The 72089-nt window shown below is 35.8% G+C and overlaps 4 protein-coding genes and 1 pseudogene across 4 annotated transcripts; 1 reads left to right on the top strand and 4 right to left on the bottom strand.

Annotated features, from left to right (window-relative positions):
* Nucleotides 1-8088: 8088 nt before the first annotated feature.
* LOC122728633 (olfactory receptor 6C6-like) lies at nt 8089-8980 on the bottom strand. The gene is given in 2 exon segments (XM_043967430.1): nt 8089-8682; nt 8684-8980. Coding segments are annotated over 2 exon segments (891 nt in total).
* Nucleotides 8981-28213: 19233 nt separating this feature from the next.
* On the bottom strand, nt 28214-29197 carry LOC122728488 (olfactory receptor 6C74). The gene has a single exon (XM_043967150.1). It carries the CDS (start codon nt 29150-29152, stop codon nt 28214-28216), a length of 939 nt encoding a protein of 312 aa, XP_043823085.1. The 5' UTR covers nt 29153-29197.
* Nucleotides 29198-35462: 6265 nt separating this feature from the next.
* Nucleotides 35463-35922, top strand: LOC122729650 (annotated as a pseudogene).
* Nucleotides 35923-50803: 14881 nt separating this feature from the next.
* Nucleotides 50804-51745, bottom strand: LOC122728610 (olfactory receptor 6C74-like). Its single transcript, XM_043967397.1, has one exon. The coding sequence runs from the start codon at nt 51740-51742 to the stop codon at nt 50804-50806; it is 939 nt and encodes a 312-aa protein (XP_043823332.1). The 5' UTR covers nt 51743-51745.
* Nucleotides 51746-61231: 9486 nt separating this feature from the next.
* Nucleotides 61232-62173, bottom strand: LOC122729147 (olfactory receptor 6C74-like). Its single transcript, XM_043967851.1, has one exon. It carries the CDS (start codon nt 62171-62173, stop codon nt 61232-61234), a length of 942 nt encoding a protein of 313 aa, XP_043823786.1.
* Nucleotides 62174-72089: the final 9916 nt, after the last annotated feature.

Below are 72089 nucleotides of genomic sequence, written 5' to 3'. Positions count from 1 at the left end.
CTCCTTTTAAGGGCAGTACCTTATAGTCTTAGGGAGATGCCAAGAGCCCTCAAAGGTTAATCAACTTTCTAAGGTCACCCAGTCAGTGTGTGTCAAAAGTGGGAATTGAATCTAGGTTTTCCTGGTTTCAATTTAGGAAATATCTCTGTCCACTATGCCATGCTACCTTTCAGTAACTAATCTAATCAGATCCAATAAACATTAAGAGCCTACTATGTGCCATATACTGTGCTAAACACTGAGGATACAATTAGTAAAAGAAAAGTCAGTCCATGCCCTCAAGGAGCTTACAACCTAAAACGAGATAATGGTTCAAGGATATAATGGAAGAACTAGGCCAAGATCCCCATAGATGTGTAGGAAGGCCCAATGTTAACCAATAAAAATTAAAATTCAATAATGAACCAATAAAAACTTTGAAAACTGTATGACTTTGTTACTCTATTAGTGGGTTAATGTCATTTTCCCCATAATATTTTTTTTCTTTTCTTTTTTGGTGGGGCAATGGGGGTTAAGTGACTTCCCAAGGTCTCATAGCTAGTGTCAAGTGTCTGAGGCCAGATTTGAACACAGGTCCTTCTGAATCCAGGGCCGGTGCTTCATCCACTGTGCCACCTAGCTGCTCCCCCTATTTCCCCATAATACTTGGTGATAAAGGTAATAAAGATTTCTTTGGATTATCAGCCACTCAAAGTGTAAGTCTATGATACTATGCCACCCCTACTCTTATTCCCTGAAATCCCAGTCATTCCATCAATGCTGAGGCTATCTCAGGCACTTACAATCTCTGTGACCCTGGGCATGTCACTTAACCTTGTTTGCCTCAGTTCCTCATCTTTAAAATGGACTGGAGCCCAAACAGCTATAAAACTGTCCATGCCCTTTGATCTGACAATATCACTACTTGGTTTATATCCCAAAGACATCCAAAAAAGGAGAAAAAGATGCATTTGTGCACAAAAATGTTTATATCAGCTCTTTTTGTGGTGGTTAAGAATTGTAAATGAAAGGGATGCCCATCAATTAGGGAATGGCTAAAAAAGTTGTGGTGTTATGCTTGTTATGGAGTATTATTATGCTATAAGAAATGACAAACAGGATGATTTCAGAAAGGCCTAGAAAGACTTTTATGAACTGGTATATAGTGAACAGAACCAGGATAACACTGTGCACAGTTGTAGAAATATTGTTCCATGAAGAACTGTGAATGACTTAACTATTCTCAGCAATACAATGATCCAAGACAATCCCAAAGGACTAATGATGTAGCATACTATCCACCTCCAAAGAAAGAACTGATATTGAACACAGACTGAAGCATGATATTTTTCACTTTCTTTCATTTTTTTCTTTTGAGTAATCTTATATAAAATGACTAATATGGTGATATTTTACATAATTGCACATGTATAACCTATATCTGAATCCTTATGGCCTTAGGGAGGTAGCGAGGGAAAAGGGAGGAAGGGATAGAATGCAAAACTCAAAATTTTAAATAAAAATATTTATTTAAGAAAATAAAATAAAATTAATGGGCACATAAAATTGTTTAAATGGATTAGAGAAGGAGATGGCAAACCACAAAAGGGGTCATGAAGAGTCAGACATAACTGAAACAACTCAACAACAAAAAGAGCTAATCATGACCTTCCAAACCCTTGGCTTCAAGGATTAATGGGCAGGAGAGTGTTCATATACAAATGTGTTAGAAAAAGCAATGGAGATAGGGAAAAAATGCTTGTAGGGTTGGATAAGTAGCACAGAGTGACAGAAAGGGCAAAGGATTTCATGTTATAGTATCAAGATCCAAATCCTAGCCCTGCTACTGGGCAAAGTCATTTCGATTTCTTTCTTCCTTCCTTCCTTCCTTTCTTTCTTTCCTTCTTTCTTTCTTTCTTTTTTTTGTGAGCCACTTGGGGTTAAGTGACTTTCCCAGAGTCACACAGCTAGTAAGTGTTAAGTGTCTGAGGCTGGATTTGAACTCAGGTCCTCCTGAATCCAGGGCCAGTGCTCTATTCACTGTGCCACCTAGCTGCCCCAAAGTAATTCCAATTTCCTCGAGGCTTAATTCCCTGAATTCAAATCTGGTCTCAGACAGGATGTGACCCTGGAAAGTCACTTCACCTCTCTTTGCCTCTGCTTTCTCATCTGTAAAATGCAAATAATAATAATAGCATCTACCTTGTTGAGAGGGCCAAATTAGACAATTTTTTTTTTTTGCAGGGCAATGGGGGGTTAAGTGACTTGCCCAGGGTCACACAGCTAGTAAGTGTCAAGTGTCTGAGGCCAGATTTGAACTCAGGCACTCCTGAATCCAGGGCTGGTACTCTATCTACTGAGCCATGTAGCTTCCCCCCAGCTCATTATCTAGACACATCTGCCCTGTTCTAGTGTACCCTGAAGGATTATCCACTGAGCCACTGAGCCACCTAGCTGCCCTAGACAATTTTTTAAAAAGCCTGGTACATAGTAGGAACTTAATAAATACTTATTCATTCCCCCTCCCTCCTTTAGTTAAATATTAATGAGATTTTAAAACAGACTAAAGTCATACAGAGTTTAGATTTAGAGCTAGAAGGCACCTGAAAGACCATCTTGTTCAATTACCTCATTTTACAGAGGAGAAAACCCAGGCCTACATGAAGGCAAACTTTCCCTTTTCTTTAGGTTGCCTCTTGCTTTTTAGGACTGAGAAAAGTACAATCCTCCCTTACCTTTTTCATTTTCCTTGAAGTTCTTAAGTGGGGTTTCCATTTTTATATCATCCTTTGGGATAGAGGCCTTCTTTGTCTTATGCTAAATCTGAGTCAGAGATGAAAGCAACAGTCCAGATATGCACATAGAGTCTAGAGTGAGATCTGTGTTGATAGTTTTGTTTTATATAAGGTGTAAAAAGAGAACGTTCCAGGTCCGCGAACACAGCCTGTAGCCACGCAAGAGAGCAAACCCAGAGCTTCAAATGGGAATCACCCTGTAATATTAACTTAATCAGCAACAGGTTCTAGCTCAGTAAGGTGACTTAATCACCAATACAATCATCAATATCACATGTCATAATAATATTTACATAATATATGGTTATATATCTTAGTAATCTTCATATTATAATAGAATCTTTGCCTACTAAGGACTAGAAAAATAATATTCTAAATACATAAAATGAGACAATATGAATCCCTACCCTTATTCCATCTTAGGAAGCTTTCTGGAAAAAGTGATTTTACACTAAGATGTTGCCATTCTTGACATTAATGTTTAAAATTAGCACATCTGGGCTCAACAAATATAAAAAAGAATCATTTTAATGATGGTAAGATAAAACATTTATAAATATTGTTCAGTATTTACATTCTTTATATAGACATCATTTCAACTATGAGTCATATGGCTACTGGCTAATATATTAAGGCAGTAATTACATATTGGCTTGTTTTTTCTCATTGAATTTCATTATGGTTTTGATATGAGTCAATCAAACAAGAAAGCACATATTAAGTGTTAGGCACTAAAAATTTTTCAAGAACTTATATTCTGATGGAAAAGACAAGATAAATATATATATAGGTATATTCAAAATATTTATAGGCATACACAGCAAAAAGAAATCTAAACATTTATAGGCATATACAACAGAAGAAATATAAAATAGGTGTAAGGAATCTTGGAGAAGGCACTAATATCTGGGGGACCAGGAAAGGCCCCATGCAGAAGGTAGTATATCACCTGAGTCTAAAAAGAAGCTAAGGATTCTAAAAGGCAGAGGTGAGGAGAAAGAGCAGTCTAGTCATGGAGACAGTCAATGAAAAAGCATGACAATGTGAACTGCAAGGAAAAACAGGTATGACAATATGCCTGGACTGCTGACCCCATGGAGGGAAGCAACATTGAAGAATGTTGTGGCAAAATAGGATGGGCTCAAATTGTGAAGAGTTCTAAATGCCACACAAAGGAGTTTCTATTTGATCATAGAGTTAATAGGGAGCCATTGAAGTTAATTGAGTGCTGTTGTGACATGGTCATATCTGCCTTTTAGGAAAGTCTCCTTAGTATCTGTATGCAGGATAGATCAAAGAGGGGAGAAACTTAAGACAAAGAAAAAAGTAGGAAACTATCACAATGGTGCAAGTGCTAGAGAGCAAGGACCTTAAGTGTGTTGGTGGGAAAAGGGGACACTTGTAAACAAAAAAATGCTCTGGAGGTAAAAATTACAAGACTTTGCAACTCTGTTCCTACTGAAAATGTTTGGTCTCAATCAAGGAAGAAGCTGCCTTTGTAGAATGTTCAGTCCATTTGTCTATAGAAATGCAGTACTATAGAAATATCCTTCTAATTTTGCCAAAGAGTTTACTGGTAAAAATGCCAACAACAACAACAACAACAATAATAATAAATAACAATAACAGGTAACATTTATATAGTGCTTTGAACTTTGCAAAGTGCTCTGCCTGTTATCTCAGTTGATCCTTATACCAACCCTGTGAAGTTAATGCTATTATGATCTCTGTTTAACAGAGATTGTTTTTGTTAATGTTTGTCCTTTATTCTCAGAGAGGACCAATGACGTCAGGAAGGTGTTGTCTTGACTTGCAAGTGAATTGGATTTAAGTGAGGCTGAGCTGTGCCCAGTCACCAGCCTCACTCTGTCCCCTAGAGTCATCTGGGGTCCAGTGGTGAGACTTAGGTCAGGACAATAGGAGATGTGAGAAAACTGAGGGCAAGAAAGTTGGGGTCACTAGTCCTTGGTGACACAACTCATAAGTGTCTGAGGCAGGATTTGAATTTAGGGATCCTGATCCCATGTCCATCCCTATTCTGACATGCCACCAGGATGCCACTATTAGTGTCTATAGGATTTTAAAATATAACAAGTCAATCCACATGCAATTTTCACAGTGTCCCTATCATACAGAACAAGTTATATCTGCACAGGGTATATAGTAAAAAAGGATTGTAATCTTTCAGAGTATATGATTGAGATATTATCCATATATATTATTTACTATTATATTATATACTATATATATATATGTATACACACACACACACATATATATGTATGTGTGTGTTAGTCTCTATCATCCAAGAACAGTGGATAGTGAATGATGAGGTAGATAGCATTTTTTCATCATGAATCATTTGGAATTGTCTTTTCTCTTTGACCTGGGAGCTCTGGAATTTGGCTATAATATTCTTTTGCACTTCAGGGTCTCTTTCAGGAGGTGATCTGTGGATTCATTTAATTTCTACTTTACCCTATGGATCTAAGATACTAGGACAGTTTTCCTTGATAATTTCTTGAAATATGATGCCTAGACTTTTTGATCTTGGCTTTTAGGTAGTCCTAATTCTTAAATTATCTTTACTTGGTCCATTTTTCAGACCCATTGTTTCCCAATGAGATAGTTCATGTTTTCTTCTATTTTTTTTTATTCTTGTGACTTTGTTTTGTTGTTTCTTGATGTCCCACAGAGTCATTAGATTCCAAATGCCAATTCTAATTTTTTAGGGATTTATTTTCTTCAGTGAATTTTTGTACTTCCTTTTCCATTTGGTTTAGGCTACTTTTTAAAGAATCTTTTCTTCAGTGAATCTTTGTGCCTGTTTTACTACTGGGCTAATTCTGTTTTTCTGTTTTTTTCTGTTCTTGTTGTTCTTTTTTATTTGTCTTTAGTATTTTATTTTCCTCAATTACATGTAAAAATAATTTTAACATCCATCTAAAAAACTTTTGAATTCCAAATTCTCTCCTTTCATCCCTCCCACACCCCCTTACTTTTGAGAAGGCAAGCAATTTGATATAGGTTATACATGTGTAGTCATGAAAAACATTTTCATATTAGTCAGGTTGTGAAAGAAAACAGGCAAAAAATCTCAAGAAAAATAAAGCTTAAAAAGTATGCTTCAACCAGGATTCAGACACCATCAGTTTTTTCTTGGGGGATGGATAACATTTTTCTTCATAAGACCTTCAGAGTTGTCTTGGATATTGGATATTGCTGAGAATAGCTGTCATTCACAGCTGATTATCTTATAATATTGCTGTTACTTTGTACACAGTACATTTCACTTTGCATCAGCTCATATAAGTCTTTTCAGGTTTTTCTGAGAGCATCTTGTTCATAATTTCTTAGAGCACAATAGTATTCCATCATAATTACATACCACAATATTTTCAGCCATTCCCAATTAATGGACATCCCCTTAATTTCCAATTCTTTGTACCAGCAAATAGCTGCCATAAATATTTTTATGCCTATAGGTCCATTTGCTTTTTTAAAATCTCTTTCTGGATACAGACTTAGGACAAAGAGTAGCATGGTTTTAAAGCTTTTTTGGGCTTAGTTACAAATTTCTCTATTGAATGGTTGAATCAGTTTACAACTCTACCAATAGTACATTAATGTCTTATTTTTCCCACATCCCCTCCCCTTTCATTTTCCTCTTCTTTCCTATTAGGCAATCCAATAGGTATGAGGTAGTACCCAAAAGCCAATTCTATTTTTCAAGGTGTTATTTTCTTTAGTACTTTTTTTTGTGCTTCTTCTTATCAAACTGTTAACACTCTTCATAATTTTCTTGCATCACTCTAATTTCTTTCCCCAATTTTTCCTCTACCACTTTTTATGTCTTAAAAGAAAATCTCCTCAAGGAATTCTTATTGGGCGTGAGTCCAATTAGCATTTCTCTTTGAGCTTTTACTTGTATCTGTTTTCAAATTGTCTTCTCCTGAGTTTTTGACTTGGTCTTTCCTGCCACCATAGTAATTTTTGTTGTTGTTGTTTGCTCATTTTTCCAATTTATTTCTTGACTATGAACATTATGTTAAAGTTGGACTCCATTTACCTAGAAGTAGAAAGTTAATGTCTCAAGCTTCCAGCTGTGAGTGTGTGTGTGTGTGTGTGTGTGTGTGTGTGTGTGTGTGTGTGCGTGCTGCTTTTTTCAAAGCTAATTCTGGTGGTCTGCAAGTTTTTGGTGATTCTAAGAAGGTGTTATCCTGGAAAAGGTGTAGTCACTGCTCTCCTGGTTCTGTGCTCTGGTCTTTTTCCAGGAAGGACTCCTACTCCCCTGCAACCACAAGAAGTAATTCTCCTTTTCATTCTGATACTGTGACCAAGGTCTAAGGTCCCTTGTGACCAACCACAACTTTTCCTCTCTTCCCTAGAACTGTGACCCAGGACTTCTTATAGGCCATAGAGTTGTCTATCAGTACCAACTGTACAAATGCCAGCAAAGGGTCCCCTATAATCTCTTTCTGACCAGTTGTCCAACTCCCTTACAATCTCTTGGCTGAGAACTCCTGAACTTGTTACTCCTGCTGCTTCTACTTGCACAGTACCTCCAAGGCCCAACGCTTTTCTTCCTACTGTGTTACCCCAGTGTCACAGATCTTTTCTGCTGATCTCTTAAATTGTCTTAGGCTGGAAAAATGTCTCACTCTGACATTTTGGTGTCTCTTCCACTCTAAAATTTGATTGAAAAATTATTTTGAAGTTGTTTGGGTGGGGATGTTGGGAGAATTCAGCTGGGTGAGGTCCTATACTCCATCATCTTGTCTCCAACTCAAAATTTCATTTTCTTCAAAAGGAATTCTGGAATAAGATAGTAGAAGTTTCAATAATGTATTTAATTATTATTTTGATGTCATTAAATTATTTTAATTGTAAATAAATTATTAGAAATTAAGTGATATACAATTATTATATATTTAACATATATTCAATTATATATGTATACAGGCATATATAATTATATATTATAATTAAAACTATCACTCCCTTCATTCAGAATGCCTTATGAGGAAAATGAAATTTCAAATTCTGATGGAAAGAAGGTGATAGGCTTGCTAACTCTCATGGGAGTAAAAGTTTTAGCTTGAAAGGACAGCTTTGAAGAGACTTTGGAACTGGCAGCAGTGGACAAAATAGCATGAAATAAATTCATAAAGTCAAAAGCCAAGTATTTGACATGACAAATTATCTGGGATTTTTTCATTCAACTTTTTTTCTTTGTTATTTTTGTTACTTATGCCAACAGATTTTCTTATTTTTTTGTAGCAAACATAATCTTTTGGATCATATCTTTGAAGACTTATTTCACTTGCTGGTTCCTTAAGGTATAAATGAAAGGATTCAACATAGGGGCAACAGAGGTATTGAGCACAGCTATTCCTTTGCGTAAAGCCACCCTTTCATTTGCTGAAGGCTTGATGTACATGAAGATGCAGCTCCCATAAGAAATGGAAACAACAATCATGTGGGATGAACAGGTAGAAAAGGCCTTTGTCCTCTGCTGTGCAGAGGGGAATTTCAAAATTGTCCTAATGATGTATGTGTAGGAGAGAATCACTAACACCAATGTGACCATTAGTGTCACCACAGCTAAGATAAAAGACATCAACTCTAGAAAATGTGTGTCTGAACAAGAGATCTGCAGGATAGGAGAGGAGTCACAGGTGAAATGATCAATCACATTGGAAGCACAGAATTCCAGTTTAAGTCCCATGATCACTGGTGGAAAGATAATGAGAAAGCTGGTTATCCAAGAACCGAGTATGAGCTGATAACAAACTCGGTTGTTCATGATGGTAGTGTAATGCAGGGGCTTGCAGATGGCAACATAGTGATCATAGGACATGGCGGCCAGAAGATAAAATTCGGTCACCCCCAAGAAGATGAAAAAAAAACAACTGGGTCAAGCAACCCATGTAAGAAATGCTCTTATCTTTGGATATGATGCTCACCAGAAATCTTGGAATACATACAGTTGTGAATAAGATTTCTAAGAAGGAGAAATTTCACAGGAAGAAATACATTGGAGTCTTAAGGCGAGAATCCAGCAAGGTGAGGGTGATGATGGTTATGTTACCACTCATGCTCAACATGTAGGTGAGAAAAAGAAAAATGAAAATGACAATCAAGAACAATGGATCATCTGTCAGTCCCAAGAGAATGAACTCAGTGAGCACTGTGTAGTTATTCATTGATGTCTTCTAGGTTCTGCCAATGCTTTATAAGAAAACAGAACAAAAATCATAATGAACAATGAGTAAATGCTAGCTCCACTAAGTTCAAACACAGCCTGAAAAACTTACTAGATGTGTAACCCTGGATAAGTCACTTAATCTCTTTCTGCCTCAGTTTCCTCTAATGTAAAATGGTGTTAATAATAGCACCTACCTCCAAGGGTAATTGTGAGGATCAAATGAGATGATATTTGTAAAGTTCTTATCAAAGTGCTTGCCATATAGTAGCTCCTTAATAACTCTAACCCAAATTCTATAACCCTGCTTATTCTTCTTTTTCATCTCAAATTTCTTCAATGTAACTTCCAATCTTAACATTCAATTGAAACTGCTCACTTTATGAGCAGAATGAGGTGAACATTGTCCACAGTAAAAGCTACATATCACAATAATCAACTATGATAGACTTAGCTCTTCTCGTGTAATACAATGATCAAAGACAGTTAGATGGAAAATGCTCTCCACATCCAGAAAAAGAACTATGGAGTCTGAATGCAGATTGAAGCATAGTATTTTAACTTTTGTTGGTTTTTTTTCCTTTCTTGTGGTTTTTTCCTTTTGTTCTGATTCTTCTTTCACAATGTGACTAATGCAGAAATTTGTTTAACATGACTGTACATGCATAACCTACATGAAATTGCTTGCTGTCTTAGGGAGAGGGGAGAAGAAGAAGGGAGGGAGAAAAATTTGGAATTCAAAAAATCTTATAAAATGAAGTTTGAAAACTATCTTTACAATGTAATTTTTAAAAATACTATTAAATAAAAAGAAAAAGAAATTGTTCAGTTTAAAGTTACTGGTAATCTCCTAATTGCCAAATTGAAAAGTTTCTTCTCACTCCTCATCCTCCTTGAGCTCTCTGCTGCCTTTGACCACCATTTAATTGTTGTCTCTCTCTTTCTGGATGATCTCTCCTTTCCTGTTCTCTATGATATTTCAGCCTTCTAATTATACCTGTATAATTACTCCTTAGTCTCCTTCAATAATTCATCATTTATATCTTGTCCTCTAACTATGAGTGCACCCTCCCCCCTACCCCAGATACTGTTCTGAGTTCTCTCAATGACTTCATCAGTTTCCATAGGTTTAATTACCATCTCTATACAGATAACTTCCAAATACATATCCAGCCCTAGTTTGGCTCCTGAACTCCAGTCCCACATCTCAAATTGCTTGTTGAACATTTCAGACTTGATATCACAAAGACATGTCAAGCTCAAAGTATACATAGATTTCATTATCTCCTCCAGCATCTACTCTTCTTAATTTCTTTATTACTATCAAAGGCACAGAACCATCATTCCAATCACTCAGCTGCCAAAGTGATTTTCTTAAAGCAGAGATAAACCTGATCACCTCACTCCACCGTTCAAGAAACTTTAGTGGCTCAATATTTCCTCCCATTGTTTAGTTGTTTTATGGTCATGTCCAACTCTTCATGATCCCATCTGCAGTTTTCTTGGCAAAGACACTGTAGTGGTTTGCACTGAAACTCCTTCTCTATTGCCTCTCATACCAAATATACAGTCCTTCATTTTATATTTAAAGCTCTCCACAGCCTGGTTTAATCTTCTTTGACATTTAGGATCCAAATATAATGGCTTACTCACCATTACACAAACAACATTCCATCTCTCATCCCTGTGCTTTTGTACTGTCTGCCCCTGATGTTTAGAATATACTGTCTCCTATTCTCTTAGACTCCCTGCCTAAAATTCACCTCAAGAACTGCCTTCTACATGAAGTCTTTTCTGATCCTCCTAACTGCTAATATCCTTCCTCACTGAACTATGTCATGTTTGTTTTGTATAACTGACATATATACTATAAATGTACAAATTATCTTCTCCATTAGAATGTAAGATTCTCAAAAGGCAGTAGCTGTCTAGGTATTGGTACTGGCATGGCCACACCAAGCATAAGATCAACCTTTTTATGCCTAGTGCTAAATGACTTGGTTCTTAGTTGCTAAAACTTTCAAGTACATTACATAGGCACACTCTAAAAAACAAAGCAGAACAAAATCAATCATGGTCAAAATTACAACCCCTCTCCCAAAGTCAGAACAGTTATGGTGTGGCAAATAACCATGAAATGTGAAATGAACAGTGCTTTTATTCCTTTGCTCAATCTCCCAGAAAACCTATGAAGCCAATGTTATTCTCTGGGGACTCCAAACTTATCCCACTGCTAGACTTCATACCACATAGCCCATAATTCCTGCACTATCAAATAACAGGAACTTTTGTCTATCCATCTTCACCACCATTCTTAGAAAACCATAGGCCTATAACCAATCTCATTTAAATCTGCTGACTATAAAAAAATGTTTTAGACCAAGTTCTAAGAATAAGTTCAGGATTTGAAGAGAATGATACAGTGAAGGAAATAATTAAAACAAAATAAAACAAATATACTAAATACCTTGAATAGGTGTATATATGTAAAAATATACACACACACAAACATACATATATATATACAAGTTTATATGTATGTGCATACATATATACAACACACACAGAGAACCATATATGTGTGTGTGTGTGTGTGTGTGTGTGTGTGTGTGTGTATAATATTTCTAAGTTGACAAATAGAACTCTCCAGGTTTATGCCCATTTGGGGTTTTCTTGGAAAAGATACTAGACTGGTTTGCTATTTTTATTCTAGCTCATTTTACAGATGAGAAAACTGAAACCCATTTTACAAATCAGAAAAACACAAAGATAGTTAAGTGTCTTGCTGGTAAATATCTGAGTAAGTATCTGACAAAGCTGGAAGGTGTCTGAGACCAGATCTGAATTCAGAAAGATGAGTCTTAGTGATTCTAGGCCTTTCACTCTATACATTTTGCCACCTAGCTGCCCCAGGAATGTTGGACTAGAAATTCTTTAAATTTCCTTCCATCTCTAAGATGCTATTATTTTATTTTATGACCCTCTGAAAATTTTTACTGGTGTATCTCTCTTAGTTATTATCTGTTCTGCTCAGCCTGCAGGCCCTTAATGGCTGACCTGGACTCTTTGGGCAGCATTAGTAATTTAAAGGGCCAAGAAAACCCCAAATAGAGTGATGAAGAGTTGGACATGAGTGAAATGACTGAACAATAAAAAGTCCATCCTACCAGGGCCTCAGTTTTCTCATATGTGAAATGAAGGAGATGGATTAAATGATTTCTTAAAGTTCTTTGAAAGCTCTAAATCTATGATCTCATCATCTGCCTCTCTTCTACCCAGTATAGAAAGAATTATAAAAGGCCAGTATCACATCAGTCAACACAAGCTATGATGCTTCTTTTCCATCAAAATAATATAAATGTACATGTAGTGTGGGTTTAAAGTTTAAAGAGTGAAGAACTTTTTCAGCAAAAACAGTCATACCTTCTTCATTCTTGTTTCCACAATTCCCACTGCAATGCCTTCTCTGCTGTACTAACAGTTGTCCCTAAGAGAGAGACCAATCATAGTTGTATAGCTAAAATTTGTTTCTTCTGTTTCCCTGACTTTAAATGGTTGGAATACATTCCTGTCTTCATAAAGGCATTGTTATCACTGCTGTCCAAATACCTTGATATCTTCACTAATCACTTTAATCTTATTGTATATGAAGAGAATTTTTTCTTTCTACATTTTCTATTGCTTTCTTCCAGCTATAGATTTGGATATCTCTTGAATCCTTTAATTGCCTTTATTCTCACATGCAACCATTTTTCCTACTTGTCTTATCTTCTCATATTAGTTCCCTATTACTATATAATGCATATGATGAAGTTCATCTATAGCATTAAGATTTTTTTTTACATAGTATATCAGCCAACAAGAAAAATAGGGAACTCCACAAACCTGACCTGCTCTGAAGGCCAAAGATAGCATTTACTAGTTTTGTACAAAAAATCCTAGCAGCAGAATACATTATAGAGAACAAATCTTCACAATATTGCTGACAAGTGCCCATCTAATATGAACTTCAATTGCTACAATGATGGGAAATTCACTATGTTAAGAGTCAGTCCAAACATTTTTGGACCATTTTGTTAGAAAGTACTTCTTGGGGGCAGTTAGGTGGTACAGAGGATAAAGCACCAGGCCTGGATTGAGGAAGACCTGAGTTCAAATCCGGCCTCAGACACTTGACACTTACTAGCTGTGTGACCTTGGGCAAGTCACTTAACCCTCATTGCCCCACTAAAATAAAAGAAAAAAAGAGAAAAAAAGAAAGTACTTCTTTAGATTGAACTGAAACCTAACTCCTTATTACCCCTTCATGAAGAACAACAACAATAAAAGAAAACAAAACAAAATTAAAGTTTGTTTAGCATTTGAAGATATATTTGTTACTTAACTTTTCCTCTCAGGCTTAACCTCCTCATTTTTTTCAAGAAATCCTCACATATCATAAGTTCCCACACTGTCCTGGTTACCCTCTTTAGGACAACCTCCAAGTTGTCAGTATCCCCAACAAAATGTAATGCCTGGGACTAAATATAATCTTCCAGACAGGAATGAGCCATTGCATATTTTTGAAGAGGGAATTGATATTGTCAGAGAAGATAGATTGGAGAAGGGAGATACTGGAAGCAGGTAGACTGATTAGGAGTCTATTACAATGATCTAAACAAGAGGATGCTGACCATGTGAAGGGAGAGAATGGATCGCATGCTAAAGACATTGCAGAACCAAAAGGACAAAACTTTACTGGATATGGTTAGAGGGTAAATTTGATGGTGAGGGGACAATGAAGAGGTGAGGGTAACTCTGAGGTTTTAATCCTGGATTCTTTGAATAAGGGTGACACCATCAACATAAGTCAGGAGAATGAACAGTTTTAGCGAAAGAAAACTATGAATTCTCTTTGAACATGGTAAGTTTGAGGTATTTATGAATGTGAAAGTAGAGGTTGCTAGCTTGAAGTTGGTTCTACATGGGTAGAAATTTTATTGTTTAGAGTTGGGAAAAAATTAGAAGTCATATAGTCTAAACTCTTCATTTTACTGGTAAGGAAACTGGCTTCTCAATGGCCAATACAGGTAGTATTGGAGTTCAAGAGAGAGAGGGAGACATTTTTCCCTTTTGTTCTGATTCTTCTTTCACAACATGACTAATGCAGAAATATGTTTAATGCGATTGTACATATAGAACCTATATCAGATTGCTTGCTGTCTTGGAGAGGGGGAGGAGAAAACTTTTGAACTAGAAATCTTATAAAAACAAATGTTGAAAATGAAACTAGAAAATAATAAAATACTTTTATGATAAAAGAGAGAGAGGGAGAACTAGATACATATTTAAGAGCCATCTGACTGGAGATGGAAAATTGAACCTATGGGTAGATCACTGGGAGTCTGAAGAAGTCAAAGTCAAACCCATTGGGAAAACCTGTGCTTAGGGACGATGACCAAGCAAAGAAAATGTAGAACAGAGAGGCAAGATGAAAACCAGAAGATGACAGTTTCACAGAAAGTATCTAGCAATAGAAGATATAAGATTGCACCAGCTTCCAAATTCAATACAATAAGATCTTATATTCTTTCACCTCCAACAGGAAAAGAAAATAAATCATCACAACATTAAAAGATGAGAATAATAGCCATGAGGCTGGGCTAGGAAAGCCAGTTAAAAGAACTTATCCAACATTTCTTTCTTTTGACACCCAGATGCTATTGCATATTCTTCGCTGATAACTTGAAATTCATTTCAAATATTTCTTCAACTAGGAATTTAGTTCTTTTTCCCACTACAGTCACTTACTCTACTTCTGTCCATGTCTCCCTCTACTTAGTATTATCTTATTCTTCTTTCCATAGATTCCCTTTTACTAAAGGACTAACCAGGCCCTTTCACTTATTTTATGGGCGTCTCCAATATTAATTGTTCCTTGGTACCAACCCTAAAATCTGAAAAAAAAAATTCCAGAATTCATGGATTCTAATATTTAATTCCTTTTACTTTTATATTAATGTTACTATAAAGAAAAACAGGCATGGACTATGTTATTTAAATAATTGGACTAACTTATATATGATACTTGTTATACAAAAAAGAAAAAAACACATACCACATTTTCTTCTGATACATTTTTCTACAATGCTTTTGCTTCATTTTACTGCTTATGTGCCCCTTCATTTGATGGAATACAGACAGACAGGCAGACATGCATACATAAATAATTCACACATGTATATATATATATATATGTATATATATATATATATATAAAATGAAGGTTATATAAACATTTGCTTCCTCCTTTCATGATCATAGAAAATTTAATTGGATAACATAATCAGTGGTGAACATACTTACTTTTCTGACAATCCTTAATGGTTTCTTGTAATTTTGAAATGAGAGAACATACTTGGACTACACCAGAAATTAGCTTGGTCCTTTAACTCTATTAGTCATTTAGCAAATGATGATGCTTAAGGTAAAAATTAAGTAGCCTCCTTAGTATTATTCTTAAAAGAAAGATAACAGGGTACTTTAATTTAAAAAATCTTTGGGGCTTTCTTGACCAAACTTTTCAGCATTCCCTCACACAAAAGTATATTTATATAAATACCCAATGTTTTTTCATTGTATGGGGCTTTCAGAGAACCTATTCCTGTTATTTCAAAGGGTATCAGCCAGTACTTCTATCTCTAACAAGAAAAAATAAAATAAAAATCTAACATCAAATTCACTTCAAACCTTAGAAGTTATGTTCTTGTACTAGGAAGAAGATATTGATCTGATGAGTAAAACATTTCTGAAAGTCTTGTTAATTCAGTTATTTCTAAAGTATCTTCAATAGGAAAATGGATTTGCTTCTAAACCTACACTTACTTTATCTGTTGACTTCTTATAGAAAGGGATTAATCCAGAAAATGATTACTAGGTCCCTGGGGCTTCATTTACAAAACATGGTAATTAAACAATGCTTTATACTTCAAAGATATGTAATTTTCATGGTGTGGGGAAAGAAAACAAATTTAAAGACAGTATCAAGGGATATCTGAGAGAGATACAATTGTACAAACAGAAAGGCAATGTAGATAAGAATATGGAGTCTAGTTTCCTTTGACTTTGATTCTTCACGAATTATCCATATAATTCTTCTTCTAAACCAAAAAGGTGAATTGGGTCCTAATTACCCTGATCTGAAGGAATACAGGAAACAAAATGGAAATTTTGTTTACATTTTTGCTTCTGTGGATGGGAGAGAAAATGATTGCTAAAGGATGATTAAGGAGAGGAGGCATGTAACTCAGTTATATGAGGCTAACATGGAAGAGGCTAAATGGGACAGATCAGGAATTATTACATACGGTAGGGATTTTTTACCTTTTTTGAGTAATGGATATCACTGGTTGTCTGGTAAAATCTATGGACCCTTTTTTAGAATAGCATTTGTTGAATATTATTGTGCTATAAGAAATAACAAGCAGATTGACTTCAGAAAGGCCTTGAAAGACATGTATGAAATGATATATATTGAAGTTAGCAGAAATAAGAGAACATTTTGCACAGAGACAGCAATATTGTTTGATGAAGAACTGTGAATGATGTGACTATTCTCAACAATACAATGATCCAAGTCAATCCTAAAGGACTATTGATGAAACATAATATCCACCTCCAAAGAAAGAACTGATATTAATGGAACAGACTGAAGCATGCTTTGCCCCATTCCACCTCTCCTTTTCCCTTTCTCCCAGTGCAATCTTCTCACCCCTTAATTTTTATTCTGTTTTGTTTTGCTTTGGGGGGCAATGAAGGTTAAGTGACTTGCCCAGGGTCACACGGCTAGTAAGTGTCAAGTGTATGAGGCTAGATTTGAACTTATGGAGTGGAGGGGAAGATGGGGGAGGAGCATAGGAGTGAATGTGCCTCACTCTCATCAGAATTGACTCAAAGAGGGAATAATATACATACTCAAGTGGGTATAGTAATATATCTTGCCCTGTGGGGAAGTGGGAGGAGAAGAGGGAGGGGGGATGAAGGAAGGGAGGGTAGATTTGGGGAGGGGCAGTCAAAAGCAAAACACTTTTGAGGAGGAATAAGGTAAAAGAAGATATAAAATAGACTAAATTTCATGGGGAGAAAATAGGATGGAGGGAAGCACAATAGCAATAGTAACTGGGGGAAAATTTGAAGCAGAGGAAAGAGCAATGTAAGATGATAATGGTAGTGGTGATGGTAGTGGTGGTGGTGGTGGTGGTACTTACTTTTCTGGGCTATTGTAAAGAAAATTATTTGTCAGGTATAAGGTACTATAAAAGTGTTAGCTATTATTGTTGCTGCAATAATCAACCCCATGGATGTTTTGTAAGGAAATCTCCCTTTAAAGTACTATATAAATGTAGTTCACCATTAAAAAAAAATGAGCAGGATGTGATCAGAAAAACCTGGAAAGACCTACATGATCTGATGCAAAGTGAAATGTACTGCATACAAAATAACAGCAATATTTTAAGATGATCTGCTGCAAATTATTTTTTTTTATTTTAAGCAATGCAATGATCCAAGACAATTCTGAAAAATGCAATCCATATACAGAGAAAGAACTGATGGTACCTGAATACAGATGGAAGTATATTTTTTGTTGTTGTTAGTTCCTTTTTCTAAAGTATTTTTTTATCTGCTATGTTTGTATGACTGCACATGTATAATTGATATTGAATTGCTTGAGTTCTTAAGGGATGAATAGGGAGGAAGGATGAGACTTTGGAACACAAAGTTTTAAAATCGATGTTACAATTTGCTTTTACATTTAAGGTGGGGAAAAATTCTAAAGAAATAAAGAAAAAATATTTGTTCAGTGCAAAAACAATCAGATTACCAAGGGAATTATTTTGTAGAGCTATAACAAATAATAACAAAATTTATCTGGAGGAACAAAAGTTCCAAGTTCTGAAATAAAATAATGAAAAAATGGGATGGAAAGGGGCCTAGCAGTACCAGATTTCCAATAAACAAAGCAATAATCCTCAGAACAGTTTAGTATTGGTAAAGAAATAGACAGTGTTGTGGATAAAGCACCAGCCCTGGATTCAGAAGGACCTAAGTTCAAATCCGGTCTCAGACACTTGATACTTACTAGCTGTGTGACCCTGGGCAAGTCACTTAACCCTCATTGCCCCATAAAAATAAATACATACATACATACATACATACATACATAAACAAACAAATAAATAAATAAAAAGAAATAGACAGTGCTCCATCAGTGGTTTGTGGGGGGAGAAAGGACTTATCCCTAGGTCCCCCAAGAAATCAATTATTAATAATTATTTCCTCAAGTGGGCAAAGGTTCATTACCTGATTATAGCCTAGGTGATGGAGATGAGTACTTGGTATATGTACTGATTGGTCAACCTATGTTAGAATGAGGTTATTCACTGAGGAAGCCCAGGTATGAAGCATAAAGATTAGTCAAAGAAAAATCTTTAGAAACTGGTAGAAGAGAGACTATATTTCTCTGTACCTACCATTTGGGTAAATAGAAACTCTTTAGAGTCTAGCCCAGAAATGAGAATTAGAGGTGCTTTTTCAAATCTCAGGATAAAGTTCTCTGCACTCTTGGAAAGAATGTTGTACCACCCTAGCCATAAAAAGCCAGGCTTAGTAAAGGAGTGGTCCAGCCCCAAGGTAGCAGAGTGCCTAAAACCACAGCAGAAAAGCCTAGCCTAGCAGAACATGTCAGTCCAGCTGCAGAGTGCCCTATCCAATACAAGATAGACCATGATCTATAGTGAACTTTGTGAGAAAAGTATCTGACAAAGGAAGGACATAGAGACTGACAGTTTCAAAATTATGAGTTACCTTGTACAAATGTTCATTCATTAAATAAATATTTATTAAGCACCTACTATGTGCCATACTCTATGCTAAGCATTGGGGGATACAAAAAGAAGCAAAAGACTGTCCCTTCCCACAAGGAATTCACAAACTAATGTGTTCCTTAACATGTATTTTACTAGTGTGGTACTTTAAGGTTATGCCCACTCACTTCCCATGTATTTTGAGCCTTAAGTTTATGGTTAAAATAATAAGCAATCATTATTCTCTTTTTACTTTTTGGGTCTTTGTGAAGAATTAATTGAATCAATTGACTGATTTGTTAGTGGGAGGCAAAGTGGTTGAGACTGGAGAACTGCAGTTATAATAGTAGACACCCACAGGATATGCTAAAAGTAACAACTACTCCTTCTGAGAACCGATCTTGCTCATATCAGTTATATTGAGGGAATGGGCACAGAGAGATAGAGGAATCTGTCATTCCACACTGTACTTCCCAACAATCCCTGCCTTGGAATGAATATTCTGAAACATTAAGTCATAAAAGGAGACCTGCCAATTGAGAAAGGCCCAAGTATTTCCAGTAAGTGTACAGAGTCCTCTGAAGGAGCATGGATCTCATGGCCCTAGAGAGTTCTATCCTGAGAACAGAATAAAGGAGGCCAGAGGAAGACAATTGGGACAATGTCTAGAAGCAGGCTTTCCTTGTCAAATAAATCTTGTAAGGGCAGATGCAAGAAACTTCTCTCTTCCTGGAGTGGCACTAAATCATCATGGGCATGGCTTTTGGGAGATGGGACACTCAATCCTGATAGTAATAACAAAGCTTTTCCTCAAAGAGCCCATTCCAGTGTTAATTCAGGTTCCCTCTTGCATTCCTTCATCTTTGATTCAAGAGCAATTTTAAAACTTACCATTGAGTACTGTCCTGTAATCAATGTGGAACCTCATCAGTTCCATATTACTCTAAACCATGGCTTCTTAAACTTTTCCCACTCTCCTTTTTGCACAAGAAATTTTTACACAACCTCAGAAAAATAGGTATACAAAATAGATATACATAACCTTTTACTGTGGCCAAATTTTTTATGACCCCCACATTAAATTATGCATCCCCATATGGAGTTGTGACCCTCAGTTTAAGAGGCTTTGCTCTACACAAAGGGGTACATTGGTTCTATCTGCATGTGTTGCTACTATATTGCTTCATGATCATTGTCATTTGCTCGAGTTGGCACTGCTTCTGCTGCTGCTTACTCTGCTGGTGGTATAGTTTATCCTCCCTAGATACCCAAGAGTTTTCCAATGGACCTGTTAGGAATTAATAATAACTCTTGGTATGACAGTAAATTGACTGTCACTTTTCAGTAGCCCTTACATATTAAACAAGCCACCTTACTCCTTCTGACACCAGGACTGGAGCACATAGTCTATATACATACTTGTGGACTTACTGTTAGAACAGTCTGAAACTTGGGGAAACTTTGGTCTTCATCCTATATTCATCTCCAAAGTCTATCAAATCCATATATAGAACTTGGAACAACCTACTAGGGACAGTAGCTAGGGAGCATGCCTTAAGCTTGTATTAGACAGATGCCATAGAACAGTTTTCCTAGTACTCTCAAAGGCTGGCCTTCAATTTTCTGATTTACTCCATTTTTCAGAAGTCAAACCCAAAGAACCTTATGGGAAAAGGTGTTATCATCCCCTGTTCCCTGGGAGGAGAGTGCATGAAGAGGATCCTAAATCTTGAACCCAGAGTACCTCAAGTTCCTATGTGTGTTTTTAGGATTGTGATTGTGCCAGTCTCTCACAATTGATCATCAATTGATGTGTATATGACCATATGATGGTATGGTAGGGGAAGTTTTAATATTATTTGGGTGGGGCTCATCCTCAAAGGAGTGATCTAATTTTTTCTGATTCTTGCTAGTCATAGTACATGTCTGGTCAGTGTAGAATTAGCCCACCAAACACCTCTATTTTTTGAAATTTAACTCTCTCTTTGTCACATTAAGAAGGTTTAATATAGCCAGAAGCATGGTGGCCGCAAGGTTATAATATCAGACTACCCAAACATCTGACTCTCCCCTCCCTCCACATTGCTCTTTCTCTCATGATGAGTAAAACTAAATGTGTGTATGCCTTATTCCTGTCCCAAGTGTAGGGAAAATTTGCTAGGGTCTCTAATATAAATTAGAAGCTTTAGCACCAGTTTTGGGCATTAAGCATTTATTAAAGCATACCAGGTATTAGCAAAAAGAGAACACCTGGGTCAGAAAGTTAAGAAAAGGCCTATCTAGCCTAAGAGCTCAAGCCTGGTCTGGTTCTTCCTCAAGTCCTCTACCACAAGCCTCTCTGAGCGCCAAGTAACTGTGTGTGGAAGCTTTTTATGGGTCCAGAGGAGAGGCAGTCCTTACACACTGCTTCAAGCTAATTGCCTAGCATCAACCAAATCTATTGGTTCACAGGACTTGAGGGTGGTCCTGCACTGAGGTCAGAGTTCACAGCCTCTGAGAACACTCCCTCTTGGGAGTCAGGCAGGTATGGTTTTAATCAAGTTAACTTTAAGTGAGTTATTAGTGAAGTCAATCACTCTCAGTCAATCCAATCTGTCCAAATCAACCTGGGGCCTTTGGGTGTTGGCAAAAGCCCATTATTTTTCTACACTCTACATCTACCACAAGAAAGCCATGGGGTCCTTCTGAACCAATCATGATAGCTATGCCAAATAATCTGTGCCAGATTTGATTCAGGCTCATCTGGTGATTTTGGCTCAAATCAAAATGAGATACTTGTCAGCCATACAACCTTTAACAAAAAGAAGTTTATTCAATAATAGCTATGAAATGTCAACAAAATTAATAAAGATACTGCATTGGTTCTAAATGGTAGCTTCTTTTACCTTCACATTTGCCATAATGACAAATGATAAACATGGTCAGAAGCAGGAATTGACTCACAAAGTGGTTGAATGTCTGTCAAACCTCACTCTCTGGAATTTGATGTCTCAGGTGAAAGAGAAGCTACATTAGTAGTCTGAACCTTAGTCCCATGGACCACTTAAGTTTCAGGCACAATTTCATTGCTTTTTAAAATTTTTTTTTAAATTTTTTTAGTGAGGCAATTGGGGTTAAGTGACTTGCCCAGGGTCACACAGCTAGTAAGTGTTAAGTGTCTGAGGTCGGATTTGAACTCAGGTACTCCTGACTCCAGGGCCAGTGCTCTATCCACTGTGCCACCTAGCTGCCCCCACTCCTTTCTATTCTTACAAATTATTAATAACTCCCTAAAGATGGAGTGTCATGTCTGGGGCCAGATTTGGGCTTGGGACCTCCTGGGTCCAGGGCCAGCCCTTTGTCTACTTTGTCCACTGTGCCACCTAACTAACCCATGATGACATCTTTAAAATAGGGTTGAGGAGTAGGAGGAATAGACTGGGGGAGGGAGAAGGGGAAAGAAGGTCTGGGGAGAGGTAGTTCACATGAAGGAAACCAAAAAAAGCTTATGGAGGGGAGGGGAAGAGGGGGAAGGAGTGGGGGAGTGAGTAAACCTTAATATCATCAGAATTGGCTCAAAGAGGGAATAACAAACTCAAGTGGGTATAGTAATATATTTTTGCCCTGAGGGAAAGTGGAAGGGGAGGGAGATGGAGGGGGGAGGGAGAAGAGGGGAAGAAGGGAAGGGCAGATTGGGGAAGAGAGCAGTAAAAAGCAAAACACTTTCAAGGAAGGTGAAGATGTTCTGCATAACTGCACAAGTATGACATATTGAATTGCTTGATTTCGTATGGAGAGTTGAGGAGGGAGGGAGGAATAATCTCCTCAGACTGGGCTCAAGGAGGGAATAACACACACACACCCAATTGGGAGGAGTAATCTATTTAACCCTACAGGAAAGTAGGACCAGAAGAAGGAGGGAAGGGTGAAAAAAGGGAGTGCAGAGCGGGGGAGGGGACATTCAGAAGTAAAACACTTTTGAGGAGGAATAGGTTAAAAGAAGATAGAAAATAGAGTAAATATCATGGGAAGGGAATAGGATGGAAGGAAATAGTTATGATGATTGATTGTAATGGCAAAATGTATGGTACCTTCTTTGCTGGGCTATTATGAAGAAAATTCTTTCTCAAGTTTAAGGTACTATATACAGGTTATGATGAACAGGATACTATCAGAAAAACCTGGAAAGACCTACATGAATTGAAGCAGACTGAAATGTACTGTATACAAAATAACAGCATTAGTGTAAGATGATCTGCTGGGAATCATGTGGGTATTTTCAACAAGGCAATGATCCAATATAACCCTGAAGGACTTATGAAAATTGCAGCCCATCTATAGAGAAAGAACTGATGGTATCTGAAAAGAGATGGAAACAGATTTAATTTTTTTTCTTTGACAATTCCTTAATCTGAAGTTTTGTTTTTTAACTGTTTTCTCTCACAGCCTATCTAATGTGGTAATGTTTTCATTGACTACTCATGTATAACTTATTTTGAATTGCTTGAGTTCTTGTGGGGGGGGAGGGAGGGAGAAAGAGAAGTTGGAACACAAAGTTTTAAAAAAATTGATGTAAATATTAAAAATGAAAAAAAAAAACCTCCCTAAAGAGTTTTCTTTTTTGGTGGATTATATTCATATATCTTAGTATTATTATGAAAATAGGTTTTTTTTGTTTGTTTTGTTTTGTTTTAGTGAGGCAATTGGGGTTAAGTGACTTGCCCAGGGTCATACAGCTAGTAAGTGTTAAGTGTCTGAGACCGGATTTGAACTCAGGTACTCCTGACTCCAGGGCTGGTGCTCTATCCACTGCATGACCTAACTCCCCCGAAAATAGTTTTGAAGCCTCTGAAAAGGTGTCAGGGATCCCCAGGACCCTCAGACCACACTTTGAGAACCATTCAATTAGAACAGAAGAGCTTGATGTACCCTGGTTGTCATTCCCTACAATATCCAAGTCACTCACCATAAATTCAAGGGAAACATTCTTTGGGGCAGGTGAATTCCAGGGGAGTGAGACCTATTGTTTTGTGTCACAGGAGAAATAGGAAATGTCTTTCTGTTTTTTCAGTCTCAAAATTCCTTCTTATTAAAGTAGATAGTCTTTTTTGTTTGTTTTTGTTTTTGTTTTGCAGGGCAAGGAGGCTTAAGTGACCTGCCCAGGGTCACACAGCAAGTAAGTGTCAAGTGTCTGAGGCCAGATTTGAACTCAGGTCCTCAGGCCAGTGCTTTATTCACTATGCCACCTAGCTGCCCCCCTAGATAGTCTTAAAGTACATTGCTGACTCTGGATAAACACAAGAGTCTTCCTGAATATAGCCCTGCTGTCACATTCCTGATTTTCATTTCATGAATAGTCACCATCTCTTATCAATGAAAGGAAATTTGTGTTTATCCTTTCATTCTGTTTCTTGTGAATTTCTTGTCCAGTTCCTTTTCACCCTTGAAGTACTGCTATTACTACTACCACCACCACTACTACTACATCTTCTAATGATAAAATAATAATAATAATCACAAATTCCTAACATTTATAATAGCTCTTTAAGGTTAGCAAGGCACTTCACATATATTGTATCATTTGATTCTCACAACAACCTAGGGAAATAGGTGCTATCCCATTTTACAGACAAGGAAACCGAGGTACAGAAAAGTTAAATGATGTAGGTTGGCCCCTTTTGACAACTTAGAGGCTCCCATTACCTCCTGTGAATCCTCCAAAGGTGGAGAGGGGGGCTTCTTCTAGATCTCTTGACATTGACTGGATACCAGTGAAGTAAATGGGCTAATCTGTTATAAGACAATCTCCATTTCCAGTCTTCCATCTCTTTGAGGATATCCTTTAAATTCCCTTTTTTATTCACAATTCTTTAGGTGTAATATGTTGAAGTCTTAAACTTTTTTTTTTTTTTAGTGAGGCAATTGGGGTTAAGTGACTTGCCCAGGGTCACACAGCTAGTAAGTGTTAAGTGTCTGAGGCAGGATTTGAACTAAAGGTACTCCAGACTCCAGGGCCGGTGCTCTATTCACTGTGCCACCTAGCTGGCCCAAACCTTCTTAAACTTAATATGCACCCCCCTCTATTGCCCTTTGGGCAACCTGCAACTTTCTTTCCTTGGAGACAGTGGTGTTCCATGACTCACAAAAACACCAGAAAAATATTAACATTAAAAAAGATGGACTCTGCTTGAGATATATGTGTACAGATCATTAAAAGTACTACAGTTTCCCAAAGAAAATCCAGCCTGTTTTGTGCTTCCTATTAAATTATTGACCCAATTCATAGTCTACCCACTTTATCTATTCCATATGTATATACAAGTATACCAGTTCTTCCATCTGCATATCATGTTCTATCAGTCTCATTTAGGAAACCCTCTGGTATTTCAGACAAGCTTAATGCAATTGGCAAAATGTTATCTATGAATATGAGCATCTGGGATACTTCACTACATGCAAGGAAATCCCTTTTCCCTAAGGCACAAGACTGGACATCTTCTATAAAAATGCTAAATACTTTTGGAATGCATGTATCTCTCTCTTTCGTGTCTCACTTGATATTAATAATCTGAAGGTCATCAAATAAATAAATTGCTATGATAACATCTTCCACATTATATTGTAGGATTTTAATGTATGTTTTGTAGAGACCTTTTTGGAGGAGAACCTTCAAGGTAAAATATAAATTTTTTTTTGGTTTTTGGGGTTTTTTTACCCAAACACATGGGGTTTTTGTATGTATAGATTTTAAAGTCAAGAAAATATAAGTAGATTTATGGGATCTTATATTCTCTACACCTGTAAGGTATTATGGAACTTTAAAATTATTTGCTAAAGAGTATAATTTTTGAAATCCCGTCCATTTGCTTCTCATTATTTCATTAAGAATGTCCTCCATGTAATTCTTTTCATAAGGATTTTGTAGAGATGGAAAAGTTGCCATGTATATTAGTTACAAAAATTCTCTCTGTTGTCTTTTTTGGGTGAACAAAGTAAATATAGAAAGAAAGAAGGAAAGTAGGAAGGAAGGAAAGAAGGAAGGAAGGAAAGAAAAAGAAAGGAAGGAAGGAAAAGAAAGAAAGAAAGAAAGAAAGAAAGAAAGAAAGAAAGAAAGAAAGAAAGAAAGAAAGAAAGAAAGAAAGGAAGGAAGGAAGGAAGGAAGGAAGGAAGGAAGGAAGGAAGGAAGGAAGGAAGGAAGGAAGGAAGGAAGAAAGAAAGAAAGAAAGAAAGAAAGAAAGAAAGAAAGAAAGAAAGAAAGAAAGAAAGAAAGAAAGAAAGGAGAGACAAATATCACCCAAGAGTTGGGTATCACACCTCTTTCAGGTATCTTGAGAACTGATTCTTGTGAACCGTCAGCATTTTAATTCTATTTTTATTTTTCATCTATATCATGAACCTCCCCTGTATCTTAGGTCATCTGTTCTTCCTATCTTTATTTTCTTTAGTTTAATTTCTTCTTCCGTATGCAGTACACCAAGGACTAAATACATTGGGCCCAATGTCCTTGATGGAGAAAAAAGTCTTCTGGAGAAACCCTTTGAGATTTTTTCTGATTTTCATCAGCTCATTATCCTCTTTCTAGTTTCATACCTAAATGTCCTGGGGGGTAATATAGCTTAGGTTTCTTGCCAAGCTTTTTTGTAAACATATTCTTCCTTCTACTGCTTCTCATTCTTTTTTATGAAGTAGTACTGCTCATGATCCTCCACTGAAAGATTTTATAAATCAGTTTGAATTAGAAGCTGATAGATATTGTCCTCCTTTGCCTGTCTCTCCTCTTAGCAAGGAGATCATGTTTTTTGGGCTAAAGCTTTTTTGGGGGGTGGGGGGGGACATTTCTTTTGGTCTCATTATAACAATCAATTTACATCCCATTAACTTTCTCAGGAAATATTGATAGACCTTTTTTTTTTTTTACAATTTCCCATTTTCCAAGATTAAAAGCTTTTGAAAATTGGTTATGAAGGAGTTAACTCAACTGAACACCATGTCGGCTTATTGTATGCAGCAAAATGCCCTGAGGCCTTCCTGTAAGGTAGCTGTGTGCCAGGTTCAATCAAACCACCACTACTACTTTGACCATTATCTCCCTAGGATCCTCATTAACACATCCCAGGATGCAGAACCCCAAACCCAAGGCTTCCATCCCAGTGCTCTTCAGCTATCACCTTGGAAAGCAACTCTTATAGATATGTAGCCTGGCAACTGCTGCTGAGCCTGCTATATCAGCTATTAAAACCCAGAAAAGAAAGTTCTTGCCACCAAATCTCTGGCACTATGAAGTGACTTAACATCAGAAATTGATGCTATTTTACCAATGGAAATGACATTTAAAAAAAAGGCATTAATATCTTTGCTAGACCCTAAGGACCATGGCATCTTTCTATTTGACTTACAACCCAAACCTTCCATTTGTGTTGCGCCCCCCCATTAAAATGCTTTTTTTGGTTTCTAATTCCTAATTTATTTTTTATTCCTCAACCACATCTTCCAATTTTTATATCATTACCCTTTCTTTGGCTATGTTCTCATTGAAGTCATAAAGTTTTCAAATATGTGTTTATTTAATATAGAAAGTCTTATTGAATTTTTCATAAATTTTTTATATCTGTTATTTGCAATAAATGTTGTACAAAATCTGCAGTAATATATAAAACAAGTTCATAGACCTCAGGTTAAGAACTCCTGAATTGATATGATTAAAATTTTTCCAATATAAAAGGAAATGGCTCAGCAATTTATTAAGGCAAAGGTAGTTCTAATCCAAAAGCAATTTCACTTTTGTGAGTTATCCTTATTCTTTTACTACAGGTGCACATACAAAGGAGTGATGTTCTTAGTTTAGAGATGAAGCAGTGTGTTGGTATAGCTATATGGTTGATTAAACTTAACTACAACAATTTCATCTGTTTAAGAGAACAGATTCCACTTCTGTATGGTAGAAAATCCATTCTTATCCAAAAGCATTTCACTAAAAAAGTAACCTAACAGATGGGCAAATGGTCAATTAGGCTTTGAGCAGAGAACATTTTTTAATCCTGGCTTTATTAACTACCTAAATCTACATCAACCTCTTATTGAGATCTATACGAAAAGTAAAATAGCTGTGGTTCAGAGAAAAGATAGGGGGAATATTTAACGTTCACTTTGATCCCATGCAAGGAGACTTCCCAAGGAAATTATATTAGATAAAGATTTGAAGGGAAAAAAGGAATGATGTTGATTAGAAAAAATGGAGGGGATGTCTAGGTATATGGTAGAACAAGACTAGGAATCGATCTCAGAGGATGGTTCAAATAAGTAGATTTAGTTCATTGATCTAGGAATCATAAGCAGGAGATGCTCATCTGAATAAGGAGCTGAAGGTCTCTGTTTCTCACTGAGCTTTTTGGTTTATATCATTCATTGATACCTTATTTGATGGAGAAAACTTCAATCCTTTTGGCCATGTTTTTAAAAGCCTCTTTCACTTGCTTGTTCCTCAGGGTATAAATGAAAGGATTCAACATGGGGGCTACTGAAGTACTGAGCACAGCCACCCCCTTGTTTAGAGCTACTCTTTCCTTCGCAGAAGGTTTGACATACATGAAGATACAGCTACCATAAGAGATGGAGACAACCACCATGTGGGAGGAGCAAGTGGAAAAGGCCTTTTTTCTCTGTTGGGAAGAGGGGATTCTCAGAATTGTCCGGATGATATTCATATAGGAGAGAATCACTAACACAAGCGTGACCAAGAGTGTCAAAATAGCTAATACCAAAGTCAACAGTTCTAGTAACTTTGTATCTGTACAAGAAAGCTGCAGAAGGGGAGAAACATCACAGAAGAAATGATCTATAGTATTAGCAGCACAGAAATCCAGCTGTAGACCCATAATGACTGGTGGAAAAATAACAAGGAACCCAGCCAGCCAGGAAGAGAAGACAAGTATGGTGCAGACTCTGCTACTCATGATGGTTGTGTAGTGTAGGGGTTTGCAGATGGCAACATAGCGGTCATAGGACATGGCAGCCAGAAGGAAAAATTCGGTTGCTCCAAGGAAGATAGTAAAAAATAATTGAGCTGCACAGCTATTGTAAGAAATTGTCTTGTCACCAGTTGTCATGCTGACTAGAAATCTAGGGATACAGACAGATGTAAAAGAGATTTCTAGGAATGAGAAATTCCGGAGAAAGTAATACATGGGAGTTTTCAGATGTGAATCCAGGAGCGTGAGACTGATGATGGTCAAGTTACCAGTGACACTCAACAAATAGGTAAAAAATAGAAGGAAGAAAATCAAGACTTGTAATTCTGGATCATCAGTCAGTCCTAGAAGGATGAAAGTTGTCACTGTTGTATGATTTCTCATAGTTGGTTTCTGTGCAAGTAAAAATTTTAAACGGTCAGAAATGAGGAAAAGAGTATCTAATGGAATAAATAGGGGATTTTTTGTTCCCTCTTCCCTACACACCATCAATAGTCCAAGTTTGGGGAAATGAATCTACATAATTCTATTTTCGTTTTGTTTTGTTTTGTTTTGTTTTGTTTTTTTAGTGAGGCAATTGGGGTTAAGCGACTTGCCCAGGGTCACACAGCTAGTAAGTGTCAAGTGTCTGAGGCCGGATTTGAACTCAGGTACTCCTGACTCCAGGGCTGGTGCTCTATCCTGTGTGCCACCTAGCTGCCCCTTTTTTTCTTTTCTTTTCTTTTCTTTTCTTTTCTTTTCTTTTCTTTTTTTTTTTTTTTACATAATTCTCCATCTTTAATTTTGACAGCAAAATATCTGCTAAACAAGGGATCAGCATACAAATAAATAAGGTCAATATCATGGATAAACATGGCTCTTGAAACTGCTCTATAATTTTTTTCTCTCCTGTTCTTTCAAATCTGGGACCCAAGATACTTCAGTGGCAATCCTTATCATCCTTAAAATCTCATGGTATTAAAAAAAATGTTGCTCTAGTTTATGCCTTCTGCAATTCCCTTGAATATTTAATTTCAGCAATTTCCCACCATCTAGTGGCTCAACGTTTTTCATCTGAGTAGATCTTTCTTTGTTTCTTCTCTTATTTTATTTCCCTTTGTATACTTGCTTCTGGATAAACCAGCCCCCTAGAGCATATGTCTATCTTTAACTCCATCTCATCTATATCTATAAATATGTAATAGTCATTACATATGTATATGTACACATATATAATTATATGTAATTATATTTCTAAGGCAGCTAGACATGAAGTCAAGAAGCCCCAAGTTCAAATCCAGCATCCTATGTGATCCTGGAGTTGACCATCACTTAAGTTTTTTTTTTTAATTAAAAATTTTTTTTTAGTGAGGCAATTGGGGTTAAGGGACTTGCCCAGGGTCACACAGCTAGTAAGTGTTAAGTGTCTGAGGCTGGACCATCCTAGTTACCATCCCAGTTACCATCCCCTAGACTCTTTCCAGCTTATCAATATGGTTCTTAAACTAGGATTCCCAGAACTGAACGCAAAGTCCCAGATTAGGTCTAAAGAGAAAACTGAATCTGTCCTGATGCAGCTCAAGGTGGCATTAGTTTTTGTGACTGCCACATCACACTGCCCACTCATCAGCGCAGGATTCTTGGGTGTTCTTTCTCTATGTTGTTACTACTTTTCAAGTTTGATCTAGAATATTATACTAATGCAAGGGGGTTTCTTTGAAGTCAGACCTTGTCCAAATGCTGCTCCTGGGGTTGTTAGGTTTTCTGTGTCCATAAGGATTTGAAAACATGGCCTTTATTCTCTTCCCTTTCTCAAAGGACAAAAATGACAAGAAAGGATTTGCTTTTGTGGTTGTTGTAGTTGGTTTTTTTCTTCTCCCTATTTGCTGAGCTGTTCTGTATAAGGGAAAAGTAGAATGCCTGCTGACTTTCTATAGATTGTTGTCATCATTAACTGGCACTTATAATGCTGCTTATCTGCCTGATAAACTCGGGAACTAAAGTATACTGTTTACTAAAATCTCTCCTCTTTTTATATATTTACCAATAATCCTTTTAATGATTTTTTTTGGGGGGGGTGAGGCAATTGGGGTTAAATGACTTGCCCAGGGTCACACAGCCAGTAAGTGTTAAGTGTCTGAGGCAAGATTTGAACTCAGGTTCTCCTAACTCCAGGGCCAGTGCTCTATCCACTGTGCCATCTCGCTGCCCCTTAATGATCTTTTGAATAATTTTTTACAGGAATCGAAGTCAGACTCATTAGCTTATCGTTTGCTGATTCTATTGTCTTCCCCTTTGCAAAATTAAGGACATTTGACCTTCTCTTGAGGTATCTCTCTAATTTTCCATGAACTTTCAAACATCACTAATGATGTCTATGTAATCATATATGCCAGTTGTTTCAGAACTTGGATAAAGTGACTAGAAGTCATCAAGGGCAACTAAGTATTCTCTTATGATCACTTTATTTACCTTGGCTATCAACTCCCTCAATAATTTTTGTTCAGTCACTTCCAATGTAATGGTCATTCTCCTTTGCAAAGAGAACAAATAAACTAAGAATGAACCAGTTTAGTCATGTCTCCACTGTCAGTTATCATTATCCCAAGCAAAGGTCTTCTACCCATTTTGATCCTCCTTTTCCCATCTATATAACAAAAAATATATATACATTTTTTGTTTGTTTGTTTAATTTCCTTCATTGGCCTTAGATCCTTCTGAATTCATCATATTGCTCTTTTGATAGAACCATGCCACACTCTTATTCATCTTTTATTACTGGTCTTACTTCAATCTTTTTTTAATTACATTTTATTTCAATTAATAAACATTTATTTTTCTATCTTCCCATACACACTCAAACACACACACACACACATTGGGAGAAAAAGGAAAAACAGACCTTTATAACAAATATGCATAATCAAGAAAAATAAATTCTCCTCTTTGGTCATGTCAAAAATGTATGTCTTATTCTGTATATTTAGATGTCAATTCTCTGTTAAGAAGCAAATAGCACACATCATCAGTTCTCTGGAATAATTGGCCATTATGTTGCTCAGAGTTCTTAATTCTTTCAAAATTGTTCATTTTTCTTTCTTCTACAAATTTCTTTGTAAAATCTAAATTGGTTGGTGAGTTCCCTGTTCATCCAAATCAGCCTTTTCAGACATGTCTTCTTCTTTTTCTCCTCTTCACTGGAATTTTTCCCTCCTTGTTTTCAGTATTTAATTCTTTAGCATCTCCCAGCCCTTCTGGACCAATTTCCCCTGTAGCATTTTAGTCTATGGCATCCTTCCTATTTTCCCTCTGAGCCCACTCAAATCTGCTTTCCCCAAATCTAGGGCAGATGTCATATTCTTTTTTGTTTTGTTTTGTTTTGTTTTTTGCAAGGCAATAAGTGTTAAGTGACTTCCCCAGGGTCATATACAGCTTTGTCCGCTGTGCCAACTAGCTGCCCCTATAAATTCTTTTTTTTTTTTTTCTGGGCAATGAGGGTTAAGTGACTTGCACAGATGTCATATGTTTTAGTTTTCTATAGGGTAAACTTAAGGATGAAGGGGCCATTTTCCACCAAGATTCTTATCATTTCCTCCCCACCAACCACTTCCTTGCTCTTAAGGTGAATCAGATTCAAAATTCCACCTGTACAAGGATAAAATTATGACTTTGGCAAATCAAGAGGTTATTAACTGCTCTATGTAATAGCTGTGTCTGTGGGAAAGTCATTTAACCTCCTTACACCTCAATTTCCCCATCGGCTCTATCTACCTCTTAGGGTTATTTTAAAAATTAAGTAAGATACTATATGTAAACTGTTTTGCAATTCTTAAATATGATATGCAAATGTGCTATTATTATTATTGTCCTTGTTCTTCCTTCCCTTTTATTGAGGGCATTTCTAAAGTACTTCATATTCTAACCATTCTATTGAATTTATTCACATTTAATCATTATTGTGAATTTTTTTAGATAAAAGGGTAAAGTTTCACTATGTAATTCATTTGTTTGGAAGTCACTAGTCAATTATTAGATTCCTATAACTTCTCTGTTCTCATTATATGTTGCTGCTCATATGATTTCTACCTGATTTTCTTATCCCCGGGTGTTTCACTTTTCAACTGACTGGAAAGAGATATTTTTCAGAGACCGCAATTACTTTTTATGCAAAGTGTTTTCATTCTGATGTTTAAAACATGCAAAAAGAAAGCATTGGCAGGTATTTCCCTTAAGTATTAAAAAGCATGCCTTCCTATAATTCCTTCCTATAATCTATGCAATGTCATCTTTAACCATGTGCACAATTCACAAAATTCACACATACACACACACACACACACACACACACACACACACACACACAAGCACAACCTTCGGAGGAGGAGAGAAAAAATGCCTTATTGAACAAAATTGACTCTTTCCAGATCCTACTAAAGATCCATTTTTATTCCCAAACAAAACCCTTCAGTAGTCAGTAGCACCTGTGGCCTTCTCCCAAGTGTCAAGGTTCATGATAACCCCTAATGATATTATTACCACTAAAAAGAAAGGATAAAGGTTCCCAGGTCAGGCAGAATTTTTGAGTCTCATAATAAATAGAAATTCCTTATTTTTTTAAAGATGGGTTCAATTTTAAGTTCCCATCTTTGGAGAAAATACATAGGAATACTGTCTCTGTCTCGGTTTCTTTCTCTGTCTCTCTTATCAACATACACAGAAAGATAATATAACCAACTAATAAGTGGTAAATATACTCACTTTTCTATCAAGGTCAATCCTTAATGTCCTCCTTAGTGTGAGTCACAACAGAGACAGAATGCTTGTTGGTGCTTGATATCACTAAAACTTCTGTGACTTTTAAACTTGCATGTATGCATACCTTCTTTCATGCTATTGTATGGACACTTGTACCAAAAAGCAGGACTCATAAAACTCTATCAGAATCCTTGTCCTATGAAAGGCAAGGGTGATCTCTTGATTCTCTTCCCAAAAGTTTTCTTTCCCCTTCTCTAAAAAAAAAAAAAAAAGCAATAGACAGGATGAAAATGTTTCTCTAAAGAAAATAAAATGTTACAAACTTCATTATGGAATATTCATGACCTCTCTAGAAAATAAGGCAGATTTGTGGGGAGATTTTTCATTTATAATACTGAGTTGATTTATGTAGGACGCTTTCTGTAGGCTCAAAGGAATTAACCGAATGAACAAGAAAGTTTTCTCGGGAGACTTTAGGATATACTAATGATGTATAACACCACTAACCTCTGCCAAGAAAAAAAAAAAGCTTTTAAACATTAAACTTTTTAAGGCATAGTTTTTCCAAATACAGCTCTATGATGGAAGCCCAAAGAGTCTAAAGTGGAAGATTAACCCTTGGGATTTGTTTCCATGCCTAATAATTAGTGATGATTGCTTTAATATGTCATGAAAATCACAAAAAAAATTTCAAAAAGGAAAATCAATCCAGATATTCATCCCTGCCTATCCCAAAGTAAGAAATGGAATCCCTTTGAGAACATAAATAGTAGCTTGTTTTTTTGGTTTTTTTACGGAGCAATGGGAGTTTAGTGACTTGCCCAGGGTCACACAGTTAGTAAGTGTCAAGTGTCTGAGGCCAGATTTGAACTCAGGTACTCCTGAATCCAGGGCCAGTGCTTTATCCACTGTACCACCTAGCCGCCCCTGTAGCTTGCTTTTTATACATAATGTAAGAAGAAGGTTCTCAGGCAATACTGTGCCTATGGGAAAACCAATCAGATTCAATATTTGGGAAACAGGTTCAACAGTTCTTCTGGGAGAAGTCTATATAATTTGGACTACTCAAACTTTGTATAAAAGTGTATTCAGGATCCTCTGATGCTACACATTTATGCCATACAAATATGCTTCAATATAACATATTCTAAATTTATTTGAGGAAGAAATTGCTATTTGACAAGAATTACAGGGAAAAGTAGAAAGCAGTTTGGCAGAAATTAGATTTAGGTCAACATCATATACCATATTCACCAATAAGCTAAAAATTGAAATGTGATCTGATTATTAAAAGTCATACCATTCAAAAATTAAACCAGAACCAGACCAGGAACTTTTCACAGTTATGGGGGGGGGGGGGGGCAAATTCTAACTGAACAAGAGATGGAGGCTATTTCAAAAGATAAAATAGTTAAGATTGCATGAAATGGAAAACCTTTCATATAACATAAATGCAACTAAAATAAAAGGGGAAGCAGTTGGTTGGGGAAAAATACTTCATATCAAATATCTTTGACAAGGGTCTACTATACAAGAATACAATATTTGACAAGGGTCTACTATGCAATACTCTAACCCAGAATATACGGGGGATTTATATACATATATATGTGTGTATATGCAAATGTCATCTCCAATAGATAAAGGGTGCAAGGAGGGGAAGAAACAGTTCCCAATCGACTAATCATTCAACATTTATTAAGCACCTACTATATGTCAGGCACTGTCCTAAGTGTATGGGATACAAAAAAGAGTGAAAACATAATACCACCTCACAAGAAGTTAAGAATTCCAAATCAGGAGCGCAGAGCGGTTTGGTCGTTGATTGGAGCGGGAATGTTCCCGGACTTTAGTTGCTCGGAGCGAGGCGGAGTCAACGGCATCCCGGAGCTGGCTGAAGCGGTGGTATCCCCAGCGAATCCAGCAGAGGAAACATCGACTGTTCGTCGGGTAAGACAAGATGGCCAGTACAAAGCAGACTGCTCGTAAGTCCACTGGTGGGAAAGCTCCCCGCAAACAGCTGGCTACAAAGGCTGCCAGGAAAAACGCCCCCCTCTACTGGCGGGGTCAAGAACCCTCACCATTACCAGCCTGGTACTGTAGCCCCGAGTGAGATTCGCGGTTACCAGAAGTCAACAGTGAGGGAGATCGCTCAGGACTTCAAAACAGACTTGAGGTTCCAGAGTGCAGCTATTGGTGCCCTTCAGGAGGCTAGTGAAGCATATTTGGTGGGTCTCTTTGAAGATACTAACCTGCGTGCCATCTATGCCAAGAGATTCACTATCATGCCCAAAGATATGCAGTTGGCTCGCACGATACGGGGAGAAAGAGCTTAAGTGAAGGCAGTTTTATGGTGTTTTGTAGTAAATTCTGTAAAATACTTTGGTTTTAATTTGTGACCTTTTTTGTAAGAAATTGTTTATAATATATTGCATTTATAATATGTTGTCATTCCATCTTTCACTCGGGATGAATGCGAAAAGTGACTGTTCACAGACCTCAGTGATGTGTGTGAGCACTGTTGCTCAGGAGTGACAAGTTGCTAATATGGAGAAGGGATGGGTGATATTTCTTGCTTCTCATGACGCATGTTTCTGTATGTTAATGACTTGTTGGGTAGGTAAAATCGTAAGGTACTAGAATTGATATAAATGTGTTCAGGGTCCTTTTGCAATAACACTGGTTATGACTTGAAATTTAAAAAAACAAAGAATTCCAAATCAATAAATGAAATATTGGAAGGCATGTGGGAAAAATGAGACATCAATGCACTGTTGGTGGAGTTGTGAACTGACTCAACCATTCTCTAGAGCTATTTGGAACTGTGCCCTTTGACCTAGCAATATTGCAACTAAATATGCATCCAAAAAGAGATTAAAAACAAGAAGGAAAAGGACATATATGTACAAAAATATTTATAGCAGCTTTTTTGTGGTGGCAAAGAATTGGAAACTAAGGGGATGCCTATAAATTCGAGAATGGCTAAACAAATCGTGGCATGTGATTATGATGGAATACTATTATGCTATAAAAAATGATGAGCAGGTTGGTCTCAAAAAACCCTGGAAAGCCTTACATGAGCAGATGCAAAGTGAAATGTACTGTGTATAAAGTAATAGCAATATTGTAAGATGATCAGCTATGAATGACTTAGCTATTCTCAGCAATACAATTATACAAGACAACTCTGAAGGTCTTATGATGAAAAATGCTATCCCTCCCTAGAGAAATAACTGATTGTGTCTGAATACAAATTAAATACAGGGAAATAACTGATCTTGTCTGAATACAAATTAAAGTCTGATTTTTAAATTTTCTTTATTTTTCTTGAATTTTTTTCTACATTTTCTTTCACAACATGACTAAGATGAAAATGTTTTGCATTACTACATGTGCATAACCTATATTGCGGGGAAATGGGGGTTAAGTGACTTGCCCAGGGTCACACAGCTAGTAAGTGTCAAGTGTCTGAGACCGGATTTGAACTCAGGTACTCCTGAATCCAGGGCCAGTGCTTTATCTACTGCACCACTTAGCCGCCCCCTCAGAACATTATCTTTGATGTAAAGTATAAATAAAATATGTTTTGGATTAAAAAATTAAAATATGGGACATTATTTATATTCATAATTAACCTTCATTTTTGAATTTCTTACATCTGAGTGGTATCTATCCATTCTCATTGATAATAAGAGTTATGAACCCATCTTAAAAACTGCTCTCATATCCTGGAGAGGAATTTTTTTTCACAGACATACTTGCAAAAGTAATGAAACCAAAAACAAAATAATAAAGCAAAAAAAAAATAAATCTAAAGGTAAATTTGTTTGGCCTTTTATTTTCAACCACCCAGGTAGTATAGATATTGGAAATGAGGAAGACTGATAACATGTGAAGAAGCCATGTGAAGGAATGAAATTCATTTTTGTACAAAAGATAGTACCAAAAGTTACCTTTGTCCTGCTGCTTTTGTAAAAACCTGTGTTCTGGGCTTTATTTTTTCCTAACATTTAATTTTTGTCTTATATTTTCTCAATTACATGTTAACAAAATTGTTAAGCATTTGTTTTATTTTTAAATATTGTGTTACAAATTCCCTCCCTCCCTTTCTTTCCCCCTCCATGAGAAGGCAAGCAATTTGATATAGATTATACATACGCAGTCATGTAAAATATTTCCATATGACCCTTGTTAGAAAGAAATGCAAATCAAAAATCCAAGCATAATAAAGGAAGTTTAGAAAACAGTATTCTTCAATCTGAATTCAGACTCCATCAGTTTCTTCTCTGGAGATGGATAAGATTTTTCATTATAAGTTCTTTGGAAGAATGGCTAAATAATTCACAACTGATCATTGCATAGTATTGCTATTGCATTTTTCAACATACTCCTGGTTCTGCTAAGTTCACTTTGCATCAGTTCACATAAGTCTTTCCAGGTTTTTTAAGCATCCTGCTAATCATTTCTTATAGCACCATAGTATTCCATCACAATCATATATCACAACTTGTTCACTCATTCTCCAATTGATTGCCATCCCCTCAATATAGAATTCTTTGCCACCACAAAAAGATCCACTATAAATATTTTTGTACATTCTTTTATTTTAATTTCTTTGCATTGAAGACCTAGTAGTGGTATTGTTAGGTCAAAAGCAAAAGATAAGCACAGTTTTACAACTTTTGGGGCATAGTTCCAAATTTCTCTCCGGAATAGCTATATCCATTCACAACTCTTCCAGAAGTGCATTAGCATCCTAATTTTTCCACATTCCCTCCAACATTTTTCATTTTCCTTTTCTATTGTAGCAAATCTGATAAATATGAGGTGGTACCTCAAAGTTGTTTTAATTTGAATTTCGCTAACCAATTGTGATTTAGAGCATTTTTTCATATGATTATAGGTAGCATTGATTTCTTCTAAAACTGCCTATTCATACACTTCAAACATTTATCAATTGGGGGATGACTCATATTTTTTTATAAATTTGGATCCGTTTCCTACATATTTGAGAAATGATGCATTTATCAAAGAAACTTGCTGTGATTAACTTTTTTTCCAGCTTCGTACTTCCCTTCTAATCTTGGCTAAATTGGTTTTATTTGTGCAAAGCCTTTTTAATATAATGTAATAAAAATTATGCATTTTAGATACAATAATCCACCATATCTCTTGTTTGGTCTTGGTTTATACATAAATCTGACAGGCAAAATAGTTCATGTTCCTTCAATTGGCTGATATCACCTTTTATGTCTAAATCATGTACTTGTTTTTGACTTTATCTCAATATGTGGTGTGTGATGTTGGTTTATATCAAGTTTCTGCATACTACTTTCCAGTTTTTCCAGAAATTTTTGTCAAATAGTAATTTCTTCTCCCCAAATCTTGAATCTTTGGGTTTGTCAAACACTAAGTTACTATGGTCATGTATTACTTTGTAGTGTGTACTTAATCTATTCCACTGATTCACCTATCTATTTCTTTACCAGTAGCAGAATATTCTGATGATGACTGCTTTGTAATATAATTTGAGATCTGGTACTGCTAATGTACTTTTATTCACATTTTTTTCACTAATTCCCTCAATATTTTTGAACTTTTGTTCTTGCAGATAAATTTTTTTTGTTCTATAAAAATAATTTTTGGCAATGTGACTGGTATGGCACTGAAAAAGTAAATGAATTTAGGTAGAACTGCCATTTTTATTATATTGGCTTAGCCTACCCATGAGCAATTGAAATTTCTCTAATTATTTAGATCAGTCTTAATTTGTGTGAAAAGTATTTTATATTTAAGTTCATATAGTTCTTGAATTTGTCTTGGCAGGTAGACTCCCAAGTAATTTATATTGTCTGCAATTGTTTTAAATAGAATTTCTCTTTCCATTTCTTCTTGCTGGACTTTTGTTGGTAATATATAGAAATACTGATGATTTCTGTTGGTTTATTTTATATCCTGCAACTTTTCTAAAGTTGTTAATTATTTTAGTTAGTTTTAGTTGACTTTTTAGGATTCTCTAAGCATAGCATCATCTCATCTGCAAAGTGAGTTTTATTTCTTATTACCTAATTTAATACACTTGATTTCTTTTTTCTTGTCTTATTGCTTAGCTAGCATTTCTAGAACACTACTGAATAATAGTAATGATAATAGACATCCTTGCTACATCCCTGATCTTATTGGAAACTTCAAGCTTCTCCTCATTACAGATAATATCTGATGATGGTTTTAGAAAGATACTGCTTATCATTTTATAGAAAGTTCTATTTATTCCTATGTGTGTTCTAAAAAGGAATGAGTATTGTATTTTTCTCAAAAGCTTTTTCTGTTTATAGTGAGAAAATCATAAAATTCTGTTGAATTTGTTATTGATATGGACACTTATGCTAATTGTTTTCCTAATATTGAATAATCTCTGCATTCCTGATATAAATCTCACCTGGTCATAGTGTATGGCTTTTGTGATATATTGCTGTAATTTCCTTGTTATAATTTTATTCAAAAATTTTGCATCAATATTCATTAAGGAAATTGTTTATAGGTTTGATTTTTTTCTGTTTTTGCTCTTCCCGGTTTAGGTATCAGCACCATATTTGTGTAGTAGAAGGAATATGGTAGGACTCCTCCTTTGCCTATTTTTCTAAATATTTAATATAATATTGAAATTAACTGTTTTCTAACTGTTTGGCAGAATTCACTTCAGAATTCATCTGGTACTGGGATTCTTTCTTAGGGAGTTCCTGTTGCTTTCATCAGAGTTTCTTCCCCTTTTGGTTCCTGGTACCTGAGGCATCAGCAGTGGGTTTAAAGCCAACGATGCCCACATGACATGAGGATACTCTTTCTAGAAGTCATCAGTAGTCATATACAGATACATCTGGAACCAAGAATTAGCTGAGTCTAATTCACATCTTATTTTGGGGCAAATCACTTAACATTTCTGAGCCTCAGTTTTTTCATTTGTTAAATGAAAATGTTGGACTACATGGCTTCTGAGGCCTCTTCCAGATCTAGATGGACTATTTTATAATCCTATAAAATTGAAGTAATTTATTTGAAGTAGCATCTAAAAAGGAGAAAAGTGTCTGGGTTTGAGAGCTGGGCTAAGGGTTGACTAGTGAGGAAACTGAGGCAATTGAATGAACCACATCTGACTCCATCTTGTGACAAATTTCTGGAGCTCACTCAGTTCCTTTTCTATTCAATTATAGGTCTAGTTCAATTTCAATATTGTGAGAAAACTTTATTCAATTATGGGAATTGAATAACAACTGAAATTATTAGAATTGTGGGAACAGAAAATGAAATTAAGGAAAAAAACCTTATTACATTGTTTGAATTTAGCCTTGTGTGGCTGGAAAGCTAGACCACTTCTACCTGCTACTTAGAAACACTTACCTAAGAGCCTAGAAATACATGGAATTTTCTAACAATTATACTTCTCAAACAATCTATATGTCTTATCTGAAAAGCAACTCCATATTAGTTAATCGGTTATTGTTTCCATATTCTTTTGATTGAATACAGTCACTTGGAGAAAATAAGACACTTCTTTTTCTGATTTCAGGGAACTGTACCTGTTTGCTCTCTTTCTCTTAACTTGGAAAGTCCCTAAACTTTCCTCCAATTAGAATCAAAAGGCCTAATTTTGTATCCTGGTTAATTGTTTTCTTTTAATTAATTGATCTTATTTGATTAATTGTTTTTAATACATAAAAATCTTTCTCCCTCTGTTTTTGGGGTCCAGTGCCAAAGTTGAAGGGGCTTGGTCCCAGTTTGTCAAGAAATTGGCATGCATTGCTTAATAAATTGATGTCTTTGGAAAGTCAAACCTTTGTTTCCTCAGTCATTTCATCTGTCACCCACCACACAAAAACCTGAGGTAATATGAAAGTAGTACAGAGGAAATTAGCCCACAGCCTGGTTACTTTTATAAAAACCAAACTACAGTGTACCTTCACTGAAATTTTGTCATATGTATTGAAAAGCTATTGTTTTGGGAGCTGTGCATTGGAATTATGCTAATAAAGTGACTAAAATGTCTGTAGGTAGTCTCTGACTCAGAGATTCCACCAGTGTGCATATATTCCTTGGAGATCAATGACAAAAATAAAGGTGACATATACAACAAAATATCTGTAGCTATCCTTTTTGTAGGTGTTAATAACTGGAAATGAAGTAAATGCCCATTGATTGGGAAATAGCTGATCAAGTTTTGATAAACAAATATCAAGGAATATTACTCTGCTCAAAGAAATGAGTTTGATGAATACAGAGGAGCATGGGAAAATATGTGAATGAATAAAAAGGGAAGTAAACAGAAATAGAAAACAATATACACAATCACAATGGGAATGGAAATGGAAAGGATGGCAGTACAATAATTGAAACAAAATGCTGAGAAATTAAAATGACCAAGTTTGATCACAAAGTAAATATATGACAAGTAAATTGATCCCATTTCTTTTTTGTTTTGTTTTGTTTCTGTTTAATTTTTTTTATTTTAATTGATCCAATTTATTTGTAGGTATGGAAAATTCCATGTAATATCAGATACTGATATGTTGGTTGACCTTGCTGTTCTATTTTTCCCTTCCCTTTAGTCCTTTTAAATTTAATTTTTAATTTGTGGAATAAAACAAGAATTTCCATAACATAGAATAATAAAAAGATGATAGTAATGAAATTGCAAATCTACTATGCACAACTTTCATATATGCAACAAAACTATCATGTAAATTTCTTTTTTCCTTCCTCCCCAACCCTGCCTTAGAGATGGCTACCATTAGACACAAATATTTATGTGTGTGTATATATATACACACGTGTGTGTACATGTGCGTATATATACACACACATACATATATACATACAATATTATTCTATACATATTCCTATTTATTAGTTCGTTCTTTGGATGCAGAGAGTGTCTTTTTTCATATTTACTTTATAGTTAATTTGGGCTATAATAGATAATATAGCTTATTTGCTCAGTCATTCTTTTAAAAATATTTAATAACTCCTTTACTTTTGTTTTTAATTTAAAGTAAAATGTCATATGGTGTATTTTTAAAGTTTTTAACATTTGTTTTCATAAGATTTCTAGCTCCAAATTTTTCTCCCTCTCTCTCTTCTTTCCCTCCCCTCTCTCCAAGACAGCAAGCAATCTGATATAGGTTATTTATGTACAATCACATGAAACATATTTCTTTTTGTGTGTGTGTGTGTGGGTTTTTTTGTGTTGTTTTTTTTTTTTTTGCGGGGCAATGGGGATTAAGTGACTTGCCCAGGGTCACACAGTTAGTAAGTATCAAGTGTCTGAGGCCGGATTTGAACTCAGGTACTCCTGAATCCAGGGCCGGTGCTTTATCCACTGCGCCACCTAGCTGCCCCCCCCAAAACATATTTCTCCATTAGTCATGTTGTGAAAGAAGAATCAGAACAAAAAGGAAAAGCCACAAAAAAGAAAAAACAAGGAGAAACTGCATTGTTCAATCTGCATCCAGATTCCACAGTTCTTTTTTCTGGATGTAGAGAGCATTTTCCATCATGAGTCCTTTGGAATTATCTTGGATCATTGTATTGCTGAGAAGAGTCAAGTCTATCACAGTTGATCATCACACAATGTTGTTATCACTGTACAATGTTCTCCTGGTTCTGCTGATTTCACTAAGCATCAATTCATATAAGTCTTTCCAGGTTTTTCTGAAATCTGTCTGCTTATCATTTCTTACAACACATTAATATTCCATTGCATTCATATGCCACAACTTGTTTAACCATTCCCCATTTGATGGTCAGCTTCTCAATTTCCAATTCTTTGCCACCACAAAAAGAGCAGCTATAAATATTTTTGTACATGTGGGTCCTTTTCCCTTTCAAAGTCATTCTTAAAACAATATTACAGGGGACATCTAGGTGGAACAGTGGATAAAGCACTTGGCCCTAGATTCACAGGACCTGAGTTCAAATCTAGCCTCACACACTTGACAATAGCTGTGTAACCCTGGGCAAGTCACTTAACCTTCATTGCCTCACAAAAAAACAAAGACCAACAAACCCCCCCCCCCAATATTGCTGTCACTGTATACAATGTTCTCTTGGTTCTGCTCATTTTGCTCTTCATTATTTTGTCTTTGTTACAAAGAATAGAGGAGGGAAAGACTCTAGATGGAAATATAGGTTATGTGAAAATGAAAGAAACCAACAAAGACTTATTTTTAAGTGTTTATTTTAGTGTAAAAGATCAGTTATCTGTAACTTCTATTATTTAAAAAAGTGTTCTTTACCATAGTCCTTGGACAAAGACAATTAAAAAAAGTTTGTCCTCTATCAAACTTCAGTGACTAATGCCAGGCTAGCAGATTAGGAAGTCTTTCTCCTTTTTATAGTACACACTAACCTTCTTCTAAGGCCTGTGAATGACTTACTGTGGACCTATCATGACTATTTTTTTTTCCTTTCTTGTGTACTACAAGTATCAATGAAAAAAAAACATGCAGAAGCTTGCTTGCCTCATATAATCTTCCCTTCTCTAAAGGAGAACTGATATGTCTCCCCCTTGGCTCTTAAGTATATTGAAATAAAACCTTATGTTGATTTGTTCTCTAAATTGTAATTAGTAGATTTTCTTTCTACCAGAGGACAATATGTCAGTTAGTCAATAAACATTTACTAAACATATACTCTGTGCAAGGCACTATGTTACCTGCTAAGAATATAAAAGAAGACAAAATACAGTCCCTGCCCTCAAGGAGCTCATAGTCTAATGGGGGAAGACAATATCCCAAAAGAAGAAAAAGGGGGAGGGGAGACATGGTCAAGTCAGAAGGGCAGCCAGGTGAAAAATTGTGAGATGACTGTTCCAGATGCCCTCCTTAAATGGAAGATCTGGGAGGAGCTCTCCACTGTCCACCTTCTATGCTTTCCAATCACAGAAAGGAAGGGGCCCCAAGGGCAGTGGGTTTTGGCAAGGTATGTGTTTCAGGGTGGATGCGATCTTACAAGATGATGACATACCCATGAAGTTTAAGAGTTCAGTTGGATGGGAAATGGAATATAATATGTGTGGTTGGGGTTTTTTATGTTTCTATATTTGTTAATATATGCTTATGAGTCTTTTAAGCATCTTTTTAGTGGTGGAGGAGAAAAAATAGCTATCAGTTATAGGATTATAAGTGATAGATATTTTGTTTATTGAGCATCTCTTTAGAAGGGACTTATTTTTAATCCCTTTTGGGGAGACACCAGATATTTTTTACTAATTGGATTGTTCAAGAATTTTTTTTTTGCTGGATGTCCCTTCTTCACATTCCTGTTCATAAATCAGCTACATGACTTATGAACAACTCACTACCATATAGCCCTGTCATTAGGACAGGGTGGGTAAGAGGTACTCCAGTTGATCTAATCACTCTGGAGAGCAATTTGGAACTATGCCCAAAGAGCTATAAAACCATGTTCCAAATTGCTCTTCAAAGTGGTTAGATCAGGTGGGGCACCTCTGACCCACTCTGTCCTAATAACAGGTATTCAGTTGTTCATAAGTCATGTACCTGATTTATGAACAGGGGTGTGAAGAAGGGACAAATCTGATGAAACTGGAAGATGAGAATAAGGAACATAAGGATGAGGAGGAAGAGGAGGAGGAGAAAGCTCAGAATGCTGTTGTACACTGAGTCTTCTCATCCCTTCCCTGCTTCTCAAAGTTTTTTCCTCCTGTTTGGGAAGTAGAGTGGAATGGAAGGGGTGGGGTTGTTCTTTTATGATGCAAAGTCTTTTTTCTATTTGTAGATCAACCTGAACCAAAGGTTTCCTTTCCTGCCAGCAGAACATTTTTTCCTTCCCTCATTTCTGTCAGAGAATGATAGCAACACTTATGGTAGCAACAGGATTCTTGCACTCTAAAAACTCACATTCTCAGTTGACAGATTCGTTTTAATCCCCATTTTCATTTCATTCAGGAAACATAGATGGAGAAGATGAGATATAAAAGAAAAAAAACGCTTTGAAAGAAGAAGCAGCAACTTTATTATAGAGTGGGAGGTTCTAGTGAAAAGGAACCTGAGGGATGGCTTAGAGCTAAAAATAGAAAAAAAAAAGTTGTATGAAGTAATGTTAAAATAATCAGAATGAAAGGACTTGAATAAAGACATGTAGATCTGGGAAGAGGTTTTTCCACTGGTCTTTTCATTCATCATTTCTTCCACAAAGATAAATCATTTCTTTTTTGGTGATGTTCAGGGAACTAACTGTTTGGACCATTCTTGCAGGATTTTTTCATTTTGTGGCTCTTCTTCTACCCTTGAAAGACTCTTTGACTGACCTAGGATATTTACCCCTCCCACTCCTATACCCAGACATTGGGTGCCAGGTACAATCTTGAAGAAGCCTGATTGCTAATTAGAAGGATTAGGTTCGCCATTTCATGCTTATTGGTTCATTAACAAACCCCACCCCTGAATCCTTGGGATGATGCTAATTCTGGGGGTTGGGGAGGGGAGTATAGCTGGAAAATCTAGGTTTTCCCCCAAAGGAAGAAGTCAATATTCCTTGTACAAATAAGGGAGAGGTAACACAGGTAGGAAGGTTAAACATGGAAGAATCATACATACATTAAAATAACTAATACAATGAACAGAATTTGATAACTTATAAAGTGAGAGTACAAGTATGATCACAATAGAAAGCAGTTTTATGAGACTACTCATAAGCAATTTCATATTTCACCTCAGCAGTGCACTGTCCAAACAGTCTTGGTACTTGACTTCTAGTAGCATTCACTAATCTTAGGACAATTCTGCTATAGGTGGCAATTCCTCTCCTTTTCCTCTTTTCTCAACCTCATACATTCTAGCTTTTAATCTCATCATTCAACTGAAACTGCTCTCTCCAAAGTTACCAATGTTTTCTTTTGTCTGTTCTCATCCTTCTTGATCTCTCTGTAACACTTAAAACTCTGATCACTTTATCCTCCTGTATACTGTTTCCTTTATGGATTTTTTGTGACTATTTTCTCACTCAGTTCTCCTCCTATCTGTCTGACTCCTTTTCAATTTCCTCTGATGGTTCTTTATAATCTTATCCACTAATTTAGGGTGATTTCATGGTTTAGTCATCTTTTCTCTATATAGTCTTTCATTTGGTGATCTCTTCAGCCCACATTGGTTCAATTGTCATCTCTATGGAGATAATTCTCAGATCTATCTATCTATCTATCTATCTATCTATCTATCTATCTATCTATCTATCTATCTTTAATGTATCACCTGAACTTCAGTCACACATCACCAATTGTCTCTTGGACATTTTGAACTGCCTGTCCTGTGAACATCTCAATCTCAACATGTCCAAAACAGAATTTATTTTCTTTCCATCCAAACATGAAAGTTCCTAATACAGTTGAGGGAATCATCATCCTTCTAGTAACCCAGGTTTGCAATCTTGGTGTCACTATTAACTCTTTGCACCTGTTCATCCTATACATGAAATTAGTCACTAAACCTTGTAAATTTCTTTCTCCCCAACATGTTTTTCATACATCTCCATTTTTCCACTCATAAAGTCACTAATCTAGTCATCACTTCTGAGAATTTGCATTACCAGTCTATTGTTCTCTTTTGTTTCTTTGATCAGGTTTGCCATTGCTGATTCATGTTTTTTATTATGTTTGTTATTTTTGCTGTGCAGGTCATAAATTCTTCTCTCATAATTCTCATTTCTCTTTTGAAGGTCTCAGGAACAATGTTCTCCTTACATTCCCCAGGGTCTTCTGTCTCACCAAGTTTTGGATCATTATTCTTTGTTTTGCAATATTTATCCATAGATGTCTGAATTCATTTTCTATATCTGAAGACCATAATTCCAACTTTTATTAATGTTTTCCCTTTTGATTTATCTGCTTGTGTTCAATGTTTTTGAGATCTTTTACATGAGATCTTTGGTAATTCCATCCTTTTTTTTTTTAACCCTGATTTTCCCCTATTCACTTTCTCATTCTGTCCTCTCTGATAGTGGTTTCCTTGGGGCATGGATTTCAAAGCATCTCAGGCTCCTCCCACACTGGACAATTCACCAGACTACATCTCTGTCTCAAGTGACTTTTAGATCATTGAAATTGGCCTTAGCTGGATGCTGTGCTCTTTCCTTCAGGCTTTGCATAGTGCTGTACAGCTATCCTCACCCAAAGATAGACATACACCATATGTTGTCCTGGTATCCTATTACACTTCTTCTCCTTAGTACTCACCAATATTATATGTTTTCTTAAGTCATCCTTATTATTCATTGAAGCATAAGAAGCTTTTGTGTCTTAATATAAGTCCATTCCATACTTAAGTATTTATGGATTGTCTCTGGAGGAAACACCAATGTAATACAATCTCTACAGGTCACAGAAATATCCTCGCTCAACATCTATGCTAGGAATCAAGACTTAATTTTTAGTGTAAGTTATTTATTTACATTTCAGAAATTGGCAAACACTAAAAATCAAGGCTTGATTTATTGTTTATTGTCTAGATTTAAGAAAGTGATTTTGGTGGGGTAGAAGGAGAGCCAGTTTTGACTGAGGATTTAATTGACTTCTAGGATAACACAGGTAGTAAATGTCTGAGGCAAGTGTTCCACCTTCAACCTAAGCTTTGAGTTCAGCCCTCTAGCTATTATGGCCACACTACAGATAGGTAATGGCCCCAGCTGGAGGAACTGGAGCAATTTCTGGGATAAGAGTATGAACAACTATTAAAATGGCCCTGATAATTGCCACCCTGATCTAAGCATCTAAATTCAATTTTCTTGAGTATTGGTTGATAATGTTAGTGCTAAACAATAAATCCATTTGGATATTTTATAGTTTTTTTATTTTAGTATTACCTTATATTTCTATCTTCAACTATACTGAAAGCATCATAAGGGAAAGGACCTTGTATTTTGTTTCCTTAATAGTATGCTAACTGAACATATGGATTGAGTTCAATACAAGTTGAATGTGACCTGGTGATGTACCCTAAGGATCTCCGGGGCCTTGCCATTGACCCCACTGCTATACCCCTGTGTTAAGGTTAAAATTCTAGCTATATTGTCTAAAATATCTAATGAGTGGTTGCCAATAAATTATAAGCTTTAGGAAGAGTTAGACTTTTAAGCATTTATTAAGGAGAATAAGAATTTGGTAAAGAGAGAAGGAAAGGCCTACATTCTTCTATTAAAGGGAGAGCACATATCTAGCTCCACTCTCTGCCAGAGTCCACAGGAAAGAGCCCAAGTCAAAGCGCCAGGCTCCCCCTCTTCCTCCCACAAGCAAATGTCATTTCCTGAAGTCAAAGAAAAGACACATGGTCTTGAACTCAAAGACCTTCACTTCATGGGCGGAGCTCTTCTATAGTAAGTCTCCAGCAGGTGGCGTCATTCCAATCATTACACCTGGGATAACTGGACCTTTCCATCTGCCCTGTAACTGAACTCTCATATATTTATTGTCTCTCCATGGTAAAGGGGAGTCCTTGAAAGCAGCAGTTGTCTCACTTTTTCTGTTTATCTCCTGTGGCAGAGTTGAAAAAAAAAAAAAACCCTTGCAATTCTTGATGCTATTGCAAATGCTTGCTAAGATGCTTGCTCTCTATAATTTTGTGCTCCTGTTTTATTACGTGTATTTTACTTAGAATTCTGTCAATGAAAATACTATTCTTCCTCATTCTGAGGAATGTAATAGTAATAACTTTAAGATATACAGGGTGTCCCAAAACTCTTAGAACAGTTTTAAGCTATGAGCACTTTGGAACACCCTATATTTAAATGCATATACACATTTATTACAGAACTAAATTAATAAATAAATCCTCTCTCCTTAGTATATTAATATGTAGGATAAACTATCCCCCTCTTTATCCAACTATAACTTATTAGATAAAGCATCTGTGTGTCTAGATGCCCTCATCTTACCTTACCTCATAAATAAGACCCTTCGTATGCACTTTGTTAGCTAGCCTTGAGTAAATCAATGAATATTATACTACTATACTCTCATTCCACTCATCGTTACATGTTCAAAGATTCTGAAAAGTCAATATGGAAGTGGAGGTAATAGATAACACCTTCCTCTACTAATTGCCATCCCAGAATCCCCTAGAAAAATTAGAACACCATACAGGTTAGATATGAGACTCTTACTGTTCAAAAAGGGCAATGTGGGAAGTTATTTTAGAATTACCACACCCTACAATCTGGGAACTGCCCCAATCCTAATGTAGATTTGAAGGCCTATGGAGACCCACACCTTTCTCCCACCAGCTGTAAAAAAGAAATCTTTTAATAAGCCTACTTTGGAGTCATAAGTTTTCTCATCCCTCCCTAGTGAAGATGCCAGGATTTCCACAGAATCACTCATTCAGAAAGCCAGGTGAAGCAATCGAAATGGGTGGGGCCAACTCATCGAGTCTCCACATTTAAGTTTCTTGAACCCAGTGGATTCTCAAATAAACTTTCACACATTTGTTCATTAATTGATTAAACTTTGACCTCTTACTTTCCACTCATTTTTACAATTCCAGTTAGCTCAAGAAATATCCCAAGTTAAATGGAATAGCCACTCTTCTTTTAGAGATGAAGAAAACTAAGGGGTAATTAGTTCCAAAGCAAAAGAAAGAGCTGGTTTGATGGCAAACATCTACCTTTCCATGGTTTCCATTACACTACTATACATGCATCTTTTACTCACTGCCAGAAGCCTAATCAATTGCAAATGTTGGAGAAACACTTCCTCTGGATTTATACTTTGCTGTTCTATTAAGATATTAAGTTATTTTGTGATGCTTTATTTTTGTTGTCTTATCTAGGCAAACAGCAACATTGATATTTTATTCACAGACTATTCACTTTTAGATGTTGCAGGAAGAATGGAAGTGTACAGAACAACTATGTGATATAAGTGAATAAAGAGAATAAAAGCACTTCATATATCATAAAAGGCCATCATTCCACATGTATTGCATTCAATGAACTAAATATTATTTTAATTATTAAGCAATGATCGATTTCGGCAAACTGATATACTAAATAGATAAAAAAGAAGCATCTCTGTCTGGAGTTCCATTTCATTCAGAAATCCAGAGGAGGAAATGAGATTTGAGAAAGTCTCTGAGAGAAGGAGACAAAGGAACAGGTTGGGAAAGAGTAGAGATAAAAATGGGAAAAGTTAAATTAGAGGAACAAAGATATATTATTAAACCTAGAAAAAGAAAATGACCCATGAAGGCAAAGCAAGGCATATTACTTATATTCCTTATGTAGATCAACCACATTCTATTTGTTTGAAAAGGCAACTGTTCTCTGGATTGCATCCTTGAAGGCTTGCTTTACTTGCTGGTTCCTTAGCGTATAAATAAAGGGGTTTAATAGAGGTGCAACTGAAGTATTGAGTAAGGATATCCCCTTGGCTAAAGATATTCTCTCCTTAGCTGAGGGTTTAATGTACATGAAAATGCAGCTGCCATAAGAGAGGGAGAGGACAATCATGTGAGAGGAACAAGTAGAAAAAGCCTTTTTTCTCTGACTAGCAGATGGAATTCTCAGAATGGTCACAGCAATGAAGGTGTAAGATAGAATCACTAATGCCAGAGTAACCAAAAGTGTCACTAAAGCTAAAATGAAACTGAGGAGTTCAAGGAACTGTGTGTCTGTACAGGAGAGCTGCAACATGGGACCAGTGTCACAGTAGAAGTGGTCAATGGCATTGGAGGCACAGAAATCCAGTTGGAGACCTACAATGAGGCCTGGGAAGATGATCAGGAATCCAGACAGCCAAGAGCTAAGAACAAGCTGTGTGCAGACCCTGCTGCTCATGATGGTTGTGTAATGCAGGGGCTTGCAAATGGCAACATAGCGATCATAGGACATGGCAGCCAGAAGGTAAAATTCAGATGCCCCAAGAAGGAAAGCAAAGAACAACTGCACTACACAGCAATTATAGGTAATGGTTTTGTCCCCACTTGCAATACTAACCAGGAATTTAGGAATGCAGACAGATGTGTAGGAAATTTCTAGGAGGGAAAAATTCCGAAGGAAGAAGTACATGGGAGTCTTGAGATGGGAATCCAGCAAGGTGAGGAGGATGATAGTCAGGTTGCCAGCAACACTTAATATGTAGGTGATGAATAGAAAGAGAAAAAGTACAATCTTCCATTTTGGATCATCTGTCAGTCCTAGGAGAATAAACACTGTCACTGTTGTATGATTTCCCATTATTGACTTCAGATTATTACCAGGCCTAGATGTGAAAATAAGAAAAATCCAAACTGAAGGTACCCAAGATATAAGAGTATGGTTGTTATTGGTCATCAATACTAATGAGGGGAGTATATGCAGTATTGCAAAACAATCATATTTATCTTTTCAACTAGTATTTCTTCAGTAGATTTGCTTTTTTCAATTATAATATTGAGGCCAACATTAAAATAAGTTTTCATTCACTGAGAAGATACAACACACAGTGACAAGAGGGTCTCTCACAAGTCAGCTGAATGGTTAAAAATTAACTTGGCAAATCAGTGTGTGAAAATTCACCAAGTGAATAATTTGTTGGTGGAAAAACAAGGTTGAATTTTGTATTTTTTATGAGAGGAATAAATGTAACTATGGGAAAAGTATTTTTGTCTTGATATATTTCAAAATCCATTATATCATTGGTGTCAATATTCCATCTATTGATTTAGATCATTTCTCTTTTACACCTTGATGAAAAGTTTCATGAGTTACTGTAGCCAAAAAGTAAAATTATCATGTGGTTGCCAAACTTCTTGCATTTAGCTTCTGTTTTTTCGGACAGTAGAAATGAATATCTTTCTAGTTTGCTAGGGAGCACCAGAGACTGAATTCTTCTGCTATAAACTGGAAGAAATCAGGTTCACCTCCATGCCATGAGGAAAATATTAATAGAAGCTAGTACATCAAATGTTAAAGCAGGATAGAAATGTAAGCTATTGGCTTTATTCTTATTTTATTATCTTTACATGTGTCCTTCAACCCTTTCCCTCTAATTTTCTCCCATAGATTGCTTTCACTTATCATCCTCTCTGTCTAAACTCTGATCTCTCTCTATCTACTGGATTCTTTTCTGTTGCCTATAAATATGCTCAAGTCTCCCCCATCCTTTAAAAAAACCTCCTCTAGATTCTCCTACCTTCTCAAACTATATTCTCAATTTCTCAGCCAAAATCCTGTACTTGTCTGCCACACACACATACCTCACTTCTCTATTCACTGCCTTCTCTCTATGAGAAAGACTTTTTCAAAAAAGAAAACAATTGTATTTTTTAATCCTTTCTGTTCTACATGTATCTCCAATGCATTTCCACCCATTGAAGATCTACCAAAATAAGGAATTCACCCTTTTTGTCTAAATTATGCATACATAGTAAGGAGATGCTTTCACTTATTAGTCCTTCCACATACACCTCATAGACATTTGTTGGCTCAGGCTTTTGCAAGTATGATAACAATTACAAGAGGTTCCTATGTCAATACTTTCTCATTTCCTCCATTCACACTCACTTTTCTGACAGTTCTTTTTATGGTCTAGTTCAGAACTTGAATTTTACTCATGAAGTGCAATGGGTCAATCCTGAACTTGAGGAAACTCAAGTCACTTATACAACCAACCTACCTCTGTCTTTTGCTTAAGTCCACTCTCAGAAATGCATGTCCATATCCTTAGGCATCATAAAAATAGGAAATTATTCATTTGCTCTAAATGTGTCAATGGTGTTTTGTCCATTGAACATAATCCCAGATCTGAGATCTTGGGAAATTTCCCTTATTATAACAGTGGTTCATAATTTCCCAGATGTTAGAAGTGTAGAAGGGAGGCACTATTTATCTATTGGGAGATGCCATAGCACCATAACTATCTTAGGATTCTAATAAACAATAGTGTGTCCTAGACAGGAAAATTTGATTTTTCTTTAAAAATCTTGTACCCATAAGAATTAGACGTGTCTTACCTGGTGCTTTTATAAAATACTGTTAATTTGGTGAACAAACAAGTGACCCTAGGGATCTGTATTCAGAAGTAGATAATGAATCCCCAACCTAATTGGCTTTCATGCAAATTTCAAATTTGGAACTGAGGGAATGGAGTCCACAGAGATACAATAAAACACACGCTGGTAAGAGTCATATGCTTTGGCATGAATTTTATTTTTCCTTATTGTGGTAATTACATACACTGTCCAAGTAGTTTGTGATATAAAATTGTGGGAGATTATATTCTGAATACTATGGGGCAAGTAAACTTTGGATGAGATTCTAGTATGTTCTGTACCTCAGGAGGGAGATTTCACATGTACAAAATTAACCATAATGCAAAATAGAGCATGATTGGGACAAAGGCAAAAGACTCCCAAAAAAGTCTTTTTGGGAAATTTCAGGATGAGGAAATTATTTCCACATATATATTCCATCTTGTGGGCATCTTGTCCTCCTGGACACTGTAAGCTTTTTAACTATGCTATTTTTTTTTCAGTTTGTGCATCTTCAGCAACTAACACAGCAGCTTATTTTTATAACTAAATTAAGTTTCTGAGAACATGAAATTTCTTGTATTTGCAGCATCATGCCTTGCATATTTTTGGTTGGTGCTGTGATTTCATCATTGTGGAGAGCTTCCCTATAAAATTTTCTATCCAAATATACTGGCAACTACTTGGCAACTAATTGTCTTAAACAGTTGTCTGGGACACTGAAAGAATGAGTTCCCAAGAGTCACACAGACTAGACTGGCCCCAGACTGCCACCACAGTCCTTTCACTTACTATTTTTATTAGTAGTAGTATTATCCTATTCATCTAATTTCATTCAATGAGAATCAGATTGAAATCGTCCTTGCATCAGTCACCATTCTGCTATTTTTCTTTTATGTTCTTTTTAAAATTTTATTGCACAGGTGGATAAAACATTCATTTAAATTTAAATAAAATGCATGCAGACTGCTCTTATATGAATGTTAATTGTTTTAAATGTGTCCTTACCATTAAAATTTGATTTCAGGATGCCAATTAAAGGTCTGATAATATTCAGTTATAGCTTCTCCTTCATGACTTGAGACCAAGGTATTTATAAATGTCATCTCTTTCTACTTGTTCAATCCCAACTCCACATTTAAACTGGAAGTCTTCTATCTCTCTCTTTTCTGGGAATATGTTAAGAATTTTATATTCATCAAGGCCAAATGGCATTTTGATATCATTAGAGAAAGAAAGACATTTCATTAGAAGTCATATTGAGTTTATTTGGGGAAGATAACAGATTCTGACTTCCAAAAAAATACCCCATATGATTTAAATTGTTCTTGACTTTATTGCATTGGTGACATGATTTGAATAGAAAAATGTTTTCCAGGGGGGCATCACATATTCTAATATTTTTATTTAACATAGGTCTTTTAAAATATATTTATAATGCATGAATGAGGTAGGGGTATGGAAGTGAGACAATAGCTTTGAGATAAATAATAATGGTATCTCAGTCTTTGGCAACTTACTCAATAATTACTGTATCAATAATAAGCTATTTTTATAATTCTGAGACTTTTTGGGACATTCTTTTTGCTTTTCAGTCAACATATAATTATTTTATGTATTTATAGATTTTTAAAATGATATAAACTGTCCACTCACTTAAGAGCCAGGGTATATACCCCAGATCATCCACTTAGGGAAATCCCTTCACTGCCTTATGCCCATTGTATTTGTTCATTGACTAATTTCTGCATACTACAAAGTATTATTAGACTCTGGTTTCAGGGTGACAGCCCCAAATAATTCAGTCTTTTAGGTGTAATAGAGGTGTGGTGCCCAGAATGAGAGACAGAACGATAATCCTGCTATATTCAATCTTGGTTAGACCAAATCTGGAGTTCTTAGTTTAGTTCTTACTGCCATATCACAGGAAGGATATTGAGCAACTGAATCTAGTCATGACTGTAAATAATTCCTTAGAAGGTTACACTGAAAAAACTAGGGATATGTGACCTGGAGAAAAGAAAATATAGAAGTTACATGATAATATTTGCAGGACTGTAATGTGGAATGAAAATAAGGCTTGAACTCTATGTCTCCTGAGGATAAGACTAGCAGCAAAAAAGCAAATTTAGACAAAAGAAGGAAAAAACAAAACAGAATAAAATAAAAGTTTCTGATCTCAAGGAACTAACAGTCTAATAGGAGAGAAAATATCAAACAACAATGTACAAACTGTTGAGATTAAAATATAAAGATTATTATAACTTATTTCCTAATATCTTCAAAATATTTGTCACCACCTCATGAAGATACTTGCTTCCAGCATGGTTCATTGGAAAGAATGCTTGCTGGGATTTGAATCAAAGGATATGAAATGCAATCCCGTCTCTATTACTATAGGTGTGAGTTTAAAAAAGTCACTTGAGCCTTCTGTGATTCAGATTATTCATCTGTAAAATGATGGTGTTGGTCTAGATGGAAAGTCCTTTCAAACTGTGAATCTATGATCCCTAAGATTAAATGGTACACTCCAATTTCATATGAAAGAAAGGATTGAAAAAAGGAAATCTGTTTCTCTATCAGTGGCAGCTATTTCTTTTAGGACTGAAATCTTAACATTTTTTTTCACCATGGAATCAGGCTTGTTCAGGGGAAGTTTTTAGAGGAAGGATGCTAGATATTAATTTAACAAAGTTGCTTCCAAAGTCACTTAGGGAACAGTGAGAGATTATGATTCTTTCACACTGATTTTTATAGAAATAAACACTGCTTCCTTGACAATTAGAGGGTGAATAGTCTCTGTTCATGATGATCATTGGAGCATCTTTCCGGTGTTTCAACATCATCTCATTTTCTCTTGAGCCCAAGGCCCTAGAAACTCACACTGCAAACTTATGGTCTATACTCTGTCTCAGGTGCATTTTCTAAACTTCCTCCTTTTCATTCATTCCCAAATGATTCTTTAAAAGGAAATAATCTTACCAAAAGCCAATGAAGGAATAAATAATAAACTTAAGATTTCAACCTGGTCACTCTTGATCCAAAATTCTTACCACAACACCTTACCTTTCTGTGAAAGCCTATCTGTTTTTGTCAAGGATAACCTATAATGCTTGTCTAGATCATTCTCATAAAAATCTTCCTATCTTAGGAAAGTAAGAATAGGTATTAGGAGTTGCTATTAGTAAAATATTGGCCATCATTTTTGGCAAAGCCACTATACATGAACTTTTTGGTTCTTTTTTAGGGTATCTTCCTCCCTCTTTTAGATATCTTTTTAAAAATGGCTCCTGCAGAACCAGAAGAACATCATACACAGTATCATCAACATTGAGTGTTGATCTACTGTGATGGACTACATTCTTCTCACCAATGCAATGGTACAGAAGAGTTCCAGGGAACTCATGATAGAAGAGGATATCCAAATCCAGGGGAAAAAAAAGAACTGTGGAGTAGATGCTGAATGAACCATACTATTTCTTTTGGTTTTGGTGCTGTAGTTTTTTCTATTTTGAGGTTTTTCATCATTGCTCTGATTCTTCTCTTATAACATGACTAATGCAGAAATAGGATTAATGTTATTATGTATATATATGTATATGTATATGTACATATATATGTATATGTATATGTGTATATATATATATATATATATATATATATATATATATATATATATATATATATAAACTATATCAGATTACCTGCTGTCTAGGGGAGGGAGAAGGGAGGGGAGGGAGGGAGAATAATCTGAAATTGGAAAGCCTGTATAAACAAAAGTTGAGAACTATCTTTACATGTAATGGGAAAAAATAAAATACTTTATTAATTAAAAAAAAAGAAAAGAAAAAAATGGCTCCTGAATATTGTTGACATTGTGCAATCTCTAGCACAAAATTTTTTTCTTATGTATTTGGTCAAGTATAGTTGCTTTTCCTAATTTAATTATCTGAAGTTCCATTGACATTTCCTCTCATAGTATACTGAGCATGAAGTTGTGGAGTATAAATGTGGAAGTTCCTCTTATTTTTATTTTTTTGGTGGGGCAATGAGGGTTAAGTGACTTGCCCAGGGTCACACAGCTAGTAAGTGTCAAGTGTCTGAGGCTGGATTTGAACTCAGGTCTTCCTGAATCCAGGGCCAGTGCTTTATCCACTATACCACCTAGCTGCCCCAAGAAGTTCCTCTTATTAAGGATAGACTATTATGATAGAGAAGATTTGAGTTCAAAACTGACTCAGACACTAACTAGCTGTGTGATGCTGGATAAACCACAACATCATTTTGCCTCAGCTTCCTCAATTGTAAAATGGGAATAATAGCACTTACCCTCCAAGGTTGTTGTGAAGATTAAATGGTAAATTAAATTAAATGGTAAATGTGTGTAAAGTACATAATATAATACCTGACACATAGTAGGTGCTATATAAATGTTAGCCATTGTTCTTGTTCATACATGCCATTTTTTCTCCATTCTGTATGTGATTACTGTTTTTTCACTTTAACTTTTATTTTCTCTCAGGGTGATCTGGCATAACTGGATCTCAGGTCCATCTCTTTGCAATCTCAATTTCTTCCCAGATATTTCTTATTATATGTGGAGACAGTACTTCTCATGACTATCCAACATTATCTTCTACTAGGTTTTCTAAATGAGGCTGTCCTAATCTTTTGGCAAGGAAATCATGTCTGTCGAATGAGGCAGTTTCAATCTCTTTTTTCTGTTTACTACTTGACACTTCTTTAAAAAGCATGATTTTACTCATGAATATTCATATTAATATTCAAATTAAAATGCAAAATGAAGTGTTAAAACCAAATACAAATAATTTCTGTGTTTTTTTTTGTTTTTGATTATCTGTGTCATTCCCTTCCATTATTGTTTCTAATTAAGATAATATCCCTTAATCTATCCCCTACTTTGAACCCAATAAACTTTTACATTTAATATCCTTCAATGGAAAAGTGGCAAAAGATTAAGTTGTTTAAGCTGAAGTAAGAGATAGAATGACAATAGTTATTTTAATTTGTTTTAGAATATAGAGACAATGAGGTACAGTATAAGAATTCAATTTAATTATATAAATGTTTATTTCAGTGTCTGTTGTATGTTAAGACATGATCTTGTGCCCTAAACATACAAAGATAATAGTGGTACAGATGCTATCCTCAAAGAGGTTTTGGCCACAGAGGATCACAACTTCTAGGAATAAAAATACTATAGTCCTCTGCACTCTTCCCTGATCAGACCATTAGTACTGTGTGTAGTTCTATGTGCTATATTTTAGGAAGAAATTTGATATGGTCCAAGGGAGATGGATCAGAATGGTGAAGGTCCCTTGATATTATACAATATGATAATTAGTTAAAGGAAGTGGGTGATTTTTGACTGTAGAAGAGGAGACGTGAAGAAGGATACATGTTGGGCAATTTGTTGGAGAAGATAGGATGGAAAGGGATTGCTTGTCCAAGTAGACTCCTTGGCAAGGAGTCTGGCCAACTCTTCATGTGAGACAGAAATGAAAGAGGAGAGAGGCAGAAGGTATCTGAGATGCATGGGATGAGAAAAGGGGGAGAATAGGGAACTCTTGGTGAATGGCTTCAGTTTTTAAAAATATATGATGAGGTAAGGTTCTTATCTGAGACGGTGGCAAGAGGGGAACCCATGGGAAAATTGAGAAAGGATGAAAAGGTTTGGAAGAATAGCTATGGAGAGCAGGATACCGAGTAGATAAGGTCTTTTACTTATCCATCATCTGCATAGTCACAAGGATGATCCTCTTCTTTTCACAAGAAGCATGCTTCTTAGGAACTCCCATTTTGTTCTAGAATGTCATATCTCCAAATGCTTATTCTTGTGATTGCTATTGAGGCAATTCTAAATACTGGTATAATGTAAGAAATCTCCTCTATTTCTTCATAAGATTTAGTTGTAGGATGATATTGCCTGAGAAATCCTTGAAATCCTTCCAATCCTCAACTACTCTATGGGATGTTTTTTTGTTTTGTTTTGTTTTTTTAGTGAGGCTTCATTACATATTTGAAATCTAATTCAAATAACTCATTTATGTATTTGAGGTTAAGTGACTTGCCCAGGGCCACACAGCTAGTAAGGGTCAAGTGTCTGAGGCTGGATTTGAACTCAGGCCCTCCTGAATCCAGGATTGGTACTCTATCTACTGTGCCACCTACCTGCCCCCCTCACCTACTCTAAAAAAATAAAAAGAGGTTCTGGCACATTGTCTACAAATTCTCGTCCGTGTTCATGTGGGTGAGCATATGTAGCAACTATGGACTTCTCCAGAATACTCTTCCACTGCTCTTACTATTACAGTATCTTGGACTATGAAATTCCATCCCCTGTAGCTCTCCTTTTAGGCTGAACATGTGAGAAAACAATAGATAAACAAATGCAATTCCTATGTCCTGTACCAAAATAGCCATTAATAGTTTGTTTCATTTTTTTTTGGGGGGGGGATGGATAAATCCTTTTTCCATCCCTTTAACACTATGCTGGAGAACAAAAGCACAAATAGAAATACAAAAAGACCCTCAAATCTGTCTATTAGCTCTCTTCTCCTGGCTAGCCAGAGAGGTGGCACCTTTGACCCAAGTTAATCACTCTAAGAGTTCATTCAACAAAAGCATCTTAAGAGTAGCCACAGTAATTGAACACCAGTCAGGAGTTGTCTTTTGTCTTAACAAAATTGCCAGTAAGCACACCTCCACTCTCTGTGGGATGAAGATTATGAAATGCCCTAATTAAAGACTTACTCTTTCAAAAATTAATCAAGGGAACTCTCAATCAACTATCTTTGAATTATTATACACTGCTTTTTATTGCAGACTTTTAATTTAATCCATGCTTTTTGAAAAAGAAAGGTATATATTTCCCTTGTTATACTGTAGTTATGAGTTACATCTCACCAAGTTTCATTTCTAAATATGGTCACATTTCATATGTTTTGGCTCATTAGATATTTCATTTTGCTCTCTATACTTGATATATTTGTGTACATAAATCTGAGGCCATAAATGTTCTTATTTTCCTTCTCTGGATATTCTCTACTTTCAGGACATTCCTCTTGCATATTCCTGAATATCCCCACTGCTATTATTCCTTTCATATCATGGACAGTGTTTTGGGGTTTTTTTGTTTTTTTGTTTTTGTGGGGCAATGGGGGTTAAGTGACTTGCCCAAGGTCACACAGCTAGTAAATGTCAAATGTCTGAGGCCAGATTTGAACTCAGGTACTCCTGAATCCAGGGCCGGTGCTTTATCCACTGCACCACCTAGCTGCCCCTCATGGACAGTGTTTTGAAGCTTTATATACTTTTGTGGATATTATTTTCCCTTTAAGTTTTTTTTTTGTTTAAGGTTTTATTGATCATAGTGCAATTGTCTAGGCATTTTGCACATTAATTTTCATTACATATTTGAAATCTAATTCAAATAACTCATTTATGTATTTGAAACCTTAATCCAGAATTATAGATCTTATTTTCTGATGCTGTCTTCTTTACTAACTAATTACTCCATGTTATCTTTCTCTTCTAAAAGCCTATCTGGAATCAAAAGCAGTCATAAAGATAGAACCTATGTTTCAAAGACCTTGTTATCTATCTAGACCATGATACTCCATAGAAATAATTTCTAGGTTATTTCTGGTAGTTTAATCTGACAACATAGAGTCATCAGAAGTCAACAGCATTCTCATTTCTTTGAAAAAGGTACTATTTTCTGGATTGTATCTTTGAAGGCTTGTTTTACTTGCTGGTTCCTTAGAGTGTAAATAAAAGGATTTAATAAAGGGGCAACTGAAGTATTGAGTAAGGATATCCCCTTGGTTAAAGATATTCTCTCCTTAGCTGAGGGTTTAATGTACATGAAAATGCAGCTGCCATAAGAGAGGGAGAGGACAATCATGTGAGAGGAACAAGTAGAAAAAGCCTTTTTTCTCTGACTAGCAGATGGAATTCTCAGAATGGTCACAGCAATGAAGGTGTAAGATAGAATCACTAATGCCAGAGTAACCAAAAGTGTCACTAAAGCTAAAATGAAACTGAGGAGTTCAAGGAACTGTGTGTCTGTACAGGAGAGCTGCAACATGGGACCAGTGTCACAGTAGAAGTGGTCAATGGCATTGGAGGCACAGAAATCCAGTTGGAGACCTACAATGAGGCCCGGGAAGATGATCAGGAATCCAGACAGCCAAGAGCTAAGAACAAGCTGTGTGCAGACCCTACTGCTCATGATGGTTGTGTAATGCAGGGGCTTGCAAATGGCAACATAGCGATCATAGGACATGGCAGCCAGAAGGTAAAATTCAGATGCCCCAAGAAGGAAAGCAAAGAACAACTGGGTAAGACAACAGTTATAGGTAATGGTTTTGTCCCCACTTGCAATACTAACCAGGAATTTAGGAATGCAGACAGATGTGTAGGAAATTTCTAGGAGGGAAAAATTCCGAAGGAAGAAGTACATGGGAGTCTTGAGATGGGAATCCAGCAAGGTGAGGAGGATGATAGTCAGGTTGCCAGCAACACTTAATATGTAGGTGATGAATAGAAAGAGAAAAAGTACAATCTTCCATTTTGGATCATCTGTCAATCCTAGGAGAATAAACACTGTCACTGTTGTATGATTTCCCATCATTGACTTCAAATTTCCACTATGCCTAGATATGAAAATAAGAGAAATCTAAACTTAAGACCATAAAAGAGCATAGTCATTCACATTTTATAGAGCAATGAAAACAATCATATACATCCATATATGCTATATGAAGTATATGTGTATTTCCCTTTTAAATCATATATTCCATTAATAGTTTGCCTTCTTAATTAAGGGGTCTATAACAATATTTAAATAGATTTGTATTCTCTTAAAATATACCAATTCACATATGAACCTCTAATGGATAGAACTTTGTCACAAATCTGCCGAAATATGGATACCCAGGTTAATCTACATTTGCATGTCCTCTCTTTATGCTATGAGGAAAGATTCATGATTTAATTGATGGGACTATTCTCTCTACCATCATGGATAACAGGAAGTTAGACAATTTCATAAGTTTCTGTTGCCAAAATATTTTTAATTATATAACTAAATTAATCAGCAAATCAATCAATTGATTAGCTGGTGGCCAGCTCTCTAGTAAGGATTGTCCTTGCACTTCTCTATGCTGGTTTCAAGGCTACAGACACAGAGTTTTTCACCAGACCAATGCTTCAAGCTTTTTGTACTTCCTAGGAACCACCCAAGCCTGAATTTCCTGAAATATCATCCATTACCTGATAAGACCTTAAGAGCAGGACTTTAATGGAAGCAATTTTTGATCAGCAAAAGTCTAAAAAGCATATTAGGCAGGGACATATTGAGTAAAAATTAATAAATTAATCTTATTCTTCAATACACACCAGTGGACATTTGTAGCATCAATAAGGATCCTAGGCCCAGGCCCACACTAATTTGACTACCAGGGTCTGGCATCCCAATACTACATCTATCCTCCACTCATTTGGCTTGTACTATCTTCTTCCTCATTAAAATTCATTCAGGTAATCTATGATTTTTGCTTCCTCTGTCTAAGGTGACTAGATTTTAGAAAAAAAAATTCATGTAGACCCCTACTAAACTCAATCTGACCATTCTGTCAAAATGTATTATTCTCAGGATTCTTCAGTTTAGGAACTTTGTACTGAGGAAGGTTATAAGAGGGAAAAAGAAGGTAGAAGGAAGGAAAAAGAGGAAAGGGACACTAGAACATGGTGAAGAATAAAGAGAAGTAGGAAAGTAGGAAGTAGGAAAGAAAGAAGTAGCAGAAAACATGCTCTAGGGTTGGTGATTCCTCCAGATTTGTCTGAAGCTGTCCAAGCAACACAAGAGCCTAGGGGAGAGGGGAGAGGGGAGAGGACAGGAGAGGACAGGAGGAGAGAGAGAGAGAGAGAGAGAGAGAGAGAGAGAGAGAGAGAGAGAGAGAGAGAGAGAGAGAGTCAGTCTGAGGTTATCAATTTGTTGTTGTTTATCCATTCTCAAAGAGGACCAATGAGTATCAAATAGAAGTGAGTTAGAAAACCAAAACTTGAGAGAAGTGTTCTTTCTCTAAGAATATTTAAGAAGGACACTTCTGGGTTCTTCTCTCTTCCTTTTCTTTTTTATTCTATCATAATAATAACATAACATAGTATAAATTACTGTTACATGTGTAATACATCTATATTACATTATGTTGCTACATAACATAGAGAAAAATTAAACAATGGAGATGATGTATAAGGATCATACTCACTTTTCTGACAGTGCTTGTGATAGTGTATTACGAGCTTAATCTTTGCTAGTCTTGATAGGTTAATGTAATGCTGAGGTACATTCAGTTTATCCTTGGGGACACATAAAAACTACATACCTCTATTTCCCCTAAAAGTGCACCGTCACAAATGAATATTTATATTTGTAGAAATCATCATCAAAGTAGTATTACTCTTCCAGTTGCACCTGCTCCATACTAGTCAGAGGGAATATTTCTTAGCCCATTTTCTTTTTATACATTGAAATTGAGTCTCAGAACTGAGATCCTTGGAGAAGAAAATGCTAAGGCATATTTTTTCTAAATCTTAAAAATTTAGGAGAAAGGAAATATTTATCTAATGGGAGAAGATGCTACCATAACTATCATAAGTATACCAGATACCATGGTACCTATCCTAGGGAGGCAAAAGAATCCCTCTCCAGATTTTAAACCAATAAAATCTAGACATGTTTTATTTATTGCTTTTGTAAGACTCTGAAAAGTTAATTGATAAGCAAAGGACCTTAGGGATTTATGATCAGAAGATGCTAATGAATCCCTAGTCTATCCAACTTTTTCAAATGTTGAACATGAGGGATGAAATCCACAGAGACAGGAGAGCAAGATGCAACAAATGAGGGGAAAGGGTATATGCTACTACTATGCCATGTGCCAGTTACTAGGGTTATGAAGACAAAAAACTGAAATAATACTTTTTCTTAAGGTAAAGGTAAAGGTGACCTAAATTTTTTTGAGAAATGAGATATGATGGTCACCATTTGTCATATTCTATCTTATAATAAATTTTTTATGAATGTCTATTCATTTCAGATGGCATTCTCCTTTAAGCAAATTTTCTTTCCTTCTTTCCTTCTTCCTTCCTTCCTTCCTCCCTCCCTCTCTTTCTCTCCCTCTTCCCTTCCTTCCTTCCTTCCTTCCTTCCTTCCTTCCTTCCTTCCTTCCTTCCTTTCTTTCTTTCTTTCTTTCTTCATCTTCTACAACTTTGGAATGACTCAGTCCTTGTAAATACCTTCTTTAAATGTAGTTTAGGATTAGGTACTAAGCGTATGATTTTATCAATATAGTGAATTTCCAGGTGAGGAAAATCCATCTACCAATACAAATCTTTAGAGTTGCCTACAGTACTGAAAAATTAAGTGATTTCCCCAGGGTCATCTAGCAGGAATATTAATAAGGGGAAAAGATACTCCACATGTAGTGGGACTGACTCAGAGTAACAACAATGGCAACAACTTTAATCATGATGATAAAATATATAATATCTATATATCATTTTATACACATTGTTTCACTTGAGGGCCATACTCTACCTTGATCTGGGCATCATAAGAAATATTAATGATGTTTATTTCTTTTTTTTAAAGGATTTAATCCAGTGTTTATTCCAGACTCATGATGGTTCTCCTCAATCAGTATACATGTCATAAGAACAGCCTATTAAATAATTTGCTGACTGATGATTCTTTAATAATGCATTATAGCATTATTTTAATACTTCTCTCTTCTAGATGAAGTTCTCAAACTCAAACAGCAATCATCAGTATTGATGAAAAACATGTTATGACTTTTAAAAAAGGACACTATCAAGGTATCTCATAATTTAAATACTTTTCCATCTATAAAAAATGCTTTGGAAGCTTGAGGCTTGAATGTGTTTCTTTACCAAGTTTTCCCTCCCTCTCTTCTCATATGGGTTAGTGTAGGGTTTGCTGATGCTTATTTCTTATCAGATACTTTAAAAAATTGTATATCTCTTGTTAAAGGACCAGCATAGCTAGCATAAAACAATTATCACTGGATTGGCTATAGGGAATCTTTGTATTTCTGAAAGACCATTTGTATAGAGGTTTGGATCTCTGTTAGCAGAAGAAGTGCTCAAGCTCATTATATCACATATTCTTTTTTTTTTTTAGTGAGGCAATTTCAGTTAAGTGACTTGCCCAGGGTCACACAGCTAGTAAGTGTTAAGTGTCTGAGGCTGGATTTGAACTCAGGTACTCCTGACTCCAGGGCCAGTGCTCTATCCACTGTGCCACCTAGCTGCCCCACATATCACATATTCTTAAAATATTAAAGTAACTAAATTTCATTGTTATTTGAAATCATACACTTGATGAGAACATTAGAAATGTGCAAAAATGCTATTTAACTACATATTTGTATTCTCTGTATAGCTACATATGTGTGTTCTGTCTATGTATGTATATTTACATGTGTATATATACATATGTTTATCTATGTATGTGTATATGTATTTATATGTGTATAAACATCATATACAACCTTTGACTCAAAGGGCCAATTGCATGGGATTCTCTTCTTATTAATAAAGACCAATTACTCAATACCTTGTGCCTGTGTGAGGGGTGGGCAGAATTGGTAAGAGCTAGAGAAAAGGGAAATACAGTCTCTTTGTGGTTACAGTTTTGAGAGAGAAGATATACCATTCCATTCTCTCTGCAGAGAAAGAAAGACTCTTGGACGAAACCTACATGTATTAGAATAGCTAGCAATTTCTATCATATATTTCTTCCCAGCTTACTATAATCAAGACTCCAGGGATTTTCCACTTGAAATCTAGGGCTCTCTCTCTCTCGGTTGAGCTAAGTTATTTTGTTCCCAAAGTGATAGCTCATTCACTCTGTTTATTGTCTAGTATATAGTCACATATACCTCCACTAATTTCTGTTTGCTTTGTGTTTTAGATAAATGGATTTGTTTGCTATTTCCTATGTGTATTCATTTTGAATTGGCAGCTGATAGGAAAAGCCTTAGATATATCACATTTCCTTCTAAGGGATAGCAATCTCTTGATTGAATACAGATTGAATATAATTATTTCCCTTTTATTAATAATATCTAAGAGATCAGATAGATTTCATTCTAGCCTACTACCCCTTTTTCTCTGAGAACAGGGTGGTCAACCTCTGGTCCCAATCTCTTGCTTCCCCTCCTGATAGGAATCAGTTTCCCTTGGAGAAGGGTTGGAGAAAAAGATGCTAATGTTTTCTATTCTTGCCTCCCTGTGATCCTTATCAAAACAGACTCATATACAAACATAACCAACATGGACAAAACAAAAACATACCCACAAATAAATGCCTTCTTACATATAGATATATGATAGATAGATAGATAGATAGATAGATAGATAGATAGATAGATAGATAGATAGATAGATAGATAGATAGGCAAGCATACAGAGACAGGCAGACAGACAGGCAGACAGATAACTGCATCTATCTCACAGGGATGTTGTGAAAATCAAATGAGATAATATTTGTAAAACACTTATTACAGTGTCTGCTACATAATAGGCACTTAAATATTATTTATTTGATCCTCACATCTCTGTAAGGTAGGTGCTATCATTATCCCCATTTTACATGTAAGGAAACTGAAGCAGAGGAAGGTAAAGTGACTTGGCCAGAGTCACATAGTGTCTGAGACTAGATTTGAACTCTGCTCTTCCTAACTGCCAGTGCAGTGATCTATCCACAGCACCAGCTGCCTCATTACATTAGAATGTAAGCTCCTTGCACTTAGATATTGTTCCCTTTATTGTATTCATATGCCCAGTGACTAGCACAGCACCTCACAAATGTCTCTTGGTTCTGAGAAAAGAAGGGTGATTATGGCTGGAGAATTTAGGAGGTGGCATTTGAGTTAGACTTTTAAGGAACCATTTAAAAAATCTCTTCAGTTATATATGCAAGCTTATCAGTCAATATTTTAAAGCATCTGACATAGGACGTCTATCTTTTTTTTTTTTTTTTATCTTTTGATACCTCATTGTCAATCTTGATCTCTTTCTTGCTTTTCAAAGCACCAGGAACTACATAAAGTGTTAGGATACGACAGCGCCTGTTTTGGCCTGTATTGGTCTCACAGGCCAATGGAAGAGACAACTTGTATGTAGGATAAGTGGGAGTTGGAGGCATCTGGGTGACTCAGTAGATAGAGCACCAGGCCTAGAATCCAGAAATCTGAGTTCAAATCCAGTTTCAGATACTTACTAGCTGCGTGACCTTGGGCAAGTCACTTTACCTCTTTTTGCTTTACTCCACTGGAGAAAGAAATGACAAACCACTCCAGGATTCTTACCAAAAAATAACCCTATGGTCATATAGAGTTGGACACAACTGAATGACTGAACAACAGCAAAATGGGAGTTGATTAGAGAGGGAAGACACTAGTGGTGAGTGGGACCTGGAAAGGCTTCCTGTAGAAAGTGGGATTTGAACTATCATGAAGGAATCCAGGAAAATCAGAGAGCAAAGGGGAAGAGAGAAAGCATTCCAGATATAAAGGAGAGTCAGTGCAAAGGCATAGAGTTGTAAGTGTAAGAAAGCTAGAAAATTAACATTCAACTAATTTGTGAAGTATTTTAAAATCCAAACAGAAGATTTTCTATTTGACCCTGAAGAGAACAGGGAGCAACTAGAGTATATTGAGTAAAGGAGTGACAAGATCAGACATGTTTTAGGAAGGTCTCTTGGGCAGCTGAATGGAGGATAGACTGAAATGGGGAGAGACGAGGCAGAGGAGAAATCAACCAGTCGACCATTACAATAGTCCAGAAATGAGGTGATGCAGGCCTAAGCCTGATGTAGGAGGCAAAAAGGGGTGGAGGATGAAGTGGGGAGACATTTGAACTGGGGATACCAGTCAGAAGCCTAATGCAGTAGGCTGGGCAGGAGGCTACCTGTGTCTGAATTAGAGCAGTGACTGTCAGAGTAGTGAGACAGGGATCTATACAAGGGATGTGTCAAATTGATCATGAGTCATCCGAAAAGGGGTACCTTTCTTCTCCCAGAGAGCCATCTCATGTAACCATAATATTTTTAAACAAAATAATAAGAAATAAGAAAAAAATTAGCAGAACCAATCAACATGTTGAAAAGAATCTGAAAATATATACAATGTACCACACCTTTGGACCTCCAGCCTTAACAAAAGAAGGAAAGTGGGCATGTCTTCTCATATTTCCTCTCTGGGCAGGTTTGTTCTTTGTAATTTTGTAAAAGATGAGGGCTGGACAACTAGATTTGAAAATCACCTACTTGGAGATGATAATTAAGTCCATGGGAATTGTTTAGTTGCCCAAGAAGAACAGTATGAATGGAGAAGAGAAGGGGACCCAGGAGAAAGACTTGGGGGACACCCTTGGTTAGTAGGTATGATCTAGATAATGAGCCAGCAAAGGATACAGAGGAGTAGTGAGACAGGTAAAAGAACAACCAGGAGGGAGAAGTATGAAAATCCAGAGAGAAGTGACAAGGGTGCAGAGGGATCAAGAGGAATGAAGATTGTGAACAGACCAGAATCAGCCTCTAATCTGTGAATGGCTGGGGCTGAACAGAGCTGACTAGGGACAGGAATTAAATAGAAGTTTGTGGGCAGCTAGGTGGCGCAGTGGATAGAGCACCGGCCCTGGAGTCAGGAGTACCTGAGTTCAAATCCAGCCTCAGACACTTAACACTTACTAGCTGTGTGACCCCGGGCAAGTCACTTAACCCCAACTGCTTCACCAAAAAAAAAAAAAAAGTGAATGAAGAGAATTCATAATAAAGAAAATGTAAAGAGAATTATTTTAAAAATACTATGTAAGGGGGCAGCTAGGTGGTGCAGTGGATAAAGCACTGGCCCTGGATTCAGGAGTACCTGAGTTCAAATCCGGCCTCAGACACTTGACACTTAACTAGCTGTGTGACCCTGGGCAAGTCACTTAACCCCCATTGCCCCGCAAAAAAAAAAAATACTATGTAAAATTGCAGGCTGATAAAGCTGAGAATTCAAAGGAAGATTAGAAATATCTGGAAAAAATGTAAAATACCCAAAGATGAAATAGAGATCTTAACCAAAGAGGAAAAAAAAAATCAAATAAGCCATAAACTGCCACATATTTTTTAATGGAACAACTAGAATTACAAGTGAATTATTTTCTATGAAACATTTTTATGAGACAAATATGATTCTGTTACACAAATGAGGGATAGAAAAGACAGAGAAAGAAAACTATAGAAAGATTTCACTAAAGAATATTAATGAAATATTTAAAATATATCCACAAAAGAATAATAAAACAACAACACAAAGATAATTATTTACTGTAATCCATTTTCATTCATTCCAGGAACATTAGAAAAACAATCAACATAATTGATCAGATATCAAAACTACATAATTCTTTTCATAAATATAGGAAAATTGCTTGAAAAAAGAAGTGTCCATTTATGTTAAAATCCCAAAAAGCTTAAATATGAAAACATCATTTTAATATCAATAGCATATATTTTAAAGCAAGAGCTGATATATTTAATAATATTAAAATACTAGATATTTCCCCAGTAGAAATAGTAAAGAAAGCATTCTCTGTTCCCACTATTAAATGACATTGTTCTAGAAATGCTAGTTATATTAATAAGACAATAGAACAAAATTAAAGGTATAAAATAATAAAAAACAAGGTGGAATTATCTGTTTTATATATAACATTATGGCATATCTAGAAAATCCCAGGGAATCAATAAAAATATGAGATGAGTATTAGTTTCAATAAGTTTAGAGGATATAAATGAAACTCCCAAAATGATAAAAATTTCTGTATACTATTAACAGAACTCTGGAGAAAATAAAGAAATTCCATTAAAATAAATATGAAATGTGTACAATAATTGACAGTTATTGTATAAAGATTACACATGAATTATTTCTATAAATCCAATGAAAAATACTGTGTAGAAATAAAGGGAGAAAAATAATTTAAAATTTAAAAGATATTCAATACTTATGATTAGACCATGGCTATATAATAAATATAATAGTACATAAGCAAATGGATTTAATTTATCACAAATTATCTGTGAGATGAATATAATATAATGAAAGAAAACAATAATGACATTTATTTGCATAATCTAAAGATTCACAATTTCGAGAGAAATTATGTTTTTTATAAAGTATGAAGGAAGAGAACAGAGCACTATCTGACATAACATTTTCTGATTATATTATAAAGTGCTCCCATTTGGTACCAGTTAAAATAGATCAATATAACATGTTGGATAAGAAAAAAAAGAAATTGAAAACAATATCCTAATCTTTGATAAACCTAAGAACATAAATTTTCTGGGGAAAGGACTGCATTTAAAATAAGACCTTCTGAAAAAACTAAAAACCAATTTAGCATAAATTTGATGTAGACAAAGATTTTATACCAAACAGCACAATAAACTCAAAATGAATATATAGGCTGAGTATAAAAACTCATCCAAAAATGGGAAGAGGATGAGACATAGTATATTTCACAACTATGTCCAGAGCTGGAAGATAAGGATTCTTAAACAAGTGATTGAGGTAATAATAAAGACAATATAAGTTATTTTGATTATATATTTTTTTAAACCTTTAATCGAATAAACTAAAGATGGATTCAGAAAATAAATGATATAGGGATAAAAATATTCATAAAAATATCACTGATAAAAGTTTTCTATCTAAGGTATGAAAGAAATTGACACAAATACATAATAATACCAAAATCTGATTCTAAGATAGATAAGGGGTTCAAGGATATTAACAGTTTGTTTTTTTTCAGGGGCAATGAGTTTTAAGTGACTTGCCCAGGGTCACACAGCTCGTAAGTATCAAGTGTCTGAGGCTGGATTTGAACTCAGGTCATCCTGAATCCAGGGCTGGTGCTTTATCCACTGCACCACCTAGCTGCTCCGATATTAACAGTTTTAAAAACAAAAATTGCAAACTATAAGTGACCATTAAAAATTATGCAAATTACTTAGACTGAGATAAAGGCAAATCAATAGCACCCTTGGGTTTTATCATATACCCTATACATTTAAAAAGATGAAGAAAAATGGAACAGTCAATGTTGGAAAGGCTATGGCAAGACAAGCAAACCAATACATTTGGAATTAAGCCAAAAAAAAGTGACTAAACTGCCTATTACCCTATTATCCAGCAATTCCTATACCAAACATATATCCCAAGAAGTCAAAGGGACAAATAAATGTCATATATGTGTGTGTATATGCATAAATATTCAGAGAGACAGAGCAAAGCAGAGAGAGAGACAATAATTGGATATAATGATAAATATAAGGAATTCAGAGAAAAAGGAATGTTTATGAACTGATGTAGTAAAAAATTGCTGCTACAATGAAAGCAGCCTGAGATTTGGAGTGAGAAGACTTGTGTTTGATTTCTAGCTTTACAAAATATTGCCTTTGTGACTTC

This window comes from Dromiciops gliroides, chromosome 5, assembly GCF_019393635.1.
Source record: "Dromiciops gliroides isolate mDroGli1 chromosome 5, mDroGli1.pri, whole genome shotgun sequence".
NCBI lineage: Eukaryota > Metazoa > Chordata > Mammalia > Microbiotheria > Microbiotheriidae > Dromiciops > Dromiciops gliroides.
This window is presented reverse-complemented; position numbering and strand designations above follow the sequence as displayed.

What these genes read in the sequence shown, in the direction of transcription:
- LOC122729147 (XM_043967851.1), bottom strand. Translation starts at nt 62,173, where the DNA reads ATGATGGGAAATCATACAACAGTGACAGTGTTTATTCTCCTAGGATTG.
- LOC122728610 (XM_043967397.1), bottom strand. Translation starts at nt 51,742, where the DNA reads ATGGGAAATCATACAACAGTGACAGTGTTTATTCTCCTAGGACTGACA.
- LOC122728488 (XM_043967150.1), bottom strand. Translation starts at nt 29,152, where the DNA reads ATGAGAAATCATACAACAGTGACAACTTTCATCCTTCTAGGACTGACT.